We start from the raw sequence: 69,058 nt of genomic DNA, 5'->3' as shown, positions 1-69,058 counted from the left end.
GTTTTTTGTAGTCCTTAACAGGCGTGTACTTGTTTAGTTTCTTGCGTACTTTTGTATTTGGTATATTACATTTGTGAATTATCACCGTCCATATCAGACAAATCAAATTAGACATTACTTATGTTATGTGTTGCATTGTTTTTTGAAAATTGGTTATAGATACGGAGACTAGATATGTGCATTATTTAACTAAAAGAGTGCATTATGCATCAACAAATGATGTGTGCCTTATTTTTTTGATGATGTGCATTTACTTAAAGGATCCTTAACGTATTCCACGTTATGCAAAATAACACAGTAAATAATGCACGGTATAACACAAATAATGCACTTATTCAGAAATGTATTATGTGCAGTACGTTTGTTTATGCAGTGCATTACAAATAAATAGTAAACCATTATTTACTATATATTATGCATTATGAGATTTATCCTGGTTATATGGGTAAATTCGATTTTTGTAGTCCTTAACAGGCGTGCAATTGTTTAGTTTCTTACCTACTTTTGTATTTGGTATATTACATTAGTGAAGTATCCCGTCCGCATCAGACAAATAAAATTTGACATTACTTATGTGCTGCATTTTTTTTGAAAAGTGGATATAGATACAGAGAGTATATATGTGCATTATTTAACTTAAAGAGTGCATTATGCATCAACAAATGCTCATTATTTTGCATGCAGTAGGGAACACAAGTATCCATGGCGTCATTGAGTTAACTTCACACATATATACAGTACTCGACTTTTATATAATCCAATAATTAACATAAAAATTCTACTAATGCAACAACCACCTGTTTCAATACTCGACTTTTATATAATCCAATAATTAACAGAAAAATTCTACTAATGCAACAACCACCCGTTTCAACTTATAACAATACGACAAAAAATTTGAACAACAATACTACTAGAGCCCAAACAAAAGTTGTGATGCGCTGTTTAAATAACACAACTCAAGCTGTTCTTTTACCCTTACGCGCATCTTTCTCCATCGTCATCTCTTTAAGTAGTGGACAGTTCCTGGAGTAGTGATGACCCATCTCATCGCACGCCTTACACCGTCTAAGAGGCCTTGTCGCATCGTTTACATAGTAAGTAGACAATTAATGCACGATTTTCATTAATTTAATCTGTAAGATATTTAAATTGGATAATTACGTGATTTATGTATACGTAAAATGCACCATATTATTAAACATTGTTTTTAATGTGTACGTACTATACCCTACCCCCTAGGCTTATTAAACCCTTAGGGGAAAACAAGAAACATGTGCCAAAATTCAAAACTAATAACCGATATTTAAGCCCTAGACAAACACGGCATACTAGCGCTCCTATGCTAATTCGTACAACATACACATTGCAAATAAGATGTTATTCATTATACAGACAATATAATCCATTACGCATATTCATTTGGTGCATTATTTGTACGAACATTATTCAGCATACAATGTGCATTGGACTCTTACGTGATTTATTTATAGGTCAAACACAAACTATGCTTAAACGTTGTTATTAATGTTTACGTACTATACCCTAGCCCATAGGCTTATTACACCCTTAGGGGAAACAAGAAACGTGCGCCAAACATCAAAACTAATAACCGATAACTAATCCCTAGACAAACTGCTCTTACTAGCGGTCCTATCTTAATTGGTACAACATACACATTGCAAATAAGATGTTATGCATTATACAGACAATATAATCCATTACGCATATTGATTTGGTGCATTAATAGTACGAACTTTATTCGGTATACTATGTGCATTGGAAACTTACGTGATTTATTTATAGGTCAAACACAAACTACTCTTAAACGTTGTTAGTAATGTTTACGTACTATACCCTAGCCCATAGGATTATTAAACCCTTACGGAAAACAAGAAACGTGCGGCAAACATCGCGGTCGCGCATTATTTACTCTATCTTGTTCATGGCACTTCATATAGTACGCATTATATAGTCTGTATAATTCATTATCTATTACTAGTTGGTGTATTGTTAGTAACTAATTACAGGATACCCGTCAAAACTACAGGGCCATCATCATGGTTTTGTCTCTCACCCTATACGAAATCACCAATCCACCAAAATTGGGCAATCACAGACCATAACAAGAACCCCATCGGAAAAGTGAGCACAAATTTTTTTACAAAGTACAAGAATACGCGCACTTAGTGTTTCAACAAGTGTCGAGTATACGAACGGAACTGAATTGGTATTGAAACCGGAGATTCATACACACAGACACGCATACACAGCAAAAAAAAATCTGAATTACCTTCTTCCATTATTCGGAGTCTAACGATTGCAAAAACGCGGCGAAATAATATAGACAATCAGAGGATTCGGGAACCAAAAGTCGAAGATTGCAACGTCCGGAATACTAAAATAAAATTGCGAAGATTGAAGACGACAAAAATTGATTCTGGAACACGAGAGATTACTCAAAAAACCGTAAGATCTTCAAGGGAGGATTTGATGGAAATTTCCATAACCACCAACATACCGTTTCCCTAATATGCCCCTACTCGAATTAAATCTGATTAAAATTAAATATTTAAGTTGAATATTGTCGGCCTTAGGATGATGAAAATAGACGGTTAAGATCAAGAAGGAAAAAGGAGGAAATATGAGAAAAGGAAATGAATACATCCCTATATATATATATATATATATATATATATATATATATATAGGGGTGCGTTATATTGATAACCTCTAAATATCGTATTAACCCTATAACTAAATCTGGACCGCACATTTTTAAAATCACGCGGTTGAGATTCAAACTTAGATTTACTTCATAAAAAAACGACGGAGGGGTAAAACTGTCATTTCGCTCATTTAATTTCTTAATTTCGCCAAATATCACGTAAAATGATACAATGATAAAATGATAGGTTTATTGCATACAATGATAGTTTTGCCGGATAAAATGATACTCTGAGTAGATAAAATGATACTATGAGTTGATAAAATGATACTCTGAATTTCGCCAAATATCACGTAAAATGATAAAATGATAAAATGATAGGTTTATTGGATAGAATAATAGTTTTGCCGGATAGAATGATACTATGAGTTGATAAAATGATACTCTTGACTGATAAAATGATACTCACAACAGATAGAATGATACTTTAGTTGATAAAATGATACCTTTGGCGGATAGAATGATAGTTTTGCCGGATATAATGATAGTTTTTGCCGGATAGAATGATAGTTTAATTTCGCAGCCGATAAAATGATACTTCGACCTTAAAAATGACGAAACTATCATTATAAGCCAAAAGTATAGAATGATATCACGTAAAAGTATAGAATGATAACTTCAGTCATCCAAAAGTATAGAATGATACTCTGAATTTCGCCAAATATCACGTAAAATGATAAAATGATAGGTTTATTGGATAGAATGATAGTTTTGCCGGATAGAATGATACTATGAGTTGATAAAATGATACTCTTGACTGATAAAATGATACTCACAGCAGATAGAATGATACTTTAGTTGATAAAATGATACCTTTGGCGGATAGAATGATAGTTTTGCCGGATAGAATGATAGTTTAATTTCGCAGCCGATAAAATGATACTTCGACCTAAAAAATGACGAAACTATCATTATAAGCCAAAAGTATAGAATGATATCACGTAAAAGTATAGAATGATAACTTCAGTCATCCAAAAGTATAGAATGATACTCTGAATTTCGCCAAATATCACGTAAAATGATAAAATGATAGGTTTATTGCATAGAATGATAGTTTTGCCGGATAGAATGATACTTTGAGTTGATAAAATGATACTTTTGACTGACTGATAAAATGATAAAATGATATATGTTAGGTTTATTGCATAGAATGATAGTTTTTCCGGATAGAATGATACTCTGAGTTGATAAAATGATACTTTTAGCTTATAAATGTTAGGTTTACTGCATAAAATGATAGTTTTGCCGGATAGAATGATACTTTCAGCCGATAGAATGATAGTTTTGCCGGATAGAATGATACTTTCAGCCGATAGAATGATAGTTTTGCCGGGTAGAATGATACTTTCAGCCGATAGAATGATAGGTATTTTTGATGTATAAAATGACATTTTTGTTTAATAAAATGACATTTTTGTTTAATAAAATGATACTTTTACCTGATAAAATGATAATCTAAGCGGATAAAGTGACAGAAACCTTATAAAAATGATACTCTTAGTTGATAAAATGATATGTTTACTGCTTTGTAGGTTTGTATATTATGTATTATGCCGATTATGTTAGGTTTATTGCATAGAATGATAGTTTTGCCGGATAGAATGATACTCTAAGTTGATAAAATGATACTTGGCTTATAATGATAGTTTCGTCATTTTTTAGGTCGAAGTTCATTTTATCGGCTGCGAAATTAAATGAGCGAAATGACAGTTTTACCCCTCCGCTTTTTTTTTATGAAGTAAATCTAAGTTTGAATCTCAACCGCGTGATTTTAAAAATGAACTGTCATTTTAAAAATGACAGTTCTAATCTTGTGGCTGAGATTCAAAGTTAGATTTACTTCATAAAAAAAATGCGTAGGGTTAAAACTGTCATTTCCCTCATTTAAATTTCTGAATTTCGCTCCATTCTTTCTCAGTTCGATTCTCTCCTGGTCTCCGCGATTTGGTTTCAGATTTCCATAATCTCCAGATTTCCTTCCGATTATTTCCATATAGATTTCCTTCCGATTAATTCAATAGACTCCATATTTTCTTCCGATTATTTTCATAGACTCCAGATTTCCTTCCGATTTGGTTGATTATTCCATAATCTCCAGATTTTCATTGATTATCTGTTCAATAGCTGTCAGAATTTGCTTCGATGGAGAACGTAGCAAATAACGAAGGTAACAATCATTATCTATTATTTAGCTGATTGATTGTGTTCATATTTTAATTTATTGATTGTTTTGATTCATGTATTGAATTTGATTTTTGATGAATATTAGTTGTCGATTGGTTTATGTTTATGATGTACTGAAATTCTTATTTAATTAAATTATGTATTGTCGTTTTTGTGTTAAGATGATAGTTTTAGCTTATAAATTTCAGGTTTGCAGAATAAAATGATAGTTTTCCCTGATACAATGATAGTCTGAGTTGATAAAATGATACTTTTTCTAATGATAGTTTTGCCGGATATAATGATATTCTGAGTTGATAGTTTTGCTACCTGTGCTGTTAACAAAATATTACTTTCAGTACATAAAATGATACTTTTGTTCATAAAATGACACTTTTACCTGATAAAATTATAATCTAAGTGGATAAAATGACAGTAACCTTATAAAAATGATAGTTTAGCTGAAGAAATGGCATTAAGCTGATAAAATGATACTTGAACGTGACAAAACAACATAAAACTGATAAAATGATATTTTTGCCGGATAGAATGATATTATGAGTTGATAAAATGATACTTTTAGTTTATAAATGTTAGATTTATTGCATAAAATGATAGTTTTGCCGGATACAATGATACTTTGAGTTGATAAAATGATACTTTTTCTGATTATAGTTTTCCTTGACAGAATGATACTCTGAGTTGATAAAATGATACTTTTACTGATTTGTAGGTTTGTACATTCATGTTTGTGATGATGCTTTAAAGCCAATGATTGGTATGAAATTCAATACATTAGTAGAAACATCTGTTTTCTATGAACACTATGCCCGTTTAGTTGGTTTTGACATTCGTAAACTGGGCAACAAATCAGTTCATGGTATTATTAAGTGGCAGTATTTGGCTTGCAGCAGACAAGGTTCTAAGAGTTTTATACCTGGTCATGCATCCAAATCAACTGAAGTGTCTGTTAAGAAGCGTAGGTGTCGGTCGTTTAGGTGTGAATGTCTTGCTAAGCTCAACTTGAGATATTTTTCAGATGGTATTAGAAGCGGGTATGAGGTTTATCAGTTTGTTGAGTATCATAATCACTTAATGGTTGCGGATGAGCATAGGCATTTTATGACGGTCAATCGCAGTCTGGATCCTATTCATCGAAGTTTTATGGAGGACTGTGGCAGGTGTAATATTGGTCCCACTCAAACATTCAAACTTTTGAAGGAGATAATGGGTGGAGCTGAAAATGTTGGATGTGATATTATTGATATTAGAAATGGTTATCGTGATATTATGTCCAATATTGATGGTTCAGATGCTCAAATGATTTTTGATTATATGCGTTCTCAAAAGGAATTATCTGATGCCTTCTATTATGAAATTGAGATAGGATCTCATGGAAAGTTAACTAAACTCTTCTGGGCTGATGCTATTTCAAGACGAAATTATCATATGTTTGGAGATGTAATTTCATTTGATTCAACATACAACACTAACAGGTATATTACTTTTGTTGCTAAAAGACATAAAATGATACTTTTTTTTCTGATACAATGATACTTTTTGCCGATACTATTATATTTCAGTGTATACAATGATACTTTTTGCTGATAAAATGATATTTATAGCTGATAAACTGATACTTTTCTATATGCATGAAAATATAACTCATTTTTATATTATGTTTTGAAGGTATTGCATGATTTTTGCTCCATTCAATGGAAAAGATAACCATTCCAGAGCAGTTACATTTGGAGCTAGATTGTTATCAAGTGAAGGTAGAGACTCATATTCTTGGTTGTTTGGCTGTTTTGTTCGATGCATGGGGGTTGCACCCAAAATGATTATCACTGATCAAGATTGGGGGATGAAACTTGCTGTTCAACAAGTACTTTTACAAACAAGGCACCGATGGTGCATGTGGCATATCATGGTTAAGGTGTCAGATAAGTTGCCAAAATCCCTGGTTGGTAGTGAAGATTTCAAAAAGGAGTTTAATGCATGTGTTTGGTCTGGTTTGTTAGAGCCTGATGAGTTTGATATTATATGGAATGATATTATGGAACGGTATGGATTAGAAGACGTACACTGGTTTGGATCGATGTTTGAAGATAGAGAATTCTGGGTTCCTGCTTATTTTCGAGATTTTCCCATGGGGTCGCTTCTTAGGACTACATCGATGTCTGAATCAGAGAATAGCTTCTTTAAAAACTACACAAAGCCTCGTGCAAATCTTGTACAGTTCTTGAATTTCTTTAACTGTGCTGTGGGAGATCAAAGGAATGCCAATTCACGATTGAACTACTTGGATTACTCAACTATTCCTGATTTGTCAACCCAATTGCCTATTGAGAAGCATGCATCTACAATCTACACTGATTCTATTTTCAAGCATGTACAACAGGAAATAAGTAAGGTATGTGAGATTGTTTCTATAACTATAGAGGATAACATCAAGTTGCATAAGGTCAAGGACCAATATGGTAGAATATGGGATGTTAAGTATGATTGTAAGCAAGACACATTCTACTGTAGCTGCAAGAAGTTTTCCAGAATTGGTTTGTTATGTAGTCATATATTTTGTTTGTTGAAGAATAAGTCTGCTAATCTCATTCCTGAGAAATATTTTGGTCGAAGGTGGTTGAAGAGCTCTTTACTAAAGGCAGCCCATGGTCTACCATTTGAAGAGCAACTACCATTTGAACGTGAGCTCCAATTTTAACTTTATTTGTAAAAACTCTATTTTTCAGTCATTGAAATGATAGCATTTATTGTAATAATGTTATCTTTTACCTTGCAGATTTGGATGAAAAGCAGGAAGTTAAGAAAAAGTTGTTCTCCAACTTTTATCGATTAGTCCAAATGTCTGAGGGAAGTATGGATCATATGTCTTTGTTATGTGCTGGTCTTGATGATTTGGAAGAGAATATATTTGGAAATTGTGCAACACCTTCAGTCATTGAAAAGAAAAAGATGGTTGAGAATTTTTATGAAATGGCAGTACCTGATGTAATTGATGTACATCCTCCAGATGTTGTTCGTACCAAAGGATCGGCTATTGACAGGGTATCAAAGAGGGAGAGTGCAATAAGGAAAGCAAATAAACCAAAACGACGGTGTGGTAAATGTCATGAGATGGTTCATCATGATTCAAGAAATTGTGGTAGAGTCAATGAGAAGACAAATTGAAGCCATTTTATATAAAATGATACTTTTAGCCGATACAATGATAGATATTTTTGGTGTATAGATCATAGGTTTACTGTATAATATGATAGTTTTGCCGGATAGAATGATACTCTGAGTTGATAAAATGATAAATGTTACTCGCAGCAGATAAAATGATAATTCTAACCTATAAAATGATACTTGCAGCCGATAAAATGATATTTATGATTGATAGAATGATACCTTGAATTGATAAAATGAAACTTTATACTGATAAAATGATAATCTAACCTTATAAAATGATATATAAGCTGAAGAAATGGCATATAAGCTGATAAAAACACATAAAAATGATAAAATGATAGTTTTGCCGGATAGAATGATACCTTAAGTTGATAAAATGATACTTTCATCCGATAAAATGATAATTTCAGCCGATAAAATGATAGATACTTTTGGTGTTTAAATCATAGGTTTACTATATAATATGATAGTTTTGCCGGATAGAATGATACTCTGAGTTGACAAAATCATAGTTTTGCCGGATAAAATGACAAAATGATACTTGCAGCCGATAAAATGATATTTCTGATCGATAGAATGATACTTTGAGTTGATAAAATGATACTTTTGTTTATAAATGTTAGATTTACTGCATAAAATGATAGTTTTGACTGATAGAATTATACTTTGAGCCGATAAAATGATATTTCTGTTTATAAAATATATAAGGGCAAAATTGTCATTTCGTTTTTAAATTGTTGCGTCGATAGAAAACGTGAACTAGACGCTAAATTTAATTTCACTAACACTAAAACCCTTTGAATCACTTCCAAACCCTTCTAATCGCTTCCAAACTCTCCCAACAGCATCAAACCAATCAGTGTTATTCAGCTCGCATTCCATTCCTTCCTTCGCATACACAATGTATGTTCCTCCGCAAGCTGTGTACCTGTACTTCGGCTGCTGGACCATGGAGCTCGATGAGATTGTACTAAACACGATCAACAAGCTGAAAATGGAGACCCAGTGAAAGTTCGATGTTTTTCCAGATTGGTATTATGAGAAGGCGCAGCACGCAGTGCAGACTAAAACCAACATCACGCTGACGAACGTGGACATCAAACTACGTCTCGACTTCCTGAAGAAGAGGTAAACCACATTCAATGCGGTAACGAAGAACAAAGGCGCATCATATGACGTGGAGGCTAAGGTGGTGCGGGCGTCTGATGTGATCTGGGAGGCAATTCTAAACGTAAGTATGCTCCTATATGGTTTTTAATGTATGCGTGCAACTCTTGAGCAAAGTTACTTGTGTAGAAAACTCCATTTGCGGCAGCTTACTACCACTGAGATGATCCCCACTTCACGCTGTTGGCATGCTTGTACGAAATGGAGGACGACAACGGGGAGCGAGAAGTTGAAATCATCGTGCTTTCTGACACAGAGGAGATCTCTACTGATGAACCGTCGTGTTACGAGGTTAGTGGCTTCGAAGCAGAGGTGAACTCTGCTCCTTACACACATGGTCATGACCAATACTAGGGTTGTTCAGTTGGCTTCGAAGCAGAGGTGGACAAAAATCCATAGTATTGTAATAGGTAGAGCATCGTGTTTTGGTTTGCTATACGGAGAAGCTCTTCCGCCTTGTGCATGCTCTGTTTATGAACTAAAAATATGTATATTAGTTAATGTTGGTGTTCTGTTTATGAATTTAAAATATGTATATTAGGTGATGTTTATGTATTCATGACTGCAGATGCTCTGTTATAGCTAAAGCACATACCCCCACATTTGATCTACTGCGTCGTGTTTAAATGATATATAAGCTGAAGAAATGGCATATAAGCTGATAAAAAGACATAAAAATGATAAAATGATAGTTTTATCGGATATAATAATACTTGAAGTTGATAAAATGATACTTTCAGACGATTAAATGATAATTTCAGCCGATATAATGATAAATACTTTTTGCTTATAAATGTTAGGTTTACTATATAAAATTATAGTTTTTCGGGATAGAATGATACTCTGAGTTTATAAAATTATAAATGTTACTCGCAGTAGATAAAATCATATATCTAACCTATAAAATGACAAAATGATACTTGCATCAATAAAATGATATTTCTGACTGATAGAATGATACTTTGAGTCATAAAATGAGACTTTTGTTTATAAATGTTAGATTTAATGCATAAAATGGTAGTTTTGAATGATAGAATGATACTCTGAGTTGATAAAATCATACTTTTGCAGATAGAATGATACTCTGAGTTGACAAAATCATAGTTTTGCCGGATAAAATGACAAAATGATACTTGCAACCGATAAAATGATTTTTCTGACTGATAAAATGATACTTTGAGTTGATAAAATGATACTTTTGTTTATAAATGTTAGATTTACTGTATAAAATGATAGTTTTGACTGATAGAATGATACTCTGAGTTGATAAAATGATACTTTTGCCGATAGAATGATACTCTGAGTTGACAAAATCATAGTTTGCCGGATAAAATGACAAAAATGATATTGCAGCCGATAAAATGATATTTCTGACTGATAGAATGATACTTTGAGTTGATAAAATGATACTTTCGTTTATAAATATTAGATTTACTGCATAAAATGATAGTTTTGACTGATAGAATGATACTCTGAGCCGATAAAATGATATTACTGTTTATAAAATATATAAGGGCAAAATTGTCATTTTGTTTTTAAATTGTTGCGTCGATAGGAAACGTGAAATAGACGCTAAATTTAATTTCTCTGACACTCAAACCCTTCGAATCACTTCCAAACCCTTGTAATCGCTTCCAAACTCTCCGATCGCATTCAAACCGTAGTTTCTTCAGTTTCGAAGGTAAATCCAAACAAATTCTGTAATATGACGTCGGAAAAAGCTTAAGGATCATCGAAGGAAGGTTGGATGAAGTTTTTTACTTATTTAACTTTTGTTTTTCCACGATTTTATCATTTTGCCTGCGATTATACTTTTTTTAGATTCTATATTTTTTTAGTGTAGATTTATAGTTACTTGGTTTTGTATCATCAATACATTCCTTGTTCCGTATCCTAACTCAGCGGTTTTTAGATTCTAAATCAGCGGTTTATTCGAAGAAGTGTCATTATTTAGTATCTCAGTGAATAATTTTGAGATATATTAAGTGTGTATTCATGAATTTGACCACTTTTTTTGTATGTCTTCCAGCCTCAAAGCGTGGGAGGTCACAAACCAACGATGATGAAGAAATGCGTGCCAGAAAGAAACAGGATAAAGGAAAGAGTGTTATAGATATTAGTTATAAAGTTCCTTCGTGTGATGAAATTAAAAGTTCAACCGAAATAGTAGTTTACAATCCATATATGGTAAGTGTTAAGCAATGATATATCTCATCCATTCACCAACACTTTTAACAAACATGAAGTGAATTATATGTCTTATATAGTGAAGTTTTCATATCATTCTTGCCCTGACAGGCAACTGCTAGGATTGAACAAATGGAGAGGATGGTCAAGGCCAAAACCAAGTTTATCTTGAAAGAGTCACAAATCTTTTTGTGGATTATGACAACATATGAATCGAATGAGTAAGATTTATATTATAGGTCTGATTTAGAAGAAAAATATACAAAAGATGTGCTAACACACACACATATTTGAACAGGGACGCTATAGTGTATGATGATGATGTTGTAACAGTAACAAAAAGAGAATTCTGTTCACTATTGCCTCGGACGCTAGTAGAAGTGGGTGTTATCAATGCATGGGCTTCTTATTTGAATAATATGGAAGAATGCAGGGTTCCATATTCACCAAGGCGCCTCTTTTTCACCACATACCCAGCCGTAAGAATAACATAAATTTTTAAAAATAAATTGCATGGTATATGTTCATTATAAAGTATGACTATATATATGCATGTCTATCTTCTTCATCAGCAGCAGCATCAGGAAGTTTTTAGTGTGTTAAACAATTAATGTTATTATATAAAGTCAAAATATCATTTTATTCCCTGAAACTATCATTTTATCCCCTGAAACCATCATTTTTATCAAGTGCAACTATAATTATATCAAGTGTAACTAGTAAGTTTATCATTTTACCCGCTGAAACTATCATTTTATTCCCAGAACCTATCATTTTCAATTATTTCCATCCAGATTTGACTTGTCTCATCTTTCAGATGTATACAATTGTTGACCGGCCTTATGGGGTCGACCTCATGACTCTCTTTAATAGATTCTCTGACAATGTACAAGCTGAGGTTGAACAAATTACGTATTTCAAATGGGACGATGTAGATTTGGTAAAAACTGAACACAATTGATTCTTTGTTATATTACTAATTGTTTTTATTCTGAAATTATTATTATTATCCATGTAGGTGTTCTTTCCAATATGTTTTGTAGAACATTACTATACCATATGCTTCAGATTTAGTACTAAAAGCATAGTGGTGATTGACAATTCGAAGAATGGTGACGATGAGAAAGTATCAATCAAATATCATAGCATACCTCATAATTTGGTAAGTATACATTATATTCATAGTGAAGTATAGCACTCTTTATTGTGGACTGTATCTGATATTCATAATCATATATTGCAGCAACAGTTTTTTTTGTCATTTTTTGAGAAAAATGGGGTATCACAACCAAAGCAAATCAATACAGTATGCGAGGATAGTTAGGCTCAAAATGCATTGGAGAACAACATCAAATGTAGAAGATTGTGGAGTTTTTTTTATGCGACATTTGGAATGTTATTATGGCGAGCATGAACAAGATTGGGATTGTGGATTAACTGCAACAAGCAAGGGAACACTCCAAAGACTGAGAGCAAAGTATTGCAGTGCATTATTATCGTCGAAAATAAACCATGAGTCATTTGGTAACTTGTCACAAGCATCAAAGCATTATGAAGAATATGGGAAAACAAATAACACATATGTGGAAAAAATGATTGTAAATTTCAAGCGTTGATAAACTATTGTAGAAAACTCATTTTTGACTGATCAGATGTTTGGTGGCTCTGTAGAATTCTGTAGGATGACGTCGAATCAGACGAGATTTGGATGATGTTCTTCCCTTCTTGTCCAAAGGCAGTTCTTGAGATAACCTCTTAACCTTATAAAATGATAAAATGATAGGTTTATTGCATAAAATGATAGTTTTGACTGATCGAATGATACTCTGAGTTGATAAAATGATACTTTTATTGATATGTTGGTATTTACATTCTTGGTATTTATAAATGTTAGGTTTACTATATAAAATGATAGTTTTTCCGGATAGAATGATACTCTGAGTTTATAAAATGATAAATGTTACTCGCAGTAGATAAAATCATATATCTAACCTATAAAATGACAAAATGATACTTGCAGCCGATAAAATGATATTTCTGTCTGATAGAATGATACTCTGAGTTGATAAAATGATACTTTTGCGGATAGAATGATACTCTGAGTTGACAAAATCATAGTTTTGCCGGATAAAATGACAAAATGATACTTGCAGCCGATAAAATGATTTTTCTGACTGATAGAATGATACTTCTGGCTTATAAATGATACATTTACTGTATAAAATGATAGTTTTGCCGGACAGAATGATACTCTGAGTTGATAAAATGATACTTTTATTGATATGTAGGTATTTACATTTTTGGTAGTTAAGGATATACTTCTGGCTTATAAATGTTTGGTTTACTGTATAGAATGATAGTTTTGCGGAATAGAATGATAATCTGAGTTGATAAAATGATAAATGTTACTCGCAGAAGATAAAATCATATTTCTAACCTATAAAGTGATAAAATGATACTTGCAGCCGATTAATTGATATTTCTGACTGATAGAATGATACTTTAAGTTGATAAAATGATACTTTTAAAGGATTGAACTTTTGACAAATCCAAATTTTTAAAGGATTGAACTATCATTTTATACCTAACATAAAATGATAGTTTTGACTGATAGAATGATACTCTGAGCCGATAAAATGATATTTCTGTTTATAAAATATATAAGGGCAAAATTATCATTTCTTTTTCAAATTGGCGCATCAATAGAAAACGTGAACTAGATGCTAAATTTGATTTCTCTGACACTCAAACCCTTCGAATTACTTCCAAACCCTCCGAATCGCTTCCAAACTCTCCGATCGCATTCAAACCATAGTTTCTTCAGTTTCGAAGACAAATCCATCCAAATTCTGTAATATGACGTCGGAAAACGCTCAAGCATCATTGAAGAAAGGTTCGATGTAGTTTTTTACTTATTTCACTTTTCTTTTTGGTGGATTTTGTCATTTTGCCTGCGATTCTCCTTTTTTTTAGATTCTAATATGACAGAATGATGAAATTACTTCGAATTTACTTCATACTTGGTATTGAATAATCAATACATACTTGTTCTATATCCTAACTCAGCTGTTTTTAGATTCTAAACAGCGGTTTATTGGAAGAAGTTTATCAGTGTCTATAGCAAATGTGTGACTATAGCGGCAAAACTCATATTGATAAAGCGAATAGTTGAGATCTGTTAGTTTATCAGTATCTGCAGCCATATCCTAACCTCATGACCTTATTTTAAAGCGAATAGTTGAGATCTGTTGGTTTTAAAAAAATGTATACAGCAGTAATGCAGATTCGAACAAGTTTATATGAGTACTGATTTTGTGAGAAGTGTTTTGTTCTAACCTCCTGACCTTAAGTGACAAGTTTTTGCTCTCTCTCCTGTTTGAAGTCATTGAAATTTACGATATGATAGTTTCATAAGGTAAAATGATACTTTGACCTTATATAATGACATAAATCATTTAACACGCTGAAATCCTTTATGTATTAGGAAACAACATTCCTGATGCTGTTGGTGATGATGATGCTAGACTCTTATTGATGATTTCAGAAGGTAAAATGATAAATCTTTTGTGTATTAATGATAAATCTCTAAATTGAAAATGATAGTTTCAGGGGATAAAATTATAGTTGCACTTGATAAAATGATGGTTTCAGGGGATAAAATGATAGTTTCAGGGGATAAAATGATAGGTTCAGTGATAAAATGATACTTTTACATCATAAAATGATAGTTTTCAAATGATAAAATGATACTTTTCATATAATAATGATAGTTTCTGGAAATAAAATGATAGTTTCAGTTGGTAAAATAAAAAACTTACTAGTTGCACTTGAAAAAATTTATAGTTGAACTTCATAATTTGATGGTTTCATGGGATAAAATGATAGTTTCACTGGATAAAATGATACTTTTACTTTATATAATGACATAAATCGTTTCACACACTGAATCTTTTGTGTATTAGGAACAAACATTCCTGATGCTGGTGCTGATCATGATGATAGACAAGTAGTGGTGGCTTCAGAAGGTAAAACGATAAATCTTTTGTTTATTAATGATAAATCTCTACATTGAAAATGATAGTTTCAGAAGGTAAAATGATAGTTGCACTTTATAAAATGATAGTTTCAGAGGATAAAATGATTGTTTCAGGGGATAAAATGATAAACTTACTAGTTGCACTTGATAAAATGATACTTTCAGGGGGTAAAATTATAGTTTCTGTCGATAAAATGATACTTTGACTTAATATAATGACATATAATGTTTAACACACTGAAATATGTTGTGTATTAGGTGATGCTGCTGCTGCTGATGAGGATAGAATATTGGCTGATGAAATAGAAACTATAAAAAATAGCAAGAAAAGAAAAAATGATGACGCAAGTAAGAAGATGGTAGCTGCAAAGAAGGGGAAGAAAATAGTTCTTCAAGAAGGGGAAGAAGGGGAAGCCATTGACTCACAGTCCTTGGCAGGAAGAAGGAATACCGATTTCTTCGTTAACATGCTCGAAACTCTAAATAAGAATAAAAAAAGAGTTGTTAGAGAGATTGGGTTTGGGGCACTCCTACACTTCAAAATAAGAAGTTTCCCAAAACCATTGGCTTATTATCTTCTTTACAACTTCGACCATAATAGTTGTTCAATTAAATTGAACAGCGGGGAATCATTATTTTTAGATGATGAAGATGTGCATATTACTCTTGGGTTCCCTACTGAACATTTACCTATGAATAGGAACAAATTTCAGAAAAATATCCACCTTAAAAGTGAAATTGCTAGATTCTGTAAAGGTGGAGAAAAAAAAAATGGTTCCAGAGTATGTTGTAGGACAGATGATGAAAGACGAAGAAGGTGGTGTGTGGTTCAAAAGGAATTTTATGATTCTGGTGGAGTATGCCTTGATCAACACCCCTGCTGATGGAAATCTGAGCCCACAAGTTTTTGATTACATAGCTGATGTGGAGATGATCAAAGAATACAATAGGTGTGGCTATGTCATATCCAAATTGCTAGAAACACAAAAGAGATGGAGAAATAACCCAAGAAAGATATTTACAGGACCGGCTATCTTTGTGGTGGTAAGAATATATTTTTTTTCCATTGTCTATGAATCTATTTACAGAAAAACTAATATTTATTTTTTGTTAATGTAGGCCTGTTACGTGAACAGAATTGTGTTTCAAAGAAAAATGGTGCCAAGATTGTAACGACCCGCTAAGTCGATATTATTATAAACTATATTATTAGCTTGATTATTTATATAAGTTACTTTTGCGTAATTAATTTCGAACTACGATAGAGTGTCGTTGTTGTTTATAACATTAGAAATATATATAATATATATATGTATAATAAAAGAATCAGATCCCAAAAATCAAAATTTTAATATCCGATACATCCAACAAAAGTCCAACAAAATTTAATTCATCCTACGTTCTAAGCAAATCGGGTACTTCAGCGCGGGCAGCCACGAACTTGAACCGAGTATACCTACACCAAATTAAACGAACAAGTGAACAAATACTCAAACAATTAATTTAATAAAAAAATAAAATAAACAAAAGAAAAAAAACGGATATGGCAGATCCTAAGGGATTGATCTTTTCAGACAAAACATTAAATGCTGCATTAATAGATTGCAGTAGAAGCCACCATTCTCTAACAGAATATTTCAAGATACGCCACTTGCCATCTTTTTCTGTACATGTACATTTATACAAATCATTTTTCCCTCACCTATCGTCCCCTGCAAGCAAGAAAACCAACACTTATTCTTTTCAAGTTCAATTCAAGAAACGAATCTGCAAGTCCAAAGAATTACTCCTTTTGCACCCCAAAATTCAGATCGACAGAAGGTATGAATCCTCACTACTCAATTTCAAATCATGAACATATGCTTTTTCTCCCAACTTAGCATCATACACTAATCTCCCACAATTAATGCGAATAAACTCTCAATCAACAAGCAACCTAATTCGAACAATTTCTCATCAATCAATAACGAACACCCTCTGCGAAAGAAAATAATTTGTAAAAGGGACTTAACTTGCGGTGTGGTTCGGGTTGGTTTCGGGGCTGTGCGGTGTCGTTTCGGAGCTGTTCGGGCCGAGTATCACAATAACAATTTCATAGACTGGCCAGTCAAAACAATCTCCCCACTTTCTCATCAATCAAACAATCACATCATCTTTCCATAGTGCGACGAAAGTGTGGCCACACTATTCGCCCACGAGACCGGCCGACTAGCAAGGACGGCTCACGATCCCCTCTGTGTACACAGCCTGATAGGGTTTGCGGCCCTACTCAGACCCGAATTCGTTTAACATTGCCCTATAGCCTAATGGAGCAAGCTCAACAAACTAGGCATCAGACAACAATCTCATCATCAAAACAAACATGGCATGACATAACACTTTAAATAAATCTTTGGGTCGATAATTAATCTTGACGAAATTATTAAATTAAATCCCGAAATAATTTTGAAGTATGAATAATTTATCCCAAGCCCGGAAAACATATAAATTTTCTTAACAACGGGAAATAGTTGCGATAATTCAATTATGCGCTTAAATAAATTTTGGGATTTTTTTTATTCGATATTATGATGGAAAATACGAGGAGCTGCCGGAGGAATTATGGGCGTAAGCGGCCGACCGACATCGCCCCGCGACGCCTTGGGCGGCCGCCGAATAATAAAAAAATACGCGAAAACCGAGAAACGAGATAAAAGATTTTAATGAGGGTGCATGCATTCTAATTTAAGTAGTTTTGTCCTTGAGTCTAATTAGTGTATTATTATATTGTGATATTTTCAAAAGGGTACCTTCGCAAGTAAAGTTGGAGCGAGAATTTCAAGTTAAATGAACTAAATGATCCAGGTGAGCTTTCTTATACTAAAATACAAATCGTATTTTATGAAAACACGAACACATGTTCGTGATTTTAATGATGTTGTCTTGCCACAAATGTTTTGTTATGATGCATATCTGTTGGCTACGGCCAAGTGAATTATGAACGATGAAATATGTGAATCGATTCGATTTTTAGTCCGGGTAGGGTGGTGTCCCTACTTGGAACCTCTGGCCGTGAACGGCAGAGAAGGTGACCGTGGAAGGTGGCCACCTTCCAGGCACAAGGATACCTCTGACGTGTTGGGCAGGGAAGGTGACCGTATGAGAACACCATCTCAGCGGCACAATGTGATCAGATATGGCTAAAGTACAGGAAAAGGGGTTGCAACCCAATGTGATATTTTTAGTAAGCTCGGGCCTTTTCAATAACACCCCAAGTGTTACTGTGATGATGGCTTGACAATATTTTCAAATGTATATGTGTAATTTTCGGCAATGTGTTCACTGAGTACTTTTTGTACTCAGCCCTGCATATATTTCTAAATGTGCAGGTTGAGCAGCGAAGTGGTGGAGGAAGTGCTATTGAGACAAGACATCTAATTCAGTCAGATTTTGACTCTCGGAGGTTCATGTCTTCATACATGGAACCGCGTTCATTTGCTTCCGTTGTGCATCTTAAAAGACTCAAGTCTATTTTGTTCAAAACTCTGATTTTATTTCGAGTTTTTCCCATTTTTTTTGGAGCTATGGTCGAGTTGTGTTGTTTTTCCCCTTTCTTCCCCGCTTCTTTAACTCCTCCCCTAGTCGCGATCAACCGTGTTTTCTATCCTTAGAAAATGCGGTCGTGACAAAGATGCTATCCAACAGTTAAGGGTTGGACTGCCGAACTGCTCAAAGAAAGGCAAAGAGCAGAAATGAGTGCTTCACAGTTTGGTCTCGGTCATAAGTATGACCGATATAAAAAGCAACCAAATGAAGAGAACGATGAGGTTCAATCTGAATGTGAAGATGATGTACCTGAAGTTGTAAGATCATTGGAGATGGATGATCAGGACAAAGAGGGGACAATCAGTGGAAGTCAGGAAAAGACTTTCATAGATCAATGGAAGGAGGCAGCCAGGGAGTGTAGAGCCTCAATTTCGAAAATCCTTGATGTCCTTCAAGGAGTCCCAGATGAAATCAGGAAACTAAATAGCTTTAAGATTATCTGCGACACAACAAGAACTGCAATGGGCATAAGAGAGGAAGGTATGCAGAGTGTTGCAGAAAGTCAGAACTCTCAGTCAAATGCTATGAACAATGATGATATTGATGATCCTGAATGGATTGATATCATGATTGAGCTTACTAAAGCTGCTGAGAGGACTTATATACTGAAAAATAGGGATGAGTTCCCTACATTCACTCTGATACCCGAAGATGACCAGACTCCTGATGAGAATCTAAATTTTAATCGGGAGAAGGATATGGAGAAGGAAAAACTTCCAGAGGCTCAACAAGAGAAGGAAAAAGTTCCAGAGAAAGAAGTTGAATTGTCTCTCGATGATGAATTTGAGGTATCTTTTAAAAATGATAGTTTAAGTACATAAAATGATTGTTTATATGGTTAAGATGATATAGGTTTGATGATGTTTTTTGGTTGCTCTGTTTTATTTGAAAAATAATACTTTTGCATCATAAAATGATAGTTTCAAATGATAAAATGATACTTTTGCATAAAATGATAAAATGATAGTTTCTGTGGAATAAAATGACAGTTTCAGTGATAAAATGAAATTTTTGTTTCATAATAATAGCTTTAGATTTTTGGCTGATAAATGATACTTTTGCTGATAATTTGAGTTCCGTTGGGTAAAATAATATCCCTTATGTCAATAACAATTTATATTTTTGAATGAAAGGACCAAATAGCATGTGTCATAATATCCACTGTCTTGGAGGATATACATGGTCAAACCGGAGATGATGAAGCTTTAAGAGACAGAGAAGATGTTTTGGAAAAGACCAAAGGGAAGAAGAAGGTTTCCAAAGAACCTGAAGGTGAAAAGGAGAAAGTGCCCAGAACAACAAAGAAAATTGTTGAAGCACTGTGCTCTCCCTTCAATGTCAGGGCAGTAAGTTTAAAAGGAAAACTTAATAAAGACGAGAAGGAAATTATGTATTGGTTGATGACATACGAAGAAGACGAACTGTAAGTTTTGAATTACATAATTATATTCTTATTAAATTCTTTTAACTAACATTAAATATGATTTTGAAATCAGCTATGATACGGTTTATGAGAACAACATGATCAGCATGTTTAAGATTGACTTCCACACCCTTGCTCCACGTACCTACATCAGTATCAACATTATAGATGCATGGGCCGTGTACCTCAACATCAATGAAAAATTCAAATCAAATGCATCTCCGAGTCGTCTTTTCATCAGCACCGAACCTACGGTACAGTAAACGTGTAAATAAGTAATAGCGTTACATTAAAAGTTAAATTTATTTACAAAAATGTAAACATGACAGCGATTCAATGTTGCCGCGAAGAAAACTGATTGGACTGAAGCCAATGCTTTTGAAAAATTCTCCACATCTTTAAATGAATTTGTGTCAAAGATTGAAGGTTTCAAATGGGAAAAATATGACCTGGTAAGTCATAATGAGATATACATTGCAGAACAACTTACCTATATTATTGAAAATGACATTTTATATAATGTTTTGAAAATTAGATATTCTTTCCGATATGGGCGCACGGTCATTTTTATGTCATGTGCTTCAATCTCAAAATGCAATTGCTGGAAGTGATTGACAATTCTCTGGTTACTGAAGAGGTGACAAAGCAGAAATATGGAGCTGCACCAACTACACTGGTATGTTTAGTTAAATGCATTCAATATCATTTAGTACCAAACATAATATCATTTTTAATCAACATTATGTATGTTTTGTCTTATTTGAATAGAAAAAATTCTTCCGAATTTATCTCGGAAATGGTGTTAATCCAACAATGGAGAGTATTGTCAACACGACAAAAACCAAACACATGACTCTACCATGGCAGAACAATACAAATAAAGTCGACTGTGGAGTTTATGTTATGCGCCACATGGAGACTTACATGGGTGGTCGTAACTGGATTTCAGGTTTAACGAAGAATGGCACAGAGGCTTTCATAAAACTTCGTGCCAAATATTCTGAAGCATTGCTTGTAGGAGAAACTAACAAGAGGGCTTTAGAGACATGTACAAAGATACAGGAGAAGTTTCAGAATGATAGGAAAAAGGGGGAAATCAATGTTGAAAAGATGATAAGAGAGTTTGAACCTCGTAAAGATGATAGTAATTTGTAAGACATTTTGTCATGTTAAACTATCATTTTATCAGCTTATATGCCATTTCTTCAGCTTATATATCTTTTTATAAGGTTACTGTCATTTTATCCTCTTAGGAAATCATTTTATCAGTTTAAAGTGTCAGCTTATGTAGTTTCAGTGGGTAAAATAATAGTTGCACTTGATAAAATGATGGTTTCAGGGTATAAAATGATAGTTTTAGGGGATAAAATGATAGTTTCACAAGGTAAAATGATAGTTGCACTTGATAAAACGATACTTTTGGCTTATAATGATAGTTTCGTCATTTTTTAGGTCGAAGTATCATTTTATCGGTTGCGAAATTAAACTATCATTCTATCCGGCAAAAACTATCATTCTATCCGGCAAAACTATCATTCTATCCGCCAAAGGTATCATTTTATCAACTAAAGTATCATTCTATCTGCTGTGAGTATCATTTTATCATTTTATCAGTCAAGAGTATCATTTTATCAACTCATAGTATCATTCTATCCGGCAAAACTATCATTCTATCCAATAAACCTATCATTTTATCATTTTATCATTTTACGTGATATTTGGCGAAATTCAGAGTATCATTTTATCAATCAAGAGTATCATTCTATCCGGCAAAACTATCATTCTATGCAATAAACCTAACATAATCGGCACAATACATAATATACAAACCTACAAAGCAGTAAACGTATCATTTTATCAACTCAGAGTATCATTTTTATAAGGTTTCTGTCATTTTATCCGCTTAGATTATCATTTTATCAGGTAAAAGTATCATTTTATTAAACAAAAATGTCATTTTATACACCAAAAATACCTATCATTCTATCGGCTGAAAGTATCATTCTACCCGCCAAAACTATCATTCTATCGGCTGAAAGTATCATTCTATCCGGCAAAACTATCATTTTATGCAGTAAACCTAACATTTATAAGCTAAAAGTATCATTTTATCAACTCAGAGTATCATTCTATCCGGAAAAACTATCATTCTATGCAATAAACCTAACATATATCATTTTATCATTTTATCATTTTATCAGTCAGTCAAAAGTATCATTTTATCAACTCAGAGTATCATTCTATCCGGCAAAACTATCATTCTATGCAATAAATCTAACATAATCGGCACAATACATAATATACAAACCTACAAAGCAGTAAACGTATCATTTTATCAACTCAGAGTATCATTTTTATAAGGTTTCTGTCATTTTATCCGCTTAGATTATCATTTTATCAGGTAAAAGTATCATTTTATTAAACAAAAATGTCATTTTATACACCAAAAATACCTATCGTTCTATCGGCTGAAAGTATCATTCTACCCGCCAAACCTATCATTCTATCGGCTGAAAGTATCATTCTATCCGGCAAAACTATCATTTTATGCAATAAACCTAACATTTATAAGCTAAAAGTATCATTTTATCAACTCAGAGTATCATTCTATCCGGAAAAACTATCATTCTATGCAATAAACCTAACATATATCATTTTATCATTTTATCATTTTATCAGTCAGTCAAAAGTATCATTTTATCAACTCAGAGTATCATTCTATCCGGCAAAACTATCATTCTATGCAATAAACCTGTCATTTTATCATTTTACGTGATATTTGGCGAAATTCAGAGTATCATTTTATCAATCAAGAGTATCATTTTATCAACTCAGAGTATCATTCTATCCGGCAAAACTATCATTCTATGCAATAAACCTAACATATATCATTTTATCATTTTACGTGATATTTGGCGAAATTCAGAAATTAAATGAGCGAAATGACATATTTACCCCTCCGCCTTTTTTATGAAGTTGAGTATCATTCTATCCGGCAAGACTATCATTCTATGCAATAAACTTAACATATATCATTTTATCATTTTACGTGATATTTGGCGAAATTCAGAAATTAAATGAGGGAAATGACATATTTACCCCTCCGCCTTTTTTTTATGAAGTAAATCTAACTTTGAATCTCAGCCACAAGATTAGAAATATGTGCGGTCCAGATTTGGTTATAAGATTATTACGAGATTTAGGGGTTATCATATGATCACAACTCTATATATATATATATATATATCATATTTGGATGGTCAAAATGGATAAACGGGATTGTATATAATTTAAAGTAGTATACTACAAACCTCTTAAAAAAAATCGTTTTTCACACACATTCACACACACTGTCTAGTCTTCTTTGACTGGGACTCACACACACGGTTGCATCAATAATATATGTATCTATTACTATTATCTTTTCAGACACACAACCACACTCTCCTCTTCACCTCCAATAATCCTCTCCGCCGCTATGAACCAATTAGCCCTTTTCGCCGCCGTCACGACGCTCCTCTTCCTTGCCTCGGCCTCCGCCTTGACCTTCGGTATACATATATATATACTCTCTCTACTCTACCTACTTCCTTATATTTCTACATATATATAAGTCACTACAAAAACACCGCCTATTAGTGACGGATATTTCCGTCACTAATTAGTGAAATTTCTTCATATAACAGATTAGTGACAGATCAAGTTTTGATAGATCCGTCAATAAATAACTTGTCAGTAAAAAGTTTTAGTGACTGATATTTTCGTCACTAAAGCTACTATGACGAAACCATAGGCAACTGCTTCGCATTCGTGACGGATATTTCTGTCACTAATTAGTAACTGACAGTTTCGGTCACTAAATCTGTCACTAATAGTTTAGCTATTGGATGCCGTCACTAATTCCGTCACTATTTTGCACTTTTTTTGTAGTGAGTAATGTTTAGAATTGAGTAATTAAGCAAGGATGAATGGTGTGTGTAGGGGAGGAGGCTGTAGGTGTGGGGCCGGGATCGTCGCCACCGTCATGCAGATCCAAGTGCGGGCCGTGCACGCCCTGTGAGGCGGTTCACGTGGTGATTCACCCGGGCTTCACCTCCAAATTGGAGTACTACCCGGAGGCCTGGAGGTGCAAGTGCAGAGACAAGATCTTCTTCCCTTGAGTAACAACATTAATTAATTAATTAATTAATACCTCATTTTTAGTTTAGTATATGCATATTTAATTTGTACTACTACTTAATTGGGGTTTTGTTGTACATATAACACCATACTGTGAGTGCAGAGAGAGATAACAGACTATTTCAGTGCAGTATTATTGTTTTTGGTACACTTTTAATTCTAGCTCTATTTAATTTGTTTACTGTTAATTATACAATTATATATGACCTTATTTTTAGCACCTTTTGATTTATGTTCTCAACGTCAGACTAGACTATGAAGTTTGTGAAGTTAAAGTCACAAATAAAGGAAGCACATAATTTTAGATTTTATCATCTTGTTTATCCCTTGTTTTTTTTTGTTTACTTATGAAATTTCTGTGTAAGTTTATTTTGTATTTTGCATATTTTAACAATTCGTGGTTGCATGTGGAGTTTTCTGCAGATTATACATGGGCTACAATTCTTTGACTAAAAATTCAAATAGGATACGAGTATGATTAATGTTTTGAATTTGGTGGGTTGCATTATTAATTTAATTAATTAATTTGGCGTATAGTTTATGTGACTTGTTCAATGCAGGTGATAGCATGGGACATCATGAACAGTGTGCATTTAATTAGTTCTAGTAGATATGATGGGCGTGATAGGTACATAGCTTTTATATATAATAATTCACATTTTATTTCTACTAGATTGATATCTCTATTTAGGAGAGGACATTGGCGACGCAATATGAAAAATATCATAGTTACCTGGTTCCTTGCCAAGAAAAATAATTCTATTATTCATATTATATATCATAAAATCTGATCACTGAAGTACAACAATAATGTTGTAAATATATAAGTATAAAATTATCTTAAAATCGACAAATTACCTTGTAAATAAAAGTTTTTTTGGTTAAGATCCAAATACTTCGCAGACTTTTTATTTTTTGTAATCACTATATTAATATTTTATTTAAAGACAAAATTTTATGATAAAATATAAATTTCATTTTTTTTATAGCAAGTTATGACTAGGGCCGGTAATTTTTGGCACGACACGAACCCGCACGAATATAATAGGTATGTATCAAAGCTTATTGGGTTCGTGTCCATATCGTGTCGACACGATAACGACACGAAAATTCCGTGTCGTGTTTGTGGAATGATGGATTTTTTTCTTTGATGTTTGCTGGATTTTAAATCAGATTGTGTACTTAGATTTTAAGTTTTTAATCCTATTGTGTTATCAGGTTCTTATCGTGTTATCAGGTCATATTATTATAGAGTCGTTATTGTGTCGTTTCATATATGTGTTGTTATCCACTACAAAAAACTCGCCATTTAGTGATGGAAATATCCATCAATAAACATTGAATTTCCGTCAAAAAACAACGTTAGTGACGGATTAGCGCTGAAATGTAGCCGTAATTATAAAGCTTGTTAATAAAAAATTTGAAGACTAATCTTGTCCGCCACTAAATTTAACGACAACATCAGTAACGAAATACGTTGTCACAAAACCGATTGGGCGCTGCCTTAGCTGTCCAAATTAGTGACAGACTAGGCCGTCACTACAACTGTGTTATCTAGTCTCATAGTGGTGACGAAAAGTCTGTCACTAATGATGTGTTGCGCATTTATTATTAGTAACTGCCTAATCCGTCACTAATGCTACATTTGGATCAGAATTTCTGTTTTAATTAATATTTTACCTGAATATTAAAAAAAACCTAAAATTAATAACCAATAAAATTAAATATGCAAAATAAACATTAATTAGCATTTGGATCAAAATTTTTATTTTAATTAATATTTCACCTGTATATTAATAAAAACCTAAAATTAATGTTAGTAGTTAAAACAAGCAACAAAAGTATGAAATGTATGATGTCATATCCCTACAAAACAAGCAACAAAAGACATGTATCAAGTTTGTGATACTTGGGTCATATCTCTACAGAACTGTCAGAAGCATGGCTGGACTTGCGGGCTGTCGTCATGAACAGCCTCATCATCTCTTGCATCATCGCAACATCATTTTCCAACTTTGTTCTTTGCTCACCGTCAACATTGAGCTCCTGGCGCATTTCTTCCCATAATTCTTCCCGCAATTCTTGGCGCACAGAAAGATGTATGCCGGTCGGGGCATGAGCATTCAATCCCGGAGTTCGTCCACCCACAAGGCTTTTTGCCAGATTCCCAGTTCCGAACATCCTTTTCTTTCTATCGAGCTTACCTCCAAAAACGTCATTGATAAAGATCTGGTTCAGATTTGCGTTCTCACCCTGCATTGCAGCAATCTCTTGCACTTTTGCCTGGTTAATAAGAAAAAAATTGTGTGAGCAGACAGACATTTATTCAAGGTGATGTTATATAACTTGCTTACGTCAACGTTTGCAGCTCTCTTGTATGTATACCGGCCATCCTTGAACCTGTGTATGTCACTGAACGATTCATACACACAATCCATGATTGATACTCCCCTCTCGGCAGCCTATTTATCAAACTATCAAACGTTAGCTATTAACAATTCATAAAAATCACTGTTGATGCTTTTGTTCAAGTAAAATCACTATTGAAGTGTCTGAAGATCAGTCTAATCACCAAGAGGCAATGTAAGTTGTCTATGAAATTCAGTACTGAGCATGTTTTCCTTTGTCAGTTTGTCACGTTTTAGTCTGCTACTACATGAAGAGTCACTGGAATTTATTTATGACATTTTATATATTATGGGAAGAAGTATCTAGTGATCTTTATGAGAGTTTGTCACGTTTTAGTCTGCTACTACATGAAGAGTCACCGGATACTATTGCACCATTAACTATATGCTATTCGTCATCCAATGTCCCACTTAGTTAACTTGCAGTTTCAATTCTAAAACTTCTTATACTAGCAGATCGTAGACAACCCCTTCCCCCTCTTATTTTAGGTGTGTCATTTTTAGTTTTAGGAACATATCACTTGCAATCACCATCATTCTTTCAACTCATACATTTACCAAAAAGCACCCAACTACCGAATCAGTTTACCTCAATCAGTTTACCTCAATCAGTTTACCTCAATATCCACTAAATCACATAATTGTATTTTCATTAGGTGTTATATATAAATATAGAACACATACCTTCCACATAGATCTCTCCTCAACAGACACCGTCGGACATTCTTGCCCTCTTTGCAGCTTCAGACCTCTTGATGACATTTGGATCTTTCCAATGGTTTATCAGTCCATTCCACAACTCTAGAGGTACGTAAATTGGCCGGGATTTACCGGCTTTGTACATCACCTTCAAGGAACTGATAAAACCCGAGTATCTTCTTGCAGCTTTTTCGTGCCACCTCATGCTCCCAATCAGAAGGCCATGAAAATGCTCTGTAAAAAAAATGGAATATTTGGATATTAGTGAAGGTCAAACACAGTTAATATTAGGGTAAAAGTGGTTGGTATTTTGGTGTTAATGCAAATGGTGTTGGTGCAGTGCCAAGAGATTGTTTATAAATGATTATAATGGAATCAACACGTCTCAACTCAGGGATCCAACTGTGATGAACCAGTTCACCAACATAGTCTACTAACGTCTCTCCACTCTCACTTCCAATTTCATGAATTCTCAGATTACTCGTAAAGCCACCTTCTGTATAACATACCGGTAACTCTCTCTCTCTTTCTATGTAATCAACTGCAAGTTCTTTATTAGTCAATTGTGATGGGAAGAGGAGTGAAATAAATCTTTCAACTATTATTTTAATTTTGGACTATCACATCTCTTCTAATTTGAATCAAGCTGTCCAAATGCATTGCTTAAGGTAAACTATGGCATCACTGCTCTTAAATTATAGACTCATAATTTCACTAAAAAACTTTCTGTTTATAGTAATGAGACAGAAGCAGTAACTAATTTATCTTTTCCTTTATCTTTTTGTGTTGAAACATAAGACATTTTCTGTAGAGAATGTGTACAGCAGCAGCAGCAGCAGAGACATTTAATAGTAATGAGACAGAAGTAGTAACTAATTCTACTTCACAACCTTCATCGCTAACTCCAAACATTAATAAAAAGTATACTTACTTCAAATTCACGATAATACTCATCTTTTTGGTGCTGAGATGTCATTTTCCAAGTAAAACCTGTGACATTTGGAAGCTGGTGGAATTACCCTTGAGATCCGGTGATGCGCACATATTTTCCTAAAAATTCCAAATATTAGTGATTAACTGATAAAAAAATGTGAAAAATAAATGATCAGTAACTATCAACAAACCATGTGTGAGGATTCATCTTAAGTGGCATACGACCATCAAGCATGACAGGAGGTCCTTCTACGACACCCTCTTCCCTATCAACAGAAGATGTGCCATGCGATGTCTGCGTTTGAAGTGATCCCGTGCGAGATAAGCTGGTAGTATGCCTGCCACCGATACTAATGGCACGCACACGACGTTCCATATCTAAGACAAGTAGTGAAAAGTTAGTGCAAAATATGTCAATAATTTACAATATGTGCATTATTAAAATAAATTAATAAACTTACAAAAAATCAACATTACCATACATCATCATCATCATCATCTTCATCATCAGAAATTATTATATTTTCATAAGAAGGGTATCCGTCACCATCATCAATGTCTATCATTCCACCATTTGATGAAGCATTGCGATGTTATCACATATTGTTGGGTCAAAATCCATCACTGTCACGTGCAATTCATCCTCTTGAAATGGTGGTTGCCCTATTATTGTTGTAGATGTTACATGATTTGGAACTTCCACCTTAGATCTTGCTTTGACCTTGCACACTTCCCACCAATCCTTCCTTGATTGGTTTATGCTAGGATACGAACAATAATACACTTGATTAGCTTGACTCGCTAAATCAAATGGTTCAAACTTGGATAACCTGCACCTGTGGTTTATAGAAACCAATCCGATGCCACACAACAATTTTTTGGTGCTATAATAATTATTTGGTAAAGAATCATCATCGGGTAACCCCTCTTTTATCAATTCAGTTAGTCGATTATAGCACCTCTCTAGCCAGTGCTAGACTCACTAGCCGGACCACAAACGACAATTGTGAATGACTCTTACAACCAGGCCACAATTCATTATCGGCGGCATTCAACATATCGTAAAGTTTTTCAGCATTAGGGTTCGGTGGCTCTTCTGTTTCCTCGTTAAACTGGGGACCGGCAATGTCTAATACCAGTTCGTGGCATGTAGTACTTGCTCCCGCTTCAAAATCCATATTAGTGTTATCGGTTGATTCCACTGATCTTTCGCCTTGAAACCTCCATATGTGATAGTTTTTTACAAAACCAAACCTAGAGATGTGATAATGAACTTCGTTTGTATCTCTGTAGCTCTTGTTATCACATTTTTAACATGGACACCTAATTTTGTCTATATCCATATATGTTGGCACACTACTTGCAAAGTTGATAAAACTTTCAAGCCCTTCTATAAATTCTGGATTGAAAGCACCATTAGGAAGGAAACGTTTATACATCCACACACGATTTCCACTCATTATTGTAATTCCTAATTGAGCATGTTCACATCAATATGACAATAGCACAAAATCAAATATGTCTAAATAAATATCATTGTAATTCCAAAAATGAGCAACTTCCTGTGTGTGGACGTATGTCCACACACCACACATATCAGAGAAGCACTAACAAACCTGAAGATTGAGTTCTTGAAAATGCAAGGGGGCTAGCAAGATTTGGTCCAGAATATTTTTCAGAAGAGTGGCTTCCACAAATTTGAGGATTTCCCTGAATATTACAATGACATAGTACTAATTACTAAGGGCATGAAACTTGAAAAAGTAACAAATGCAAGAAGCAAAATAATTTGCACAGAACTCTTACATGCATGCATAAATCAAGGTTTGCCATAATATGACAGTAACAATAGTATCAAAGTAACATGATGATTAAGTAGACAAATTCTGTAAAAGGAGAGCATACTTAAATGATTTTGTGGGGAAAAGTGGGCACAAGTCCACTGAGATTGTTGAAGGACAAATCCCTAAAACATTTCAACCAAAATTCACTTGTTAGATTTGGGATGCAATGCAAACATGCCTAAAAGAAGCCCTCTTGAGTTGCAAAATAGTTCTATGCCTCTACCAGCAGGCTCCACAACATCAATCAGCACCAAAATTATTTAAATGTTACAAAGCCTCAACTAACTATAATCTAATGAGCTTTCGTTTTTTTGCTAAATTTCCACATAAAACTTCACAATCTTAAACACTAATAACTGTCACAAGGTAACTATGTTTACTGATACATATTTGCCACCAGACAGTACCTTCTGCTTCACTTGACCCTTCGGCGGTACATGATAGGGATTATCATGTTGTTTCAGCAGAAAAGTTATTTCATTAGCTACTATCTGATTTAACAATGTAGTTGGCTTGATTTGCTAGCTTGTATAAATGGCTTCCATTTGAGGAGAAGCAATTGACAGAAACAACTACTTAAACAGTTAAACTTGAAACTTGAACTAATTGGAGCATTTATAGAGCCAAGGACAGAGGCACAGACCCACTCAAGTTACTGTCCAAGCAAACAAAAAACAAATTCATGAAAAATAGAAACAACATAACAATTGACAACAAATATAAGCCAAACCAGCAAAGTGATTTGCACCAAGCTGTAAATATGTGAGGTTTCCAAGTTCCTTTGGTAATTGATATGCTGCCTAAATTAATAACCATGAGACATAGATTAATTTTTCCAAGTTTCCAAGTAATTTTTTTCAAACAACTAAATTAATAAACATGAGACAGATATTTGTAGAACATACATGCCAGTCAATTGATTAGTAGAACACAGCCTGATTGACATCATCTAATCTACCAGGAGTTACATTAGTTTGATCTCAATTCAATTTTCTAGCCAATATTGTGCAAGTCCACTAAATTAAAAAAGTAAACTGATCCCACACAACTTTCTTTTACTGTGATATGATCAGGTACTGAAGAATGGTGATGAGGTCAAGCTTCAGAGTAAACGAAGAAACACAGATCCATAAGAGTGAAAAGTATAAAGAACATTTTTCTAAAATGAGAAAGTTTTTGTATTCATTCAAAGTTGCATTGATATCATCTGTTTCACATATATATAACCAAGGATAGAAATATCCAGAATGCATCTAACAAACTAAATCAACCATTTGATGCCACGATATCTCTCCAGCTCTTAGTGTGGTCCTGCATTCCACATGTAACCTTCACAGCAGCACAAGAAGGATCTTGTGCTTGACACAGTTTATCCACTAGCCTAGGGACATTAGGTAATGTTGTATTGGTCATTATAGCTGACAGGGCAGAGTGATACACCTCACTAGGTTCCTTGATATTCCCTCTTGCTTCCATCCTTGAGTTACTGCTAATATCCCCCCTCAATCCTAGTGTAGATCGCTCTATAACTCCAAGTTTGTGGAGTAATCTCACGTAGGATTGGCTACTTAGAGGTTTGGTAAGAATATCAGCAACTTGATCAGAGGTTGGAACATGCCTTAACTCAATATCCTTAGCCAAAACTTTATCTCGAACGAAATGCATATCGAGTTTGATATGTTTAGTTCTTGCATGCAAAACAGGATTAGAAGCCAGTGACATTGCACTAAGATTGTCTATCCACACCACTGACGCAGCAGTCTTAGCAAGTTTCAATTCATCAAGAAGAGAGTGTAACCAAGTAAGTACTGAAGTCAAGTGTGCTAAGCTCCTGTACTCAGCCTCTGTACTTGAGCGGGCTACAACATGTTGCTTCTTAACACTCCAAGAAATCAAATTGCCACCATAGTATGTGCAATATCCGCTGGTAGATCGCTTGTCATCTATATCAGAGGCCCAATCTGAGTCACAAAAAGCTGTGAACATAGTAGCATTTGATTTCTTAATGTGAATTCCATGAGTTGGAGTACCAGATAAGTAACATAGAATTCTCTTCATAGCTCTCCAATGCGTAACAAGAGGATCTGCCATGTATTGGCTTGCTTTATTGACAGCGAAACTAATTTCCGGCCGAGTAATTGCAGCATATTGTAATGCTCCAACTGTACTCCTGTACAACTTAGGATCAGGAAGAGGTTCACCAACAGATTTGTTGAGTTCACAAGTAGAGACCATAGGAGTTGGACTTCCTTTAGCACCGACCATATTTACCTTCCTCAATAGATCTTGTGTATACGTAGCTTGACATAGATGCAACCCATCTTTGGTTTTAGAAATCTCCACCCCAAGAAACAGACTTACTTCCCCAAGATCTTTCAAAGAAAACTGAGAGTTGAGCTTAGTGATAACATCTCGAATAGAAGAAGAATTGGTGCCAGTGATGAGCATATCATCCACATAAATCAATAGATAAATGATATCACTACCAATATGCCTTATGAAGAGAGAAGCATCAGCTCGAGATTGAGTAAAACCAAGAGAAATGAGAGCAGAATGAATAGTGAAAAAACAAGCCTGAGATGCTTGCTTTAAACCATAAATGGCCTTGTTGAGCTTACAAACCAAATGTGGACCTCCTTGCTCAAAACCAACCGGTTGTTTCATATATATATCTTCTTCTAATTTCCCATTTAGGAAGGCATTGTTAACATCAAGATGAGTTACAGTCCAACCCATAGAAACAGCAATGGAGAGTATCAATCTAATAGTTGCAGGCTTAACCACTGGACTAAAAGCTTCATTGAAATCAAAACCAGCCTGCTGAGTGAAACCTTGTGCAACAAGTCTAGCCTTGTACCTAGCAATGCAAGCATTAAGAAGTCTTTTGATCTTAAATACCCAAGTGCACCCAATCAAGTTCTTTCTAGGAGGTAAAACTGTGAGAGTCGAAGTATTATTTTTGAGGAGAGCAATAAATTCCGAGAGCACTGCAGCTTTCCAGACAGGTATAAGTAAGGCAAGAAGAGCTGTTTTCGGAAGAAGATCAGGAGTTAAAGCAAGAGAGCATACTTTTGGTTTGAAGATACCTGCCTTGAATCTAGTCACCATGTGATGTGCAGGTGCAGGTGGGGGAGATGAACTGGAAAGTGTAGCTGATGTATCATCTGAAGATGGATGGATGGATGAATTGGCTGATTGATCATCCTAGGGAACAGAGTGTGGAGATAAGGGATTAGCATGAGAAACAGAATGTGAAGCTGACTGATCAGCTTGAGAAGCAGATGGTTGAGCTGAGTGTTCGGCTGGAGCAGGTGGATGTGGAGCTGAGTGATCGGTGGGAGGTGAATGTGGAGCTGGAGTTGGAGAAAAATTTGGGAATGAATGTGGAAAGTGTGTGGGAGTTAGAGGGAGTGAATGTGGAGCTGAGTGATCGGCATGGGGAGGTGAATGTGGAGCTGGAGTTGGAGAAAAATTTGGGAATGTATGTGGAAAGTGTGGGGGGGCTAGAGGGAATGCAATTGATGGATCAGAATTTTTATGAGATGAGGTCCTTTTATAAGGAAAAGTGAGTTCATCAAAGACAGTATCTCTTGTGATTATAGTCTTGCCATTAGAAAGAAGACCTTTGTAACCTTTATAGGATGGACTGTATCCTAAGAGAGTGGCTGCCTCTGATCTGTATTGCAATTTATTCTTATTGTATGGCCTGAGAAAAGGGTAACAAAGGCACCCAAAGGTTCTAAGTGAGGTATAATCTGGTTTTGTTTTATGAAGCTTCTCATGAGGTGAAAGATTGTTAATCACTTTGGAGGGCATGAGATTGATCAGGAATGAAGCTGTACAGAAAGCATCATCCCAGAAAATAGGTGGCAAACCAGAGTGAGCAAGAAGAGCCAGTCCGGTCTCTACAATGTGACGGTGTTTCCTCTCGGCTAAGCCGTTCTGTTGAGGTGTATAAGGACATGAGATTCTATGTGAGATTCCAGATTCCTTGAGATAACCAGATAGAGCTTGGAACTCCCCACCCCAATTAGACTGTAAAATCTTGATTTTGTTGGAAAACAAATTTTCAACAAGAAGCTTGAATTGCCTAAAAACAGAATGAACGTCATTTTTGTTCTTTAGAAGGTAGATCCAAGTATAACGGCTGAACTGATCTATGAAGGTGACATAGTATTTGTAACCATTTCTAGATGTTACAGGGGAGGGCCCCCAAAGATCAGTGTGAACAATGTTCAAGGGAGAGGAACATTCAGATGTAGATAAGCTATATGGCAGTCTGTGGGATTTAGAAATGCAACAAGAATGACAAAGAGAAGATGAATTTATTGCTTTGATATGGATATTACAGTTACTAAGAGCACTCTTAACAATATCAAAGGATGGATGTCCTAGTCTATTGTGCCAAGTGGCTACATCAGTACTGGAAACGGAACTAAAAGCAGCTGGAGATGCTAAAGAGGCTGAGTGAGCAGCTGGAGAGACTTTAGCTTGATTGAAGAGTAAAGGGGCAGTAGCAGAATCTTTCTTGAGATTAGAATGATGAACAACGAACTTGTAAAGTCCATTATCAAGAGTTCCCTTGAGAATGACTTCCTTGGATGCCTGGTCCTTAACAAAACACGAGAAGGATCTTGTGCTTGACACACTTTATCCACAAGCCTAGGGACATTAGGTAATGTTTTATTGGTCATTATAGCTGACAGGGCAGAGTGATACACCTCACTAGGTTCCTTGATATACCATAAACGAAGAAACACAGATCCATATTCCATGAGTGAAAAGTATAAAGAACATTTTTCTAAAATGAGAAAGTTTTTGTATTCATTCAAAGTTGCATTGATATCATCTGTTTCACATATATATAACCAAGGATAGAAATATCCAGAATGCATCTAACAAACTAAATCAACCATTTGATGCCACGATATCTCTCCAGCTCTTAGTGTGGTCCTGCATTCCACATGTAACCTTCACAGCAGCACAAGAAGGATCTTGTGCTTGACACACTTTATCCACAAGCCTAGGGACATTAGGTAATGTTTTATTGGTCATTATAGCTGGCAGGGCAGAGTGATACACCTCACTAGGTTCCTTGATATTCCCTCTTGCTTCCATCCTTGAGTTACTGCTAATACAGAGGAATGCACTGAGTTATTAGAACCACCTACTGGAAATGAAGAAGACAATGAATATGATTTTGATGATTCAAGCAAGGGCTCTGATATGGGGGTTAAATTAAAAATATCACACATATTTGCTTCAAAGAATCTGAAGTTTCATACAAATAAACCAATCCAACAGAACTATCTTTTAAACCAAACTATAGTTCGAACTTGCATTTTGGTTAACTGAACTTTTGGAACAAATAAAACAAGGTCCCTGAGGCTGAATATCAGGTAAGACAGATCGATGCCTTGTACTTAAGCTTTGTAATGATCCAATCTCACAAATGCCGAAAGATAGAAGAACTGAAAGCAACATGAGGACAGCGAAAGTAAGAGCAACATGAAAGTCACTGAGAAGTAAACAAGATGTCACAATCTTAAGGTACAAATAAGATTTAGCTTAAGGCAAAATATATTATTTTAGGATATGACGCAGCTACAAATGAAGAGCAGAACTTCTGAAAAGCATCAGAATTGTTTCAAAAGTTTATGAGAGAAACACCATATCTCAAACAATTAAGATTTTTATAACTGCCAAACAACAAACTCACCAACACTATCAAGGCTTATGATGCAGCTACGAATGAAGAACAACATTTCTAAAATAATCAAAACTATTTCCATATTTAAGAGCACAGAAAATATAAAATTAATAAACAAAAAACTCGCGTTACCTTTTTCTCGCCAAGGAAAGAAGTACCAGATATTCCAGAAAGCTCGCAAACAGTCTCAGGTGACTACCATTTCAATCAGCTCAATTGCGGAATTAACCGGTTCGTTGTGAAAATCCACACCAAGCTGGAGACGGTGACCAGGTTTGGTTGAAGGTAGGAGAATCACCGCGGCGACACGGCGGTGGAGAGAGCAATTGACGGAGGAAATGGGGGAAGTGAGAGAAGTTAGGGCGGAGCAATGGTCTAAATATATTGCAAAATGAAAAGATATATCTAAGCACCTGAGTAATCGAGGTAGAGGCAGAGGTCGAGCTCGTAAGCGGGGAGCTCGGCTGCAATGGTGGTGACGTCTCAATTTTGGATTCTAAGGAGTTCAGTTGCAATGGTGGTGTCGTCTCAATTTTGAAGGGCTTTAGCGTTGAAGCCTTGGAGTTGGAGGGATTATAGCAAATTTTGATAAATTATTCAGCAATTTTGATTAATTATTCACTAAAAATAAAATAAACGTTGTGTCGGACTTGTACCGCCACTATTTGGAATTAAAAATAATTCTAAATACAGTTGATGACGAGAAAAGTCTGCCACTTAAACCAAAAATAAAATAAAATAAAATAAAATAAAATAAAATAAAATAAAATTAAATTAAATTAAATTAAATTAAATTAAATTAAATTAAATTAAATTAAATTAAATTTAGTGTGACAATTATTTCTGTCTCTAAAATTGAACTTAAAAAAGAATTGAACTTAAAAAAAGTTTGAAATATAGTTCATGACCACAAAAGTCTGTCACTGATTTAAAAACTTACTAAATTAAACAAAAAATAAATTAATTTAGTGTCAGAATTATTTCTGTCTCTAAAATTGAAATTAAAAAAGTGCGAAATATAGTTAATGACGGAAAAAGTCTGCCGCTGATTATAAAATTACAAAAATAAATCAAAAATAAAATAAAATTTAGTGTCAGAATTATTACTGTCTCTAAATTGAAATTAAGTAATTTTAAATATAATTACTGACGGTAAAAGTCTGCCACTAAATAAAAAACGCAAAAACTAAAATAAAAACAAAATGAAATAATTTACCGACGGCATGTTCCGTCACTATGTTAAAAATATAATGTTACTATTTTCAGATGCTCATTTCGTCACTAGTTCTGCCAATAATTAGAGAAGGACAACTGTCCATCACTAATTCCGTCAGTAAATCATGCTTTTTTTTGTAGTGACCATGTCGTGTTGACCCGAAGTGATTCGTGTCTGAGGGTAGCGGGTCGTGTTCGTGTTTGGAGTTTTCTTAACGGGTCGTGTTTGTGTTTGTTGTTATCGTGTCAACATGATAACGACACAACATGCACGATTTGTCACCCCTGGTTATGACTCTTAGGATGTGTCTTAGATAAAAAAAGATTTCATAAACAATTTTAAATTAACCACTTCAGCCTCAATTTAATTTGTATAGAAATGAAAATTAAGAGGTGAAAATTTAGAAAAAATAAAATTAGTGCGTTTTATTTTAAATTTCAAAACTCATGATGTGTAAACGGGTATTAAAATTTAAAAGTTTGGTTTTCTGCTCATATATATGCACAGTTTATAATAATTAGTCAATTAGTGTGAACATGATCCTATTGTTTTGTACTGTAGCTCTGACCAAATAACAGCTAAATATTTTGGAGGGTTCCACATCCAAATCCATAATCCAAAATAAATTAATGTGGATGTTTTCTACTGTAATAATTTTCTCTTTAGTCTAATGTAGATAAGAACAATGGTCAACTGGTATAGTTATTTAAGTCCATTTACCAAAACTACTCATGTACCGCTCCTAATTAGGCAGGTTTTACTAAGCTCTGATGCCACTCACTAATCAGTAATTATCACTAAACCAGTACAATAAACAGAGTCGGAGAAATGGGAAATACAGAGAAGTTACCGAGCACACACAACTTTAGTAAAAACTAGTACTTCCTCCGCTTTCCCTTAGGCAGAACTTTTCGGCATAAAATTTAAGAAAGAAATATTTGGTGTGTTACTTAGATAGATAAAAAAGTAAGAGAGATAAAAAAAAGTAGATAGATTAAAGTAGAAAGTGAATAAAGTAAGAGTGACAAAAGTGTTACCATATATAGAAATGACTCGACTATAAAGGAATTTCCCAAAATTGAAAAATGACTCAACTATGAAGGAGCGGATAGAGTACCTCCTAATTTTGATTAGACGGAACATCTTTTTTGGTACATCAACTATCCCAAATGAGCAAATTTGGTCCAAAACATTTTATAATATCTTTTTAGGTTCGTCAACTATGAGTTAATATCAATTCACTTACTTTTTTGCTATTTTCAATATTTTAATGACCAAAGTACCCTCAAGGCAATGAAGGTCATTTCAATCTATCTACTCTCTTTTTTTATTAAAATACATTAATATAATTTATTTCTCCTTCTTTGATCATCTCCTTTCTTCTTTATAATTTTTTATTTCCCTTTACCTTAAAAGACTATATTCCAGAATACCTCAAATATAAAGACCCCATTATGTAATTTACTCTCTATTCTTCATTAAAATATGTAATTTTGTACCATTCAAATCTAGTCCAAACAAATCGCTCCTCGTAAATCATACACCTCATTTAAGGACCCAAAATCTTGAACCAAGATTCCCTAAAAATTCAATCATTCCATAAGGAATTCTAAAGAGAAGTGAAAGGGCCATGCATGAGGAAGTATGTTTTAGAGAGAGAGAGAGGGGTGTTGAATATATTGTGGTGTGGTGGAGGAGCATTTTGCATAAATTAACATTTGTCTTTAGGGTAAAGGGAAATAAAAAAGAAGAAAATGGATGAATAAAGAAAGAAAATAAATTAGTACATTCTTTAATGTAAATGAGAGGGTAAATAGATTGAATTGCCTTTTATGGCTTTAAGGGCATATTCGTCCGAAAAATACTGAAAATAGTCAAAAAGTAGTTGAATTGATATTAACTTATAGTTGATAAACCTCAAAAGATATTATGAAATGTTACGGACTAAATTTGCTCATTTAAGATAGTTGATGTACTAAAAAAGATGGTCATTTTTATAATTAATAAGTGGAAGAAGAGTCGGGCTTAGGCATGAGTCTGCATAATTTTAGTTTCTTAGACATATTTATATGTATAAATATATATTCTTTCGTCCCCTATTAATTGACACTATTTGACTTGGCACGTGTTTTGAGAAATATAGTGGAAAGTTAATAGAATAGGTTAGTATAATGTTGGTCCTACTTTATAGCAATAAAATGTGAGTGAGATGAGTTAGTGAAATGTGGATTTTATTACCAAAAGTAGTCAAACGTAAATGTGTCAATTAATTGGGGACGAACGGAAAAGAGAAATTGTGGTCAATTAATGGAGCAAGGATGGAGTATAAATAAGTTGATCAAATGTTTTATATAAGTACTCCCTCCGTCCACGAAAAATAGCCAAGTTTTACCTTTTAGGGCCGTCAACTAGACTAATTCCAAAAATGGAAAGTTTTAAATCATTACTAACTCTACACATCATATAAATATGGACCCACAATCCATTAACACTACTTTCACCTCATTTTCTCTCATCTCATTTACTTTACCAACTATGCATTAAAATCCATTTCATTTACAATTTTGTCTATTTTTTGTGGACAAAGTTGGTATATGTTAGTATTTGTTAAATATTTCATACTCCCCCCCATAAAAATAAGTGCGTTTTCAATTTTGAGATGTCTCATAAAAATATCTCCTTCTATTTTTAGTAACTTTTTTCTCTTTAATAAAGAGGATCACATTGTCCACTAATATAATAATACTATAATTACTTTTTATTTCTATCTCTCTTTTACTTTACAATTGTGTATTAATTATTGTGTCGTCCTAAATGTCCATATGTTTGTAGGACAGATGGAGTTCAAAATTTGATTATATGAGATTCCAAAAATAAACAACATTATTTTTAGGGGTATTAGCCCCTAATATTATGAAACTTTCAAAAAGTTAGATTTTTCCCATGAACTTTCAACTTGACAAATAATATCATGATAAGGATTTTTTTGTAATTCTCAACAACAACTTCGAGGGCTTTAAATTATTTAATCTTTGAAGATAGTTTTTCTTGAAGCACACCCTCCAAAAATTTCCTTCAATTTTTAATATAGCTGGAATTTTTTTGCTGGTGGAAATAACAAATTCGGATAAAGTTCATAATATTATTTGTCAAGTTAAAAGTTCATGAGAAAAATCCAACATTTTGCAAATTTCAAATATTAGGAGTTAATATCCCAATTTTTTTTAAGATAACCGCCATTAGTATCTTTATCATGCGCTAAATGTACTTGACTACTTGAGAGAAACAAAAATCATGTACAAAATCATTTAAAAAGTATTTTTAAAACCAAATAATCCTTTTCCTTATTATACACAAACAAAACATTAAAGGGGCATTAGTTTTGTGGATGAGATAAATTTTTTTTTGACAAGATAGGTAGGTTTGTGAAAGGTGAGGTTGCCTTCTCCTACAAACAGTCCTTTAAATATCTGAATTTGTGGATTTTCTTCAATTCAGACAATCTTATAATCCTAGTCAAACTATTACAGTAAAAGACAAAAACCAAACAGTTTGCAATACTACTATAATGATTACAAACCAAAGAGCCTAATCACAAACCTTAATCTATGTTGCCAACACTAATTAAAGGGACTCAACATTATCTGCATTGCAACAATATAAAATTCAAGAAAAATGGATTCCCCCATTATTTTTTGACCATAACCTAGTCCAAGATACCCCTTTTCCTTTCCCACAAGATCACATGGTTTTCTATCTTTCTTTAATTCACTTTACCTTTTACCTTTACTAAATGCCTCCATTTGTGACAAACTTAAACTTCATTTTATACATTGGACATAGGCAAAGAAATATGAAAAATAAAAAACAACAATTCCCAAACAAACTTCAAGACTTTAGGCCATAATCATATGATATTAAAACCATCAGATCCTCTTATCTGAAGTGATTGTAAGCAACCTTGTAACACCTTGAGTCCATATATCATGCTCCCTTTGACTCCGGCACTCGAACTCGACGACCCCACGCGCCACCGTCTTCAAGGAAAAGTATCTCCGGTCCTCGCCGCCTTCAAGCAGGTGTCGCCCCGGCCACGCTGGGATGTCCTTCATCACCTCCAGCACTACATCTGAGAATTTCAAGAAAAAGATGCCATCTTTATTTATCTTTTATACTCTCAAAACAATTTTCACACTACTTTCTCAAATCCCCAAATGGAAGCAAGCCCACCACCTCCAATTCTGTAAATAAAAAGAAAAGACAAAAGCAGAAAATTAAAGGCTCACTCACTCTTTTTCTTTTTTGTGACTGTCCCAGCAACATGTCTACTCTTCATTTTCAGTATCACCTGTCAAAATGTGAATAAAAAACTCTGTTTTAGATCATGGAAAGCAAAAGGCAGATCAACATTTTGTATGTTTTTCATTAGCTTTAGCTTTTGCCCCCACTTGATTGAAGTTTCTTTGCTGAAGATTAGACGTAAAGCCGAGCATAATATCATTGGCAAAGAGTTTGATTGTTCAATCATGGCCAAGAAAAGGCTCTCACCTGACCCATTCTGTTGATGTACACAGACACAATCTTCCAATGAAGATCACCTGCATTTCACCATACAGAATTCAACCATTACTCGACTACAATCATTGACAACAAACGCGTAAAGACCATCATCATCAATCTGACATACTAATAGAGGCACTAACTAGAACATTTTTGTACTATCATTGAGACGAGGAGATTCAAGAATTTACCCTTTCGCGTTCGTTTCAAGAGCTCTCCGCCTCTAGCAAGCAACTCCTTACTGCAAATACCGAGGAAATTCTCTTCAACTACAAGCTCGCCACTGTGGCTTCCATTCAAACTCCCATTTCTTCCACTACTGCCACCATTAGGCACCCTGTCCGCAGGGGTAACAGATGCGATGTTCCACACTTCCTTCAACGCCCTCGCCTTCAATGTGGCAGCGCCACGCAGAGCTGGGAAAATATCAGCTGAATTTCACAAAAAGACCTCAAAAACATAAAATTATGATCCAAGAATTGGCAAGATTTGTACCAGTAGCTGCAGCAGCTGTCAAGGTCATAATGTCTCCAGGCGACTGCACGTTGACAGCGGAGCTGACCACCGAGGCCAAGTGCTCACGCTCAGCCCCCATGGCCTCAGCTGCCTCAACACACTGTGCAGCCACCAGCGTTGCAGCTGAGGCCACGGCCATGTCGGTCTTGGCCATCTGCTCTTCCTTTCTAACTCCAGAAGATGCGGCTGTCGCGGCCGCGATGGCAGCAATCGCAGCTGCTACACCAGCAACAGATATGGCAGCATGGAGCTGTGCATTCTGTGCCCTCAACTCCTCCTTCTTCTTCTCTTTCCTATCCTTCAACCACCTCCCCACCGTCTTCCTCCCGCCTGCAGATGGCCCGACGACGAAGCTGGTCTTGATCTGGCTGCTACCCCCAACATGATCATTCATCAACTGCATCAAAAAATCAATGTCAACATCAAATTCATTTAATTCTTGATTACTAAAAATGTTGCATCCTCCACGTTTTGATTCAATCAATAAGATTACCACAAAAAGAGCCCACCATGAAACTGGACCAACATGAACCACAACAGAAGATGGAAGACTGCCCCACATAATAAATTCACTTTTTTCCATTATTGCCAGACAATCAAAGCTGTTACATATATCACAACCAAACACAATTTTTTTCTTAGGAGAGATAAAAATTAAATCTTTTAGCCACCCCAAAAATTCCTCATCTTTAAAGCTAATGCAAGAAACTGATATAGGTGGTCTCAGTCTGGTACTTTGTTAACAGTTTCAGCATGTTGTTGGTTAAAGAGAAAGCTGAAACATACCCTCTCTCACTGTTGCAGAACTTGTGTTTTGTGCGACCAAATAAATAAGACAGACAAATAATTCGTACTCCAAAAACATAAATGGGGTCAGTAAATAAATGCAAATGCAAGACAGCAAACAGAATAAAGAGAGAAAAATGAAGAAAGAAACCTTGAGATCATCCATTTCAGATGGGGAGACCGGTGGGCTATCAGAGATGGAACCACCACCACCACCGCCGCCGTTGAGGGGCTCACTGCTGTGGGAAGGCCTTCCTGAGCTATGCGGTGATACTGCCTGCTTTACATGTAGTACCCTCATCAAAATCACAATAAAAAAAACGTTCTTGATTCTTGAATTTCACAAAATTCCAAGAATGAGGATATGGACAAAGGGAAAGATTTGATTTTTAAGTTAGAGAAAGATACAAAAATTGGATCTTTACTTACAGACTGAGACATAATGCGCTCCATGAGAAGCTGAGAGGTCTGAGAAGAAGCAAAGGAGAAGGGGTTTCCGTCGAGCTCGGCGGAGATGTCTTCGAGGATGATTTCGGGGGGAATGTGGGAGGGGCGCGGAGCAAGAGCTTTGGAGATTTGGAGGGCGGAGGAGCTCCAGGAGCGGGAGAGGAACTCCATGGGCTCTCGGGGAGTCTCGGGTGGGTTGTACATATTCATGTGGTGAAGCTGGGCGGTGTCCATGGCGGTTTTTAGTTGAAAAATGGGATCATAAATTCAATTCTTTATAGGGAAGAAGGAGAGAGAAGGCAACAGTGAATCGGGTATATGTCAATCCGAGACGAAAAGCTCGCAGACATTATTTTACGAGAAAGTAGATACAAAATTTAAAGTGATACTACTAATTTTTCTGTTCAAAATTTAAGTTGGAGTACTAGAAAAATGATTTTCAAATTTTCTTTTTTTTTTGGATATTTTAATGTATTTTTTGTTTTTCAATACGAATTCTTTCATATAGTTTGGATTTTGGGTTTTTTGGCATATCTTAATTAAAAATTGAATGTCTATCTTTATACTCCCTCCGTTCCATATCTTAATAGAGATATTTCTTTATCACACATAGTTTAAGAATAGTGTGTTTAATAATTCATGTTAATAGATGCATTTCTTTTCGCCTAGGAGTTTAAAAATACTGTGTTAAATAGATGGTGAAAAAAGTAAGAGAAATGAAAAGAGAATTATTTTTTGCCAAAAATAGAAATGACTTAATTTAACTTGGAACTTTTCAAAATAGAAAATGACTCTATTAACATGGAACGAAGAATACTAATTTACTTTCCGTCGATGAAAAATAGTCTGATTTTGTCATTTTGGGTAACCCACAAATAATAGTCTCATTTCTAAAAATCTTAATCAGTTTTTCTTTCATACTCACATTTTCTCATCTTTCTCTACTTCACCCACTTTTTCTAATCATCTCTCTTATTTTACCAAATTTCTCATTAAAAACCGCATCGTTCACAAATGATACTCCCTTTATCCCAACAAAGTTGGTACTTCTTTTTTTGCACTCGTTTTGAAAAAATCATAAAAAATAGGTTAAATGGATATATAATAAAGTAAAAATGAGAATAATGTATATAAAAGTCTTATATACACTATTCTCGCTTTTACTTTACTATATATCAACTTAAACTATTTATTACGATATTTTCTAAACGAGTGCAAAAAAAAGGTAACTCAACTTAATTGGAATGAAGAGAGTACTATTTTTTGTGGACAGAGAAAACATAATTTTTCTAGTCATTTTAAGGGCATGGATAATTGAAGCTCTTGTCGAGATCAAACAATAAAACTTGCGGTGCGAACCGGCCTCGTAAGTTTTTGGGGGCAACGGTGATGCCCGGACCCGACCGGAGGCCCCTCAATCAGTATAAGGATGCATCCCCAAATACAACTACATTGTAAGGCGCTGGCCGAAACAAATTTACAAAGCAGTAGTATTTAATATTTATTCAAAAAAATTATTTTTTTTATTCATTGTTTTTATCACTATCACTTTTCATCTATAAATACAATATAATACTATATATAATTTTAAAATAAAAAATAATATTATTAGGATTTTTTTTAAATTTTAATAATATAATTTTTTGTATTTGACAGTTTTATATTGGACTTTTTTATTCTAATTTTATCAAATACATAAATTTAAAAACAAATATATATAATTAAATATTAAAAAATGTATTAAATATTTGGATTGGATTTGTGATAAGAGTTATAATATAGGATATGAGTTGTGGATAGCCTGAGGATAATTTATAAAGTATTATTCGTCTTTAAATTTTAATGATACATTAGAAAGCACAATAATGCTAGCTAGCCAAACAGCCGATTGTGCCCTTCCAATGGAAAGGTAAGGATTTTGCAAGCACATACGACGTGCTTGCTACGTAACAAAGATTGGTGCTTGCGAAATTGAGCTAGTGACATAGTTGCGAGCATCGTTGCACTGTTAATGACATTTAGGGCATCCACAACCGTACTGCAAAACGCATCTTTGGAGTAGAATTAAGCTCCAACCATACTCCATAACCCATTCCAAAACCGTTTTTTTTTGGGATATTGAACAGTAACACACCAAAAATGCAGTAGCACTGTAGCTATTGCATATTCAGTTTATGAACTTTCTGAAATTGCAGTTGGATCCTTCAGCTTGTGTATTTTCGAATAGAGGCAAGAAGACTTACCTTAATTTGTGGAAAACATGTCGTCTGATGCAAATTTTTTAGGGAGAAGACAGAACGCAAAGGATGGGGGAAGAAGATGAACAAAAACGGCGCTTTAATTTAGGTTTCTATTAATTGTGGATATTAAATGGGATTTAATTAATGGGCTATAATTATAAAAAATGCAAATATATCTAAAGGTATTATTCGTAGGTAAATTGCTCATATTTGCCAAATGATTTTATTAATAATTGGGTATAATGACTGATGAATTGTTAACTCTTACTTTGAAATTTTAATATATTATCCTTTATATATTTTTATTTAATTAATATTTATTTTACATTAAGTTTTAGATGAGTAATTATTAATTATTTTCACTTATACAATTTCTGATATTATATTTGACATGATATTTAATAATATAAGAAAATTTGGAGTCATAAATTTTGCTAATTTATTTGTGTTGTACGTAGATTTTATGTAATTATATATATTTAATTGATGTTTGATTGTTATTATGGAATGTTTGATGTTTGATGTTTGATTTATTTTAATAAGCAAAAAGTATGGAATCATTTAATTATGTAATATTTGAGTATATTTTAATAAGTTAATAATATTAAATCAGATAATTCTATTTCACAAATTATTGTTACAGTGATATGGGGCTAATGTGTAATTTAAATAAATATGTAGGTAAGATTAAAAAAGTATAGAAAGTATAAGAATATGGAATTTTCTTTTGGGTTTGGGTATGATGTAAATGGTTGGAGTAGAATTACTGTTTGATGTGACAGAACCTGAAAAATGAGTTTGAGTTTAGTGTAAATAGTTGGAGATGGCCTTAGTGAGCATTTTGGTACTCACCGAACTTCGTTTTTTTGATGGGAGGGTGTTTTTTAACGTACATTATTTGATGCATCAATCATCCCTCGTATAAATCAGATCTAATTGTTTGTGATAAGTGCACATAACTTATCGTTGTGCCACAATTATTTATGGAGTCAGAATTAAGAGAGAGGCAAGACATGATATTAATTGAGCAATTGAATCTCAGAACATCCATATCAAATATGAGTTGATCCAAATAAAGAATTGATTAAGGGAGGGGCATATGAAAAGAGGTTATAATAAATAGGTAGAATTGAGTGGTGATGAAACAATGAGTGAGAGTTGTAACCAAAATCAATTACAAAGCCAATGTGGGTCTCAAATATATTATCAATCATTGAATTTCAAAGCTGGAATGCGCGTCCTCATTTAATCCAACATTTCATCACCGACTACCAATTGCATCTATTTTAGATTATCATAGTTGCTACTCTGAATAACTTCAATAATTTTAATAAATTATGTTTGGGTTTATCTCAAAATTAGTTCACTTGGTCGGAACCAAATTCATACTTTTATAAATATATTTCTAACTAAATACTACTCCCTCCGTCCCGCTTATGATGACAAGTTTTTTTTTTAGTTTATCCCAATTAAGATGATACATTTCTTTTTTTTTGAAATTTTCTCTCCAATTGATACACCCAACCATTTTTTCACTCATATTAAAATATTCATCTTTTTTACTCTCTTTATTTTAATACTTACACCTACTTTTACCCTCTTCAATTAAACACTTTAACCAATAACTCATAAAATCCCGTGCCGGCTAAGAAATGTTGTCATCTTAGCCGAGACGGAGGAAGTAATATATATCAAATGGAATTCTTTACTTAATAATCTTTCCGTTCCCCATTAATTGTCTTTTTTTGCCAGTTTTGTCTGTAGCATTAATTTTCCACTTTCATTTTTTATCAGGTTTCACATTTCACTAACTTATTCTATTAAACATACATTTTATAAAAGTGAGATTCATATTCCATTGATTTTTTTAATTCACTTTCCTTTAGTATTTCTTAATAGTTGCCCCGGAACCAAAGTGGACAATTATTAGAGCATCTCCAACAAGGAAAGGTAAATAAAAGAGGTATATCATCTATTTACCTTCTAAAAAAGTGAAATATACTCTTCCAAAAAGTAACATATTTCAAAGAAAAAAGGTATACATTAAAAAACATAAAGTGTAATACCTTCTCAAATACATTCCCCTTTGAGAATCATGAAAAAAAAATGCAAATATGGTAGTTATAAGATTTTACCTCTCCATTGATGGAGAGCTAAAGATACCTCTTCAAAATGGAAAAAGATATAATACCTTTCCCCTTGGTGGATGATTTTTCATGAAAAAAGGTAAATATGGTAGTTATATAACTTTACTTCTCCATTTACCTCTTCCCTTAGAGATGCTCTAAAGGGGACGAACGGAATAGTATTTTTTTTGTTATATATATCTAATACTCCTCCTATCTATAAGAGCTAGTCTTATTTATGGATAATATGAATTTTAATGTGCAATTGATAAACTCCTCCTATCTATAAGAGCTAGTCTTATTTATGGATAATATGAATTTTAATGTGCAATTGATAAACTAAGGAAAAATGGATAAATTAAGAGGGATAAAGAAAAAAAATGATGAAAAAGTTTTCTTAATTAGAATTGAGATAGATTTTGTTAGATAGGCTAAAATGATACATAAGACAATTTTTTTGAAGATGAGTGTGGGTCTGCCGGTGGACTCTCCCTTCGTAATTACCAAATAACTGTTTTCCATTTTTGGTTACGAGTAATAGTAATGGTTTTTAAAACATGGAGGTGATCAATTGCTAATTTAATTAGCAATTTAAAATTATGACTAATTTTTAATTATTAAATTATGAGAATAAATTAGCAATTTAAAATTATGACTAATTTTTAATTATTAAATTATGAGATATATTGATTGATATAATGTCAAGTGAATTATATTTTAAATTTAAATGATTATTAAATAAAAGTAAAGGATATTCATATCAATTTTCTCTTATTAAAAAAATTTTAAATTTTAAATTTATGTAACTCTCTAAATTTAAATTATTTTTTTGCAAAAAATATATTAAATTAAATGTAATTTTATATGGATTTTAACGAGATCTCAATTGCATATATTCCGACGACGTTCGGATGATGAAATTTGATGGTTTTTATTTCAGTTTTCGTATATATTAATAAGCATATTTTTTAATCAACAAATACATCAAAAAATCTTAATATGCATACAAAATGTCAATATAATGCATGTAAAATCTCAATATAATGCATGTGAATCTCAATAAAACTATGTTGATATTTTCGTGTACTTGTGTTGATATGTGTAATACACTATGTTGATATTAAAAAAACACGAAAATTATGATATGATAACAGAATGACGATCCTACCATTTTGTTGATATTTTGTCTACTATTTATTGAGATTCGTAAAATTTAATCTCATCCACTCATTTTAAAATTTAAAAATGGAAATTTGGTCTTGATTTTCGATTATGATGCTATAAGCAATAGAGGAGGACCTTTTAAAACATCATTTAGAGGAAAGAATCTCGTTCTTTTTTTTTCCTTCTAAACTCGAAAGTATATAGATCCTACATCTAAGTGGGCCTGAGGTGTCAACTGTGGGTCCACTGGGTAGGCCCATATTCGTTAGTTTTCGATTTTTTACAAATTGATTCACTTTATTTTGAATTTTCTTACCATAAAGCATTATTTACTCAGTTGTAATTATAAATATAGTTTCAGAAAATTTAAATTAATAAAAAACGCACATACTTATTTAACTTAAATCAAGCTAAGAGGGCTGATTTTTGTAATCATGTTAGTAATCGTGCTCTAATCATTAGGAAAAATTGATTGTGAAAAAAAATTGTTTGGTTGAGAATTCTCCCAAATCCAAGGGACCTTAAAATAGAATTCATGGTGGTTTTTCAAAGTGGGTTTAATCAAAGATCCTCATGATTGTCATTTGAATCAAAACTATGATCATTACCCAAGGAAAATTTATTTAATCAAATGAAAGCAATTTGGCCTCTTGTCTTCCACCCAACTAAAATCTTGATGAAAACTATTGTTTAAAATATTTATCTTGCTATAATTTGTCCCTATCACATTTTTCCATTCAAATCTATTGGTCCCTTCCCCAATATATGAATTAGCTATTGGTGTGCCCAACAATAAGTCAAGACCTACCTTTGATGCTCTTAAATGGAGTATAATTCTAAAGTTTTGTTTCTCTAAAAAAGGAAGTGGGGATGTAATGTAAGCAATGGTATTAAAGATCGGAATAGTGCATAGTTCTTATTTAATAGAGAAAATGGTCTTATAAAATACTTCTTCTTTCTCAAAAAAGATGACCCATTTCCTGGACGAAATGGAATTTTATGCAATTTAGTTTTATGTATTAAGTGGAAAGAATAAAGTAAAAAATAGAAATAAAAAAAAGTGTTTCTGTTTTTAATAATGAGTCATCTTGTAAATACCGGTGTTTTTAATAATGGTATTGTATTTGCATATTGTTGAAGCTAATTTGAGTTCAATGCATCTATCATTGGTATGACGAATTTGAATTTAAAAAGGTTGTGTTTTGATAAATTGATGTTGAATGCAGATGGGTAAATGCATTATATTTAGCAAAATGAAATAGTATTAATACTACATACTTAAAAGAAGTCCGAATTCCAAACATAAATAAAAGCACCACCTTCTCCTAGAGAACAAATTACTACAACGAATTTGATCTTCCTAGGATCTAACATAAACATAACAAATGTAATTGATAAATAAACATTAAAATTATAGTAGTATTTAAATTAGGAAATTTGGAGGCGTTTAGAAGTAGAAATTGGACGCAGCTTGAATCAACACTGTGAAGATGCAACCAAATGCAACTCTCTCCATCAACCTCGCTGCTGCAGATCATTCATGATTTTAATTACTATTATTATTATTATTATTATTATTATTATTATTATTATTATTATTATTATTATTATTATTATTATTATTATTATTATTATTATTATTATTATTATTATTATTTATTATTGATGACTTCATTTTCATTTATTTCTATTTAAAACCCCAAAATTGGTCACCTTTATCACTAGTTTGTGCTTGTGTAATGGGATTTAATTTAGTGTTTAAGATAATTAATGTGTGCAATTATTCAATTACCGTCACGTTCACGTCATCTTAATAATCATAAAAAAAAAATAAAAATATATATAAGAAAAGTGATTTTAGTCTTACCGTTGTTAGAAAGAGGAGCAAAAGGATCTATGACGGTTGTATTAGCGCTGAATCCCAAACCAGCACATTCATTTCCAATTGCACCTAATTTTATCACACACATAAACATAATACTCAGTTTTTCAAACCCTTCAAATATACTGCACATATATAGCCAAAATTCATCTATTTTTGTGTGTGGGAGAGAGTTGAATATCCATATATATTAATATTACTTCTTCCTAGCTAGTTTAAACTATAGTATTTAACAAGTTGAAAAGCATAATAATAGTGGGATATATAGTGATTACCAACATACTAACTGAAGCAATTTATTTATTAAAAGAGGAAAACTTTGTCAAGGTATCAATTTTGATTCGTAATATTTGAAAATATTTTTTAAGGTCCATTAACTTCGACGTAATATAATTTGAGCTACTTTTTCACTATTTCAAATTTTTTGGACAAAAATACCCTAAGCCCATAAAGAGCATTTCATTCTATTTAATCTCTTTTCTTTATTATAATATTTTAATTTATCTCTCTTAATTTTGTTTTGTCCCCTCTCTTTCCTTCTCTTTTCCTCTTTTTCTTTCCCATTTTTTCCCTATCACTTTTAATAATGAGGCAATAAAAAAATTAAATAATTTAGTAAAGAAGAGACAACAAATAGACTGAAATGCCCTTCATAGGCTTGAGGGTATTTCGTGCGAAAAAGTTTGAAACAGTAATAAAGTAGCTCAAACGGTATTACGTTGAAGTTAATGGACCTAAAAATATATATTTTCAAATGTTACAGACCAAAATTGATACTTTGCTTGTAAAGTTTGCATACCAAAAAAAATTGTAACCTCTTATTAAAGTTGTGGTTACTTTACTTACATTGTCTGTAGCATGGGAATGTAGTGGAATTGAGCAAATTTTGAAAACCATCTTCGCATAAACAGCTACGTGTGAAAGGAGATGTAATGTTGCATCTTCCTCCTCCACAATTGGCCGTGTAGCAAGCTAAAATCAAGACATACATACATAAAATTAAATATGCACTTAATAAATAAACCCTAATTAATTAATTAATCGTGGACATAGGAAGTAGTTATTACGGTCTGTATATGATATGTTAGTCCGCCCCTGATAATCATAGTCGTCCGAACGAGGCGGGTTGTTGTCCGTGCACGTATAGTTAAGCGTACCTGAATTTTTTTTAAAACAAAATTAGAAATTAAACAAACCAAATTAGAACTATTTTTATGTGACAGAGAGAGAATACAATTAGGGAAGACACAAGGCAGGAAGGCGAAAAAGGCGTCTTCCTGAAGGCGAGCCTGGCGCCAGCCAGACTCGCATTCACATACAAAACCAAGAGTGTTGTTGGTGACATGCACACAGTTTCCCCTCCCACACACACCAACTCTTTCACAAGGGTCAAAAATGGGATTGATGTTGTTGTAAGGGGGAGTGTCTGCAGTTGCAAATTGGCAATATAGGAGGATCACAATAACTGCAACAAAAGCAGCTCTAGCCATTCTTGCCTTTAGCCTTGAAGAAGATTGTTGTTGGTGATGAATTATATGCTTCTTTAGGTATGGAGATGGATTTTTGAATTTGGGATTTTGCTTGTTCAGATTTTAAAGACAAATATGTCAAAGCTTTTATTTATGGATGTTGTTGGAAAAATTTAGGTTCTAGCCTTTGACTGGAGATTGAGTTTGTGTAGCTTAGCTTGGGGGGCCTCAACTTCACACCATGAAGACCTCTTGCTCATAGTAGTAATAATTTATCTTTGGGGTATTGACGCATAATATTATAAAAAAATTTATTTTTTCTACGGACTATAAATTTGATATGTAATATTACGAATTTAAATAGTTGTTGCATTTTTTCCATTGGTAGCAAAATCCGGCTACATCTCATTTGTCACCACATCATATCAGATATAGTTACCGTTGAAAAATTCAACAATTATTTAAGTTTGTGATATTATGAGTAGTATCAAGTTTAATGTTTATGAGGAAAAAATAAATTTTTGGAAAGTTTCGTGATATTAGGCGGCAATACCCATTTATTTTTGCTAGTTTTGGATTCAATTTCAGTTAATATTTTGAGTCTGATTCTATCTCCTTAATGGATTTAATTTCAGTAATAATGTTGCGCTGAAGAAATTGAGCTTGGATGATTCTATCCATTTAGGTGTCGTTCGGTTGTCATGACTCATTATAAGACTAAAGTCCCAATTTTTTCATTAACATATTGTGTTTTTTTTTTATTTTGGTCCAAAACATTATCTTTTGAATTATTCGGTCCCTCACATTTGAAATCAGATCACATTTGGTCCATTTTGGACGGTTTTAATTATCGGGTCACAAATCCGTCACAAATCCAAATATGGTAAGTAGGAAGATTGACTCTTAATGGGGGACGAGCCGAAATGGAAAAGAGTGACTCTTAATCGGCGACGGAGGGAATATTCAATTATCATTATTCTAATAATAGTACTTTCATGCCTCAATTTCCTCCTAATTTATGCAACTTACACGTAAATGACTAAAATGATAATTAGTGACGGATTAGTGACAAATCAGTTTCTCCCAGTTAGTGACGGATTTGTGACGGATTTGTGACCCAGTAATTAAAACCGTCAAAAATTTGACGGAACCGTCCAAAATGGACCAAATGTGATCCGATTTCAAATGTGAGGGACCGAATAATTCAAAAGATAATGTTTTGGACCAAAATAAAAAAAACCAAATATGTTAAGGACCAAATTGAGACTTTAGTCCTCGTTATAATTGAAGGGGGTTGACTATGAGTAATTATCATAAGACTATATATCTAAGATTAAATTGTGAGATTCAATCTTATTAACCAAACATGAGACATAATTAATAATTAGATATAATCTTTTAAATTGAACCTAACTTTTAATAAATTGGATTTATTTTTATGTTTCTAATTGATAATAGTATTATATTACCTAATTATAGGTTTAATTGTTTGTTTTAATGGTAGCCTTTTTGACTTTATATGTTGGGTCATTCTCTAATGATATTAGGCATCAATAATCATTTTCAAGATTCTTAAATTTTCTGAAATAAAGTATTGGACACAATCATCTATTTCAAATGTAATTAGGAGGTACGACTACATCGATAAATACAATAATAGCATTGCAAAATGATTCTAAATAAAAATACTTATGCAAACTAGATGATAGTATTTAAATAACACTGACTGACAACCCACATTTAGATAGGACTTCAACCATTGATCTCTCACTAAAAGGCTATTATTTAGATCAAATCAATCTAGCCAACTCAATTAACTTCATTAATCCACAATAAATTGGTAGAGTTTGTGATTTGCATTATAATCATCAGTTGAATACGATATGTTAGCTATTAGGTCAGCTAAACAGTATTTTTCATAATTCAACCGATTTCAATTTTTGTATCTATATACACTTCGATACTTTTATCTTTCGGTGTATTAATTTCACGGCGACAAGTTATAAATTTTGAACATCTTTTCGAGTGCAATTTAATCATATATGTTAAATATGATGGGTGACAACTTAAACTTGATCATCTAAGTGAAAATTAATTAGCCCAATCTTTGCACAAAAAAATCATAAGTTTTGATCAAATTCTAGTCACTCGACCAATACCTAGATTTTAACAATTTTGCAATTGTCTCACACTAATTTGGATTATGTAGAACCGAAACGATGTTATTTTGTATTTTCTTGTTAAAATAAAATGACAAAAAAAACTATAAGCTTTGGTCAAATTTCATAGATTTCAAAATCAACCATTAATATTATGACTTTGACAATTTTTTCCAATGGTCACATCGCGAAAAATCTCGGTATTTGATTTCAATCAAATAGTCCATTCTTTCCCCTTTCGGTTTCATACATTGTATGCATTTTTGGACTTGTAAGTCTGTTTTTTTTTTAAAAACGACTCGTAAGTTTGTTATTCATTTTAAAAAACGAGTCGAGGAATTGAAGATTATGAGTCTAGTTATGAATTCATTTATTATATGTTAATTATTATTTATTGTAATTTATATAATCATTTTGATTCTTAAATCTCATTTAACTTAATTTTATACCTTTCTATATCAATGATACATGATTTCGGATTTCAAGCGAAATATTAGTTTTTTTGAAATTTTGATTCCACTTTTTTTTCGATTCGTTTTATGTTTTTAAAACTGTACAAAACACGAAACAAACCAAAAAGAGAGATGGAAGAGAGAGGGTGAGACTCTGAACTGGTAATTATTTTCTATTCAAAAAAAATTTATTATAAAAATAACATCGTATTGTTGGATTTAACTGAAATATAACCGAAATTCAAAATTGTGGGAAATAAATTATACAATCTAAATCATGATTTTTGCAATTAACTTTTAAATGTGTGAAAAAAATTGCAGACACATTTTATGATTTTGGAGACCATTTTCCTTTAAAAAGTTCTTGGAGATTTCATGATTATCACATGCATATGAACCACCAACATTTCTAACACCAACATAATGTTGAGCTGAAAATTACACAAATAGAGCAAATCTAGTTATTACAGTTATGCTCAACTTCACTTAACACAAATAAACCTACCAACAGCATCAAGATTCAATCTTTCAGCTTCTGTTTCCACTAGTTGATTGCTTAAACCACCCACAGTTCAGCCCCTTCTTTCGCCTCCCGCTGTTCTTCCTTCCGCTATGAATGAAGTCCCTCAAAATCACAGTTCTGCTCCTCAAGAATTTGTTGCTCCCTCTGCCTTCCTCCTCCACCTTCGACAGCACGAACTGAATCTTCTGCACCGCTAGTTCCAGCATGCTGATCCTCTCGGACCCCTTTTCAGCCTGCTCGATCACCTTGACTCTCCACGCCTTCATCGTCTCCTTCAGCCTTGGAGAGGACATTTCTTCAGGAGGGCACTCCACTATGTTCTTCACTAGCTGAACATTCAAATCAGCCAGCTGCACTAATGTGTCCTCTGCTTCCTGCAGTTGCTCCTTAACGTCTCCAAAATCGACATTCTTGGCCTTCCTACTCTTCTTGTTAGCCTCCAGTTTCCTTCTCAAGTCGTGCAGTACCGCCTGGATACTTTCCAGCTTCTCAGTATCGGAAGCAAGCCTCTCGAGGATGATTTTGTCATTCAGTTCTTGATTAGGCTCGGTGATTCTAGACGAGAGCTCCAGCTTATCCATGGCCAACTCTTTCTCCATATCTGAATCAGTCAACGGTAGTAATTGATCATGAGCTCTATCCCATCCCTTTGGTCTGCGCTGATGTCTGGTTCCATCCTCGACAGTCTCCCTCAGCTCAAGCATCATATTATCAGAGCCGTTACTAGTATTCCTCATGGAGCTATCAGAGGCTTGATCAAGAGGAATATCTTTCATTAGCATCGAAATTTGGGCTTCTGAGGCTTTGGCTTTTGCTTTCTGCTCACTTTGACACGCTTTCTTGCTGCTGCGTTTATGCTTGTCTCTACCCGAGCTGGGCAGCATCTTCAAGCGGAAACCTTCATCAATCACAGGTTCTTGTTTGCTCTTGGAACTGGATCTTCTTCGTAAGACAGGTTTCTTCGTGTCTTCCATCAATTTTCCGACTACCTTAACTCTCATCTGCAAATTCTGCAAACTAAGAAGGGATTGATCTTCCAAATCCAAAGGCGTCTGAGACATGGCTTCACTACGATGACGAGCAAATTCCTGACATTGCTAACAATAGAAGGAAACGATAAATACTAAATTTCTTGAACTTGAGGATGGAAAATTCAATCTACTTGTGATATAAGAGTGTTTTACCTCAGTCTCTTGGCTGTGTGCAGCTTTATAGTTGGAACGAAGTAGTACATTGTGCTCTATGAGTGTTACATCATCTCTGAGGGAAGCTATCACTGGATCATATGCTGAAAGTTGGGATTTCAGTCCGTTGATTTCGCTCTCCATGAGACAAACCTTCTGCTTCATCTCTTCAATCTCCGACATTTTTGCGGTATTTTTATGCTCGAGATTCCGGCACACCCCAGTGAGCTCTTGGACCTTATCCTTTAACAGAACTTCTTGGACAGAAGAGGCCTGAAGATCTAAACACAATGCAGCTGTTTCAGCCTCCCGGAGTTCGAACTCATTGTTCATTCCTTGGAGCTCTATACTAAGCGTCTGCTCTCTCACTACATTTTCCTCGATTTCTTGATGAAGTAGGCCAATCTCATACTCTAAGTTTTTGTTGACTTTGTGAAGGCTCTGAATTTCCTTCATCTGTGTGGAATTACTTTCAGCGAGAACAGCCACGTTTTCCTCTAGATCTTCCCTTGCTTGCTGAGACCTATGAACGTCAAACTTCAGCTCAGCTACTGTCACGAATAACGTGGAGTTAATCTTCTCAGTAGCTTCAAGCTGCATTCCTGTATCAAAGAGCTCTATCTTGGTTTGAATTAAGCTCTCTGAATTACTTGCTATCTCCTGCTTCATTTGAACATTGCATTCTCTGATTTCTTGGATCTCACTCTCCAAGCTGCACACAGTGTCTTTGAGAACTCGATTTTCGGCCTTCTGTAGGTCAAGCTTGCCCCCTAACTCGCTCATGTCTCGTACAAGGCAACTGTTCACCTCGTGTTGAATGTTCAGATCTTTGAGTAGCGATCTTAGCTCCACAGTTTTCTCTTCTACAAAGCTCTTCAACAAGGCAGATTGGTTGGCGGTTGCCAATAATTCCAAGAGGATATCATCGTTATGCTGTTCCACTTGACATTTCTCCTCTGTCATATCAGAGAACTTCTTCAGTAAACATGCATTTTCCTGCGTCGCTCGAGAGTGCGCTTCATGTAATGCATTATAAGCCGCTTGCAAATCACCTAGCCGAACACAGAGATTTGCCAGCGCAGCCTGAAGCACTAAAGCCGCCTGAGAACCCTTGCTCGCGTCTGATTTTAACTGCATGTTCATCTCTATGAGTTCTTCCCTTTCATTGTTCACAATGGCAAGTTTCTTGGCCATGATTTCCGCCTCCTGCTCTAAATGCTGTTTCTGCAACTCGATCACCGCGCCCTTGGACTGCAACTGCTCAAGGAGGGCCTCCAGAACCGAGTTCTCAACAAAGATCTGCTGTTTTTCGTCTTCATTTTTGGAGATGGTGAATTTCATATCTTTGATATTTTCAAGAATTTGATGCACCAAATTTTGCTCAGTCTCACCATTGTCCTCAGGTGCACAATCTGGACTGCTTCCGAGGGCCGTGAAAATTTGGTATATGCTTAACCTCAGCCTTCCAATTTCATCCAACAAGTGCTCAGCTTCCACCTGCTGCTCAAGGCTTTCACTCTCAAGCTCCGATATCACTTTCTCTGTCAATTTAGATGCATCCACGTGTTTTTGGCACTCGATGATGAGAGCATAATTCTTTTTTTCCATATCTTGTATGAATTTCTGAAAGATAGATATTTCAAACTGTGCTTTCATAGCCTTTTCGAGTTCCTCCTCTGATTCTTTTGTCTTCCATTTGTTTTCTTCTCGCAGGTGATGAATCTCAGTTTCAAGGCCGGCCATCCTCGTCTCGCTTAGTTGCTGCGAACCTATTCGTTCCTGCTTCTCCTCACCAAACGAAACCTTGAGTTTCTCGACTTGAAAATGCATGGCATCATTCTCTTTCTCTAAGTCTGCATATTTCTCTCCCAATTGCCGAAACTTATTCTCTAGGCTTTCATGTGTTCTCTCCACGTTTTCCAGCTTAAGAACCAACCTGTCCCTTTCAGACAGAAGATATGACCTTTCATTCTTGAGCATATCACATATCTCTTCTAATCCCTTCGATTTTTCCTTTAAGCCTTTGAGCTCAACTTTTGCTGCAGACAACGAGTTCTCAAGAACAGCATTTTGTCCCACCAAACTGTTCATGCTCTCAGTTATCACCTGCAACTGAGATAAATGAAAAGCTTTCTCAGCAGCAAGAGTGGCCTTATCTCCATGGAGGAGCAAACAGGATTCTTGCAGCTCCTTCACCTTCTCACGTGATGACTCAAGCTCACAATTCAAGTCTGAGAGGGACTTCTCGGCTTCCACTTTCTTCTTCAAAACTTCGTCCATGCTCTCTAACTTCCTCAACAGAATCTCCTTCTCACTGCTATCCTCTTCGTGCATCGCTTTAAACCTCGAGTTCTCATCCTGCAAGCTCTTCATCGAATTCCCAAGACATTTTGGGTCGAGACCTGCTGCTTCCACTTGTTCAACCAAAGCCTGGTAGCTCTTGTTCAAGCGCTCGATTTCTCCTGCCAAGCATGAGATCTCATGCTGGAGGGACGTGCTTACGCCCATATGGTGCAATACTTCCTTTTCTAGCCTCTCCCTAATCTCCTTCAAACTATGGATCTCATTTTGCATATTCACCATAGACGTTGCTGAAGAGAATGAAGTTCGACTCAAATCATGATTTTCATCCCTAACTTGCTGAAGCTCCTCCTCCAAACCACGTTTGCTTGTCTCAACATCTTCTAGCATCCGAAGCATGTCTTTGAGCTCCGAGGCCAGAGCTCTCTGGCCGTCTTTTGACTGCGAGTGCAGATTCTGCAGAGCCTCGAGAGTTTCCTCAACCTGTGCATGACGAACGCTCTCATCATGCAAACCACACTGAAGTTTCTCGAGCTCCTCCTGCTTGCTCGAGAGCTCTTGGTCTTTCTTTGCAATCTTCTTCTCCAGATCATCAGCTTCAACTCGCAGCGCTTGGTTAGACATATCTAACAGAGTGCACTTCTCTCGTGTAGTCCTGAGCTTCGAAGTTCCAATCAAGACTTCACGGTTAAGGCATTCAACTTCATCTTTTGCGCTACATATATCTCTCTCGTGCTTGGATATCATTTCTAAGCAGTGCTTGTATTGGAGAGCTGAAGCTTCTTTCTCCTTGTTCAGATCAGCAACTGCCTTCCTCAGTTTCAAGGCTTCACTTTTAGCCGTTTCAGCTTGCTTCTTAATCATTCTCGCCTCGTCTTCCTTCGTAGAGATTATGTTCTCCAATTCCGATATTTTTCCAAGACATTGCTCGTACCTACACACTGCTGCTTCATTTTCAAGCTCTAATCTTGACACTTCATCTTTCAGAGTTTGTGCTTCACTCTCCGCTGAAAATGTTCTGTTGTCGAGGCCCATCATATCTTCCTGCAGTCGAGAAGCCATAGCCTCGAGATGAGATATCTTCTCAAAATACTCTTCATTTTTCACCGTTTCTGCAATCTTTTCAGACTCCAACTGAGTGAGGGCTTCCTTCAAAGTTTCAACTTTGGTTTCAGCGCTATCGGCCTTCTCACTGAACCTCGTTGATACCATTTGAGCATGACGCAGCTGCCCCTCTATCTCATCCAGCTTTTTGAGGCATAGCTGATACTGAAGCAGGATACCCTCCTTTTCGACTTCCATATCAGCAAGTGCTTTCTTCAAGACGGGAACTTCGATTTCAGCTCTTCCTGCTCTAGCAGTCTCACTATGAATCTCATCTACAGAATCGTGAGATCTCTCAGCAGAACAAGAATCTCGAGGTGGTGTTTCTTTGAGTCCACACATATCTTGCAATTGCTTTAAACCCCTTTTCTTCATGACTCCATCAGAATCCTCCTGATCAGATGGAGAACTCACGTGTGTGTGCTCAAGCATGCGATCCACATCGCCCTCGTCAACGAGTTCAAAAGGAACTTCATCGGGAAATGCTGCTGCTATTGTTCGATGAGCATGGCGGAGCTCCCCCATTGTATGGTTATATCTTTCAGCTAAAGCATGGTAGGCACGGTAGAACTCTTCAACCAGTTTCATCAACTCGGGGCGTCTCTTGTAGTACATTTCAGCTCGTCTAGCAAATGAATCTGCATCTTCTTCGATGAGCTTGATCATACACTTCACCTTACCATCCATATCTGTAAACCACTAATGCAATTTAATACACCAAAAAGAGTAAAAGACACCACTAATTTCAACATCATTCATAAGCTCTAATACCATATTCAACAGAAACACACACACACACAAACAGAGAGATTTATAGCCAATTTCCATCACCAAAAAGTTGAGTTTATACCTGTGATATTTTGCTGGAGCCATTTTGAGTTCTTTGGGGTGTTGTGGCTATCCCACCACCATGAATACAACCGCCTCGATTCAGAATGAGATACGTTGGCCATGACTCCAGCAAAGAACAAAAATGCAACTCCCTCCGTCCTCTTTGAAAACACCGTGTTTTCTACCCGTAACAGAACAACAGCTGTCGATGAACAGCCGGTTAACACCTAACACGATGCCAAACGATGAGTTCAAAGATTCATACGAGCATTACCATCTAAGAGATCTCTACCAAGCTTATCTAACATGCCTCCAAATCAGTGGAAAATGTCATAGCAATGACAAGATAAACCCATGTCCAGCATATTTGAGAATTAATTTGGTACAAGAATTGCAAAATATTACTCCTATTGAGAAAAATGACATTATTAAGAACTGACTTTTTGAGAAATGAACTAAATGCAAGACAAAGAAACTACGAAATTTTCGACAACTCCTATTGATATGTCAGTGTCAAATAAATGTGCTAATGTTCATCTAACTTAAAGAACAGATTTTTATTCCAAAGTTTCTCAAGAAAAATGCATTTTTTTTCAAAATTTGACAGAGAAGAAGGCATTTTGAATATACCAAATCTGGCCACAGAAAGAATTTATATCCTATAATGAAATTTATTCCAGAAAAAAATATTAATTTCCAGCCAATATGGCTTCATTAAAAGCCCAGACGAAACAGAATCTTCACAAAATTTTAGAGCAATTCGCAAAATTAAAGTAACAAAACAATAAAAGCATGCAAGCATGACAATGTGCTTTCCACAGAACTTCACAAGATCAAATCTTTGGTAAAGAGAAATTCAAAAAGTAACAAAAAAGTCAAACCTTTGCAAATGGGTCTCCAAGAAAAATTCAAAAAAGACAATCCAAAAAAGCAAGAACACTAATTTGCTAAAACCTTACAAATTAAAAGAAACGATACAGAATCTCGAGCAGCAGCTGTTGATATGAATCCACACCAGCCGCTAAATTTCACTTCACTCCATTTTGGCCTCTCTCAAAAATGTAGTCGGCATTTTCTTCTGGAGCTCGGGTTTTGGTTGGTGCAGACAAGCGTCGCAGAATGAACTAACTGTAAAAGCTGTAAAAGTAAATGTATTTCAGAATTTTTTATATATGTGTCTCACTGTGAAGGTGTGACATATGGGAAACTTGGAAATTGCTGTCAAATTGGAATGGTACGTTATAATTTCCTAAATTGGGATTTTCAATTGTCGTAATTTTGGGTTTACAAAATGCTGTTTCAGCGTGACTCATGGTAATGGAAATTTGACTAATATGCCCTTCGATTTAGGTGGGTGTCAATTTCATTTTATTTACTAGAAATTTATTTAGAAAATAGTCTCGTACTAAAAAAATTTATCTAGAAAAAAAGTCTCATACTCCCCTCTGACTTTGTCACGTATAAACTGAATCATTTTCTTTTCGGCATTTGATTTTCTATTATTTTATAAATTGAGTGGAGAAAAAATGCAAACACAACGAGTGTTTTCATTTTATAAATATGCAATTTTTCAAATGAAACATTTCAAAAAGAAAAAATGAGCCACTTGAAATAGGGAAATATTGTTATATTTCAACAAATTAATAAACATCAAACCAAATTTGGAGTTTTTTGTTATGCAACCACATATTACATGCATCATATATTTTGAACTCGCTGAAGAACTTGAACTTACGAACTAGAGTCGTGAATGATAATGAATTAGTGGAATATAGGATTCGTTCACAAAAATATTACTCATTCCGTTCTAAGGTAATTGAATTGTATTTTTTTTTGCACTCATTTTGTAAATATGATAATGTTGAAAATGGAGAATACATTGGCGAGAAACCGCCATTGAAGGAGATTGAGAGAAACTACAATTGAAAACGAAGGGAGAAAAATAACCGTCGCGAGAGAGGGAGGGGAATATATGAGAATTTTATTAATGAACTACTTTGAGAAAAGTTATCTACAAATTACAATAAATTCCTTTTATATATAGGCTAGGAAAAAGGCTATCACTAACTAATAAAAGGAAAAATAAAATCAACTAATTATATTTTTATTTTCATTTTCAATAATACTCCCACCATCCCATTACAACCCATTACAAGTGATCAATTTCCTTTTAGTTAAAAATAAAACTTCAAGTTATCTTACTTTATTTTCTCTTTTACTTTACTCTCTGATCATTCATCACTTTTTAATTGTCATTTTTGTAAATTAGATGGAAAATGACCAGTTAAGGGTAACCCATAACCGTATGTGATCTATTACTAAATGACCGGTCAAGGATAATTCATGACCATATGTGATCTCGAAAATTATTTTGTTAGCGGGAATTGGAAAAGTTCAAAGGTTTGGGAAAAAATAAAGTGGACCATATATTTATCACAATTAGTTGTGTGCATGATTAATAAATGGAGTTTACATACCATTTTTCAAAATTGTTCCAAAAATGAAAGATGAGTTGTAGTCCATGATTTAGGCACCAAATTCATTTTTTAATGTATATATTAAAAAGTTGTGGGGCTTCGTGTATGAAGGAAATTTGACATTACCTAACCAAAAAGAAATCGAAATTTGACTTTTTTGCATCTCAATCTCAATAAAAACAATCATCGAATACTCCTTTCGTCTGTTAATAAATATCTTTTTTTTCGTCCATCTTAATAAATACTTATTTCACTTTTACCGCAACTAAATTCTACATTCAACTAACTCATTCACTTACATTTTAATATAAAACCAATATATAAAAGTAGGTTCACATTTCACTAATTCATACTCCCTCCGTCCCGGACTACTCGCACATTTCCTTTTCGGCACGAAGATTAAGAAATGAGTGTATAGCAAAGTCAACAATTGCGGCTGTAGGTGATAATTTTTACTAAAAATGGAAAGAGTGCAAATAACTTGGGATGCCCAGAAAGGAAATAAGTGCAAGTAGTCCGGGACGGAGGGAGTATTACTTTATAAAGTTAAATTATTTCTTAAAACTCGTACCAATTAGATATGGTACATTTAATCATGGTGCTCTACGGGAGTATTACTTTTATATTTTTATATTTTTATATTTTTATTAATATATTATTTAATTTTATTATTAAAATTCATTTTTTTTAATATTTAATTATGCCTCCTCCGTAATCGGGTTCTGGCAGGGACGGATGTAGGTGGGGTCGAGCGTAGTCGACCGACCCACCATAGGTCCATGAGAGCCATTGGATTCGGGCTTAGGAGCTTCCGCCAACTCTACTGCAGTCCGATTCGACCCTGCGAGGCCACGACGAAGAAGGAGCAGAGTGTTAAGGATGAAGTTCCTTAACTCGTAGATTTTGCGTCGAACGCCGCGAGAGCTTTTGCCAGTCGATCAATCCGGCGTCAAAATTAGGGTTTTGTGCGTTTTGCACGTTTAAAAGGAAAGAGAGTAAGAGAAAATAAAATAGAAGGATAATTGATATTTCTTGAATGATCGAACTAAAGAACAATGTCCACTATTTATAATAGTGGATACTAACTTAATGAGCAAGACAAAAGATATGAAAAAGATATGCAAATCCATAATTAACTAACTAAATAATAATAATAATAATAATCGTATCAACTCACCTTGTCCTCAAGGTGGGCACCATGAAGCAACGATGAGTGTCGAGGAATCCTCATGGGTCAAACATACACCGAATAGTTGAGCGTCTCCCTGCATCAATGCGTCCATGAATACTCAAGCATAGAGTGTCATTTTGTAGAGGAATCAACCGGGCATCAGCGTCGAGCGATGTTGATCGATGATTCATACTTACGACAACTGTGACAAGAGATGAATCACTCAATAATTTCAGCGATGCGTTGTCCACAATGGAACTACCCAAACCAATCTGGACTTGGGGAATCTTGAATCGAGAAGCATTCAATTGTCGCGCGCACTGAATCTCGATGCAACCGTGAACCGGTTTCTCTTTACATGCGGAATCCGGACTGGACTTCTCTATCTTCTCAACATTTTCGACTCCACCAAAAACAACAGAAGAAACATGAATCTTCTTGGCAGAATCAACAAAGCCTTCCTCAACTGATCACAATCAGGAATCAAAGCCGACTGTGGGGGCGGCTGATAGGTTTTTGGAGGAGGAAGCTGCTGGTGGTAGTCTTTTGACGGCGTCGATAGATTGTGGAAGTAGTGCTCAAAGGGTGGTGGTGTTTTACTCGACTGCTGCGGCGGAGCCAATGAGTCGTAGGGGACTAAACCCGACGGCCCCGAGGAAGCCTTGCTATTTCCTGATGGAGGAAGGTGTTGAACGAGGTCCCCAAACCCAAAAATTTGGGAGCCGTAGGGCTGCGCAGGTTTAGGCAGCTGGGGAGGAAGCATGTTGTCGATGCGTCGGTCGGCTGCAACAAGGCGAGACTCCATCCTGTAGCACGCTTCCAACAATTGTTGAAGTTGTGCGAGAGTCGGATGTGGCGTGGTGGTGGCTGGACAAGGTGGCTGCGGCGCGGGCTGATTCCATCCTGAGTTATGGTTGGGGGGCACCAGATGATCGTATGCCGAGACCTCGTGGAAGGGGCATTGTCTAGTTGTCTCCCAGTAGGTAGGTGGATCCCAACTAGTGGGTTGTCTTAGCGCGGTGTGGTGTGGCTGCTGAGGCAGTTGATAAGGCTGAGAGTATCCCTACTGCGTGCACAACCTTGGCGGGTCCCAATAAGAGGGCAGTGGTGGCGAGTACCAATCTGTCTCGTAGGACGATGGTTGTTGATACGCAGTTTCCTGGCGCAGCCATGGCGGGTCCCAGGAAGTGGGTTGACGGGGCTTGGTAGGGATGGTGTTGTGGGTGGAGTCTCTCATCCTGTGGATATGGATATGATGGTTGTTGATCTAACGCTCTGATCGGATGGAGCAGGGGTTGAGCTACGGGCTGCCATGGGTGGTAATCCGCCTGCCGGAGTTGATATCTGGTGTAGCTGTACGGCATGTAGCCAGCGATTCGGAGGAAGAGATCACGATGAAAGCACCAATTGTTAAGGATGAAGTTCCTCAACTCGTAGATTTTGCGTAGAACGTCGTGGGAGCTTTTGCCCATCGATCAATCCGGCGTCAAAATTAGGGTTTTGTGCGTTTTGCACGTTTAAAAGGAAAGAGAGTAAGAGAAAATAAAATAGAAGGATAATTGATATTTCTTGAATGATCGAACTAAAGAACAATGTCCATTATTTATAATAGTGGATACTAACTTAATGAGCAAGACAAAAGATATGCAAATCCATAATTAACTAATTAAATAATAATAATAATAATAATAATAATAATAATAATAATAATAATAATAATAATAATAATAATAATATGACAGAGCCTGCCCAAAAAAAATACTTACCATGTGAAGAACTATGAAGAAGATGAAGTTTTGAGGAGTACAAATAAGAATTGTCTCACAGCCCATTAGAGCATCCACAACCGTGCTCTTGCCAGCGGCACGGTTGTGGGCCCGGGCGGTACTATTCATGCCTGCTCTCTGGCAAGAGCACAACACCCACAACTGTGCTCTTCCGCAAGGACGAGCACAATTAATATAAAATTCAATTAAACAAAAACATTTCCATAATATTAAAATCCATTTAAAAACCACAATAAATATTACAAATTACAAATAAAATTAAAAAATACATAATTAAAATCCTAAAAATTAAAAATTACATAATTAAACTCCTAATAAGACTACGCATCCGGCGGGATCAACCCCAATTGTTTTTGGAGACCTTTTATCATGGTCTCGTGTGTTTCAAGTTGCGTGGGGGTCATAGATGACCTATCGGCCATATTGAGTTGGCTTAAGAGCATCCACAGCGAGTTGTTCGGGGGTGGAGGTGGCACATAGGGAGCGGGAGTGGCTTCGGGAGTGGCTTCGGGGGTCGAGCCGTGACGACGGTTGGCCGCCGCCTTCTTCCTTCCTTGGGGGCGGCGTTGGGAACCGCTCGTTCCGGCGTCGGGGCTACCCAAGTTAGCTCCGGCGAGTTGGCTAGCCACTTCTTCCGAGCCGGAGTCGGATAGGGCTACCGACCTTGATCGTTTGGAGGAGCCGCTAGAGGAGGATGTTATGCCTCCCTTATACTTCGGGTGCGTCCGCGTCTCCTGCCAAACGTTAAGATATTTGAACGACTTACCATTCATGGATTGGTAGGTGCTCAGCGCGGTGGTGATGATGTCGACCTCGCTTCGGCCGCTCCCGGCATTCCAGGACTCCTGGATGAAATAGCCGTTGAACTTGCCAATTTCTTCGTTGGCTCGGTCGATGCAGTTGCGCACCATACTCTCGTTGCGCTCGATCGTTCCCGGCGGCCGGTTTGCATTGTACCGGCTAGAGACGCGCCACCAAAAGTGATCGCCGGATTGGTTCGTTCCAACCACCGCATCTTCGGAGATTTCCAAGTACGCCTTGAACAATCTTTCCATCTCCGTCGGTGAGTACGGTGTGCGGACACCGGCGCGAGATGGAGGAGTCGGCATTTGGGAAGGGGCGCGAGGCCTAGGCTCCGGTGTCCACCCGTAGCGCCCTTCGGAGGCACCTTGGTCGTCGATTGGGTATGGACGGTAGCCACCCGGAACGGCCGAATCTTGGGTTTGAGGAGGGGCCGAATATTCCGTTTCCGGACTAGGAAACGGTTGTGAACCGAACCATTCGGGGTTCCAACCGTGGGAGCCCGAAGGGTTATCGTCTTGGCCGGACATAGTGATGTTGTAGGGTATGAGAGAATGAAGATGAAAATGGATATGAGATAATGGAGATGAGAATGGATATTGGAGAATGATGATGAGAGTTGTGTAGTTTGATGTGAATTTTTGGGGTGAAATTGGGGGTATTTATAGATGAAAGTGTGTATTTTTGGGGTAAAAAAATGAAAAAAAAATTAAAAAGGTGTAAAAAACGGTTATAACGGATATATTTTTTTGGGGAAGTGAAATTTTTTTTTATTATTTTTTATCGGCTTTTTTAATAAAATTTTTTTATTTTTTTAAAAAAAAATAAAAAATGTTTAAATGCAACGGCTACGCCGTTGACGAATGAGAGCGCGCCACGTGTGCGTCCGCTGGCACGGACGTGCTCGATACATCGAGCAGCGCCGTGCCAGCGGCGCGAGCGCAGCGGCGGCGGATGGCGTCCGTGCCAGCGGCGCGGACGGCGGTGGCGACGGACGCCACCGCTGCGCATGCTCTTATCTCTTGTTATTTGAATAGATTTTAAAAATTGATCATTATTATTCATAGCTTTACTTATTCCCAAAGCAAGCTATTGAATTAAACATATGATCATCATTATTCGAAGAAATGAATAACCTCTTGATTTGATGAATAATATTAATGTAATTGAATGGTCTTTTTTTATTCATTCTTTTTATATCTATAAACTTTCTAAATCTTGTATTCTCATTTTCATCTCATGAATATACTATGCTGAATGATAATATTAAAAATGTATACGCAAATTATATAATCGATTCCAAATATAATTCTTGTAATATTGTTAACAAATATTTTGCACAATATTTATTTTTCTTTACTGTTTGTTTGAATAGATTTAAATTTTATATTTCAAAGTATTAATTTATTTGCATTGTGATGTTTTACGTGACAAACATAACTAGAACAATAATACTATGAGTTGTGTAGTTGACCAATACCAACATTTGTAAAAATTAACTATAACTAATATACTTATTTTTCAAAAATAATTATTTTATTATTTCATTTTTATTAATTTTCATAATATACGACCCCACGAGCTATAATTTCTGGATCCGTCATTGGGTTA

At 35.0% G+C, this 69,058-nt stretch overlaps 4 protein-coding genes and 1 long non-coding RNA gene across 10 annotated transcripts; all 5 read right to left on the bottom strand.

Moving 5' to 3' along the window:
* Window positions 1–26,432: 26,432 nt before the first annotated feature.
* LOC121777476 lies at window positions 26,433–30,932 on the bottom strand. Of its 2 annotated transcripts, XM_042174750.1 has the most exons (8): window positions 30,603–30,932; window positions 30,314–30,407; window positions 29,175–29,458; window positions 28,889–29,075; window positions 28,696–28,814; window positions 27,750–27,998; window positions 27,012–27,119; window positions 26,433–26,940 (listed from the first exon to the last, which is right to left on the bottom strand). In XM_042174750.1, exons 6-8 carry the CDS (start codon window positions 27,825–27,827, stop codon window positions 26,572–26,574), a joined length of 555 nt encoding a protein of 184 aa, XP_042030684.1. In that variant the 5' UTR covers window positions 27,828–27,998; window positions 28,696–28,814; window positions 28,889–29,075; window positions 29,175–29,458; window positions 30,314–30,407; window positions 30,603–30,932; the 3' UTR covers window positions 26,433–26,571. The 2 variants fall into 2 exon arrangements, with proteins under 2 accessions (XP_042030684.1, XP_042030685.1); XM_042174751.1 differs by lacking the exons at window positions 30,314–30,407; window positions 30,603–30,932 and having other exon boundaries at window positions 29,175–30,278.
* A 4,405-nt stretch (window positions 30,933–35,337) lies between these two features.
* On the bottom strand, window positions 35,338–36,839 carry LOC121777477. Of its 2 annotated transcripts, XR_006045510.1 has the most exons (3): window positions 36,665–36,839; window positions 36,384–36,507; window positions 35,338–35,669 (listed from the first exon to the last, which is right to left on the bottom strand). It is a non-coding gene; the product is annotated as an uncharacterized LOC121777477 (long non-coding RNA). The 2 variants fall into 2 exon arrangements; XR_006045509.1 differs by having other exon boundaries at window positions 36,384–36,839.
* Window positions 36,840–41,245: 4,406 nt separating this feature from the next.
* LOC121777503 (VAN3-binding protein-like) lies at window positions 41,246–44,132 on the bottom strand. Of its 2 annotated transcripts, none has more exons than XM_042174775.1 (7): window positions 43,759–44,132; window positions 43,481–43,609; window positions 42,523–42,940; window positions 42,219–42,443; window positions 42,016–42,065; window positions 41,758–41,815; window positions 41,246–41,596 (listed from the first exon to the last, which is right to left on the bottom strand). In XM_042174775.1, exons 1-7 carry the CDS (start codon window positions 44,008–44,010, stop codon window positions 41,394–41,396), a joined length of 1,335 nt encoding a protein of 444 aa, XP_042030709.1. In that variant the 5' UTR covers window positions 44,011–44,132; the 3' UTR covers window positions 41,246–41,393. The 2 variants fall into 2 exon arrangements, with proteins under 2 accessions (XP_042030709.1, XP_042030710.1); XM_042174776.1 differs by having other exon boundaries at window positions 43,481–43,606; window positions 43,759–44,130.
* A 6,390-nt stretch (window positions 44,133–50,522) lies between these two features.
* On the bottom strand, window positions 50,523–52,762 carry LOC121776402 (latent-transforming growth factor beta-binding protein 2-like). 2 transcript variants are annotated; one of them, XM_042173578.1, is made up of 5 exons: window positions 52,423–52,762; window positions 52,256–52,345; window positions 52,035–52,160; window positions 51,174–51,257; window positions 50,523–50,833 (listed from the first exon to the last, which is right to left on the bottom strand). In XM_042173578.1, exons 1-5 carry the CDS (start codon window positions 52,676–52,678, stop codon window positions 50,754–50,756), a joined length of 636 nt encoding a protein of 211 aa, XP_042029512.1. In that variant the 5' UTR covers window positions 52,679–52,762; the 3' UTR covers window positions 50,523–50,753. The 2 variants fall into 2 exon arrangements, with proteins under 2 accessions (XP_042029512.1, XP_042029513.1); XM_042173579.1 differs by having other exon boundaries at window positions 50,523–50,830.
* Window positions 52,763–55,599: 2,837 nt separating this feature from the next.
* LOC121777104 (protein NETWORKED 1A-like) lies at window positions 55,600–62,432 on the bottom strand. 2 transcript variants are annotated; one of them, XM_042174246.1, is made up of 4 exons: window positions 62,171–62,432; window positions 61,231–61,438; window positions 56,976–61,069; window positions 55,600–56,888 (listed from the first exon to the last, which is right to left on the bottom strand). In XM_042174246.1, exons 2-4 carry the CDS (start codon window positions 61,331–61,333, stop codon window positions 55,797–55,799), a joined length of 5,289 nt encoding a protein of 1,762 aa, XP_042030180.1. In that variant the 5' UTR covers window positions 61,334–61,438; window positions 62,171–62,432; the 3' UTR covers window positions 55,600–55,796. The 2 variants fall into 2 exon arrangements, with proteins under 2 accessions (XP_042030180.1, XP_042030181.1); XM_042174247.1 differs by having other exon boundaries at window positions 55,600–56,879.
* Between the last annotated feature and the right edge of the window lie 6,626 nt (window positions 62,433–69,058).

This window comes from Salvia splendens, chromosome 18 (genome assembly GCF_004379255.2).
Source record: "Salvia splendens isolate huo1 chromosome 18, SspV2, whole genome shotgun sequence".
NCBI lineage: Eukaryota > Viridiplantae > Streptophyta > Magnoliopsida > Lamiales > Lamiaceae > Salvia > Salvia splendens.
The sequence above is the reverse complement of the archived record's forward strand: the minus strand, read 5'-3'. Positions and strand labels throughout refer to the sequence as shown.

Excerpts from the sequence above, each read along its gene's own strand:
- LOC121777476 (XM_042174750.1), bottom strand. The coding sequence starts at position 27,827 with ATGTCATCAAGAGGTCTGAAGCTGCAAAGAGGGCAAGAATGTCCGACG. Across the intron at positions 27,120-27,749 it reads AGGAGAGATCTATGTGGAAG|GCTGCCGAGAGGGGAGTATC; the intron begins GTATGTGTTCTA and ends TTTGATAAATAG. Across the intron at positions 26,941-27,011 it reads AGAGAGCTGCAAACGTTGAC|GCAAAAGTGCAAGAGATTGC; the intron begins GTAAGCAAGTTA and ends CTTATTAACCAG.
- LOC121777503 (XM_042174775.1), bottom strand. The coding sequence starts at position 44,010 with ATGGACACCGCCCAGCTTCACCACATGAATATGTACAACCCACCCGAG. Across the intron at positions 42,444-42,522 it reads GACAGCTGCTGCAGCTACTG|CTCTGCGTGGCGCTGCCACA; the intron begins GTACAAATCTTG and ends ATATTTTCCCAG. Across the intron at positions 42,066-42,218 it reads CTTGAAACGAACGCGAAAGG|GTGATCTTCATTGGAAGATT; the intron begins GTAAATTCTTGA and ends GGTGAAATGCAG.
- LOC121776402 (XM_042173578.1), bottom strand. The coding sequence starts at position 52,678 with ATGGCTAGAGCTGCTTTTGTTGCAGTTATTGTGATCCTCCTATATTGC. Across the intron at positions 51,258-52,034 it reads ATTCCCATGCTACAGACAAT|GTGCAATTGGAAATGAATGT; the intron begins GTAAGTAAAGTA and ends TGATAAAATTAG. Across the intron at positions 50,834-51,173 it reads TGCTCCTCTTTCTAACAACG|CAGCGAGGTTGATGGAGAGA; the intron begins GTAAGACTAAAA and ends AATGATCTGCAG.
- LOC121777104 (XM_042174246.1), bottom strand. The coding sequence starts at position 61,333 with ATGGCCAACGTATCTCATTCTGAATCGAGGCGGTTGTATTCATGGTGG. Across the intron at positions 61,070-61,230 it reads GCTCCAGCAAAATATCACAG|ATATGGATGGTAAGGTGAAG; the intron begins GTATAAACTCAA and ends AGTGGTTTACAG. Across the intron at positions 56,889-56,975 it reads CACACAGCCAAGAGACTGAG|CAATGTCAGGAATTTGCTCG; the intron begins GTAAAACACTCT and ends TTCTATTGTTAG.